This window comes from Netta rufina (assembly GCF_964035555.1).
Source record: "Netta rufina genome assembly, chromosome: 5".
NCBI classification, from domain to species: Eukaryota; Metazoa; Chordata; class Aves; order Anseriformes; family Anatidae; genus Netta; species Netta rufina.
This window is the reverse complement of record NC_140128.1, coordinates 17883029-17954337: the sequence shown is the minus strand read 5'-3', so window position 1 is coordinate 17954337 and position 71309 is coordinate 17883029. Positions and strand designations below refer to the sequence as shown.

The 71309-nt window shown below is 44.0% G+C and overlaps 3 protein-coding genes across 16 annotated transcripts; 1 reads left to right on the top strand and 2 right to left on the bottom strand.

Moving 5' to 3' along the window:
* Window positions 1-19509: 19509 nt before the first annotated feature.
* CCND1 (cyclin D1) lies at window positions 19510-35138 on the top strand (the record flags this gene model as incomplete). Of its 2 annotated transcripts, none has more annotated exons than XM_084288081.1 (5): window positions 19510-19707; window positions 21264-21479; window positions 22006-22165; window positions 27577-27725; window positions 33240-35138. In XM_084288081.1, the coding sequence occupies 5 exons, from the start codon at window positions 19510-19512 to the stop codon at window positions 33393-33395; spliced, it is 879 nt and encodes a 292-aa protein (XP_084144207.1). In that variant the 3' UTR covers window positions 33396-35138. The 2 variants fall into 2 exon arrangements, with proteins under 2 accessions (XP_084144207.1, XP_084144208.1); XM_084288082.1 differs by lacking the exon at window positions 19510-19707 and adding an exon at window positions 20871-21088.
* LTO1 (LTO1 maturation factor of ABCE1) lies at window positions 26397-52531 on the bottom strand. Of its 13 annotated transcripts, XR_014618498.1 has the most exons (9): window positions 52425-52531; window positions 52220-52325; window positions 50051-50121; window positions 48604-48721; window positions 48107-48212; window positions 39903-39975; window positions 39257-39421; window positions 29480-29529; window positions 26682-26710 (listed from the first exon to the last, which is right to left on the bottom strand). XR_014618498.1 is itself a non-coding variant. In XM_084288089.1 (6 exons), exons 1-5 carry the CDS (start codon window positions 52490-52492, stop codon window positions 48138-48140), a joined length of 438 nt encoding a protein of 145 aa, XP_084144215.1. In that variant the 5' UTR covers window positions 52493-52531; the 3' UTR covers window positions 29672-33418; window positions 48107-48137. The 13 variants fall into 13 exon arrangements, 7 of the variants coding, with proteins under 7 accessions (XP_084144211.1, XP_084144215.1, XP_084144214.1 ...); XR_014618497.1 differs by lacking the exon at window positions 29480-29529 and having other exon boundaries at window positions 26397-26710; XR_014618499.1 differs by lacking the exons at window positions 26682-26710; window positions 29480-29529 and adding an exon at window positions 29672-33418.
* A 4826-nt stretch (window positions 52532-57357) lies between these two features.
* On the bottom strand, window positions 57358-61347 carry FGF19 (fibroblast growth factor 19; the record flags this gene model as incomplete). The annotated part of the gene is made up of 3 exons (XM_084288324.1): window positions 57358-57690; window positions 60901-61004; window positions 61104-61347. 3 exons carry the CDS (start codon window positions 61345-61347, stop codon window positions 57358-57360), a joined length of 681 nt encoding a protein of 226 aa, XP_084144450.1.
* Window positions 61348-71309: the final 9962 nt, after the last annotated feature.

Sequence of the window (71309 nt, the reverse complement as noted above, 5' to 3'; positions counted from 1 at the left end):
AGCGATGTGAACTCAAAACCATCAAGTAATTTAGAAGGTGTATGAGTTTAATACATCCTGAATACGTCTAATACCTTGGCTAAACACAGGCATTGAGCTAGAAAGAGTTCTCATAGATTACTTTAAGACACAGCGGGGCTGGAAGATGATATTTCCTTGTCTGCAAGTATATCGCTCTCAAGTCGTCGTTTCAACACAGGAAGTTATCTGCTACCTGGGGCAACAATGTGCACTCGGACACAATCAGCCTGCTGTCTGATGATATTTAAGAATTAGCCACATAAGGGTTTCTTACAAAGTTGTCAAAAAGGCTCAACTGATTATTTTAACTAAGTCTATTTAAAATACCTGTATAAACTGATGTAAAATAAAAGTAACTTTTGCACATTTGCACTGCATGCTTCATTTACATCAGTTATTTCCCCTGTTCTAGGAATAAAGACCAGCTCAGATGAATAATGTTTCTTTTTGTGTATCTCTCTGTAGATCTCTGTCAGGTAGGCAGATGAATTAGCACTGATGCCACTCAAAGTTCACAACGTAAGGATGAGCTTTATACATGTTGGTGCAGAAAATCACATTTGGAGGTATAAATTCAGATCTCTGTTCAGTCCACTTTACTGAAAGAAGAAGCTGGTCCAATAGCATGAATCTTCTTTCAGAGGCTATTTTTGAAACTGATATCACTCGGGCAGGAAGTATGAATGTATGTATGTGTGTGTGCATTTCTGTGCTGCTGAACACCACATGAGGGCCGGATCTATTTTCTTAAGTCAGTTCTTACTCCTGGTCTTGTACTTGCAAAACACTTCCTGAAAAACTCTACCTAGTAAACCTACAGGGTACAGCAACAAGTATTGAGGTTTTATTTCCACCTGGACCGTCTAGTTGATGTGCATATGGATTATTTTCTTCCTCTCTTGTTTTCTGACCCTTTTTATCTTTCAGACCAGTGCATCACTGAAGCATTTAGCATCTGCTCTTATTTGACACTGTCTCAGTTAACACAGCGTTTTACTGTCATGTTATAAATTCTTTAAAAATAGTCCCCAGTGAAAGATCCCTTTGTACTGTAATAGAGTATTTCTGCATGAAAGAGTATAAAAAAAAAATGCTGTGAATTTTGTATGGCTTTCCAAAGTGTATCAATGCTGAGCAGAATGTGAGGCGGGTGAAGAGTCCTTTGCATCATTTGCAAATACACCAGTTGGTGTTCTCAGGCCTGGCAATTGCACTCCAAGTGAAGAAATACTGATTATGAACCTTTCGCTGTGAGTACTCTGATTAGTGTTTCTGTTTTGGCAAGAAAATTATTGCCTGCAAATCCTTTGCCAGTCTCTGAGTATAACGAACTATTACTAGGGAAAATAAAAGTCAGTGGGAAATTGATTGTCTGAGAGGCAATTCGGAAGTGTCTGGTGAGCTGTGCATTACCCTGACTGAGGCTATGTCTTACTGTATGAAAGACTGTGAAAATTAAGCGCAAAAATAGGCATGATGTTACAGTCTGGGTAGGGAAAAAAAAAGTGTAAAGTTGTCTGACAGTTAGTGCACTGCTGGTGATACTAATGTGAAAGATACTTGACAAGACAGGCAGCTGCGTGCATCTCTGCAAAAGGACTGGAAAGCCAGTTTAGGCGGGTGGCTTTGAGGGGACTGCTTACAGAGGAACCCAGCCTGGAGACAGAGTTGTTCCTGTCTCACGTGAGCGACCAAGGAGCAGAAGGAAGCAAACCCTCATTCACACGTTAGAGACGCCTCAGTTCTGGCTCAGACCCTTATCCCTCTTTCTATCCTGCAAGCTGAGGCTTGCAAGCAGCTGGGGAGAAGCATGCTGTAGTCTAGCAGCACAAATGCTGAAGTAACTTACTTCCCCGGCTGGAACAAGGAGGAACCGTGGAAGGAATTGCAGCTCTCTGAGTCACACTTCCTCCTTGGAGTTTCTCTTGGAGTAGTGCAACTCTGCACCATGCCTGAGGCTGACACTGGAGCTACGCTCGTCCATCCTATTACCCGCAAAGTGACAGGGAGAGAGAGAATGAGAGGAAGGAGAAAGACAGTGAGGCAGCAGATTATCATACCCTCAGATCTCCCGATTGCAGCTCTAAATATAGCCAAACAAGTAAAAATCTGTTTTTGGAAGCGGTACAACTATTTGGCTCCCAACCCTTCAAACAACATACATGCAGAAAGCAGCCAGTCCCCTCCCGACCGAGATGCTGGATGGGGAACCATGCTAAGCACATTCTGATCTCCAGCCAGAAAGCAAAAAATTCCCAACCGCCACACCTACCCAGGGTGTGACCAGAGACTATCAACTAGTTTATATTTGCACTTTGATACACGGCGCAGGCTTAACATCATATGGTGTATCCTTGGAAAAAATAGCAACAAGTTTCAACACAGAAATTCTGTTAGATTGGGAGGCCAGAATAAATAAGAGGCAACGAGTTGTAGAATGACTCGAGGTAGAGCAAAAGATCTCATCTTAAAAATAACACGAAGGCAGAACGCTGCAGATGAAACGCGTAATGAAAAAACATTCCAAAGTTCTCATTTGAGAAAAGATTACAAATAAAATAGGCTTGGGCATGCCAAGCGTGAAATCTTTGATATGGAAATGCAGTAATGGTTAAACGAAATGGGCTGAAAATCTATTTATCAACAGTCTGTAATGCCTCGTTGGATCGTCCCATGAGAAAAGCAAATAAGGAGTAGTAGGAGAACATACAGACACTGTTAAAAAGTTTACATACCTCCCGCCTTCATACCTGGACAGACAGTCCTTCACCTAACTGGAGACATCTAGAAGGCTACAGGTCGGTAGGAAAACGTGCCTCGAATGATTCAGGGAGCAGACGCCGAGACCCAGCTCTGCAGGAGGGCCCAAGCACGCTCAGCCTGAGGTGATCGGAAGGGCCTGGCCTCTGCAGAGCGACACAGAGTGTGCTGGCGCCAGGCCACCGGGTGGCACGCGGGGTGACACCCCCGGGCAGGGGACACCCCTGGGCAGGGGACACCCCCGGGCAGGGGCACCACGGCTCCCTTCTGAAGGCCTCAGCCCGGGCCACCAGCGCTCACGGAGGCTGTCACGAAGGTGACACCGCACCGCTGGCTGAGGGCGGCATCGGGCCCGCTGGGTTGCCTCCAATTCATTTCTCCCTCTGTTCGTTGCCCTCTGTCACGTTATTGCCAATGGGCATGTAAGTCATTACTGCGCCCCGCATGTGAATCACAAGCGCGAGTGCCATGGAAATTAAACTCCTTGACCTGCTCACAGTCTTCTCTTTGATGTCGGTCTGAATAGGCATTTTTGACTGGAACATAGCTTTAATTTTGAGAGCTGGCAAGACGACTGCAACCTTTTCTGTAAGGAAGTTCTCCGAAGAGGTCTTTGTTGTTCTTCCCGAATTCCTCTCCTGCAGACAGAGCGTCGGCACGCAGCGCTACATGGGGCCCAGCTCAGGCTCTCACGTGCGCAGGTGCAGGAAACAAAAAGCATTACTGCCCTCCAGTCCATACCCCAGACACGTGGTGCTAAATACATCGGAGTGAGCTGTAAAACTCCCATTAATCTGACATGCAGCCGAAAGTGGAAAATGATTTCCATTCACCCTTCAAGCCCTGCTCTGTTGGGCTGGGACAGCGGCCGGGGGCTGACCGTGTCCTCTCAGGGGCCTCCAGCACCCAGAGGCATCGTGGCCACAAGTGGCCAACAAGGCCCCAGAGTCTCAAGGGGGACACGTGAGGACAGATCGCAGCATTGGGGGCCTGCAGCCATGCCCCAGGGGAAGCAGTAAAGTGGAGAACCCTGGCCACACACAGAAGCTGTTTGCTGGAGAGGTGTCCCAGGAAGCCCCCGTGAGCCAGTGTGGGACAAAATGTCACGGCTGCTGATTGGGGGTGCTGCTCTCTCAGAGGCTAGGGGGGTAGTTTGCAAAGCGTCCCAGGCCAATATTAAATTCCCGTCTGAAATCGTATGATGTTTTGCTGAAGCACTCTAGAGACGTCTGTTTTGAAATCTACAGTTTCCCACCTCACTGTTGCTGACCTGTTTAAAATAATAAAAACAGAAAGCTTTCCAAGATGGATGACACCGGGGCCAGGGATCAAAACCTCACTTGTGTTTCTAAAGGCTCTTTCCATGCTTGGAAACCTGGTTCTTGCATTCATCAAACACAGAGGACTCCTTTTTTTTTTTCTTTTTTTTTTTTTCACACTGTCAGCCAGGCGACTTCAAAAAGGAAGATGCCCAGGCCACCTATGCTGCTAGTCTCTCTCTTTTTTTTTTTTTTTTCCTTTAAAATGTGGTTCTGAAAAGCTGCAGGGCTTCAGGTAAACAAATACTCCAGAACTACAAAATAAGCATGTATTCAAATTATACACCCATGCTGTTCTAAGGAATATTTTGTTTCAGACATGGTTATCTGGGAACTCTCATTGTTTTATACACTGTTCTGCAATTTGTCCACTCGACCTTCCATAGAATGCTCAGCCTGGCAAAGAGGAAGAAAAACAATTTTATGGCCAGGAAGATGGCACAGAGGTTGACTTGTCACCACTCCAGGTGGCCTCAAGGACCCACAGAAAGTCATATTTTATACTTAAACTGCTGAAATAGGAAATTTTCGTTGTGGAATCATTATACTAACTCCACCATTAAGATTTAAAGAACAGATTACTTATTTGGAGCCAAATTTTCAAGCCTTCTCAAATCCACAAGGATAATTGATTGACTACAGAATGAATCTGTCAATGTCTGGAAGAAAACTTTGTGGTTGTTTTGTAAAGATGTAGGAGCAGTACTTTTAAAACTTCATGATTTTCAGCTTTCTTATGAGATTTGCTTTCTTCAGAGATGGGGAAAAGAAAATTTGAGAACCAGCCACTAGTTACCTCACTGCACTGCTTCTCTGGAGCTCTAGGATGAAATTCCAGGTGACCGTAAAGCCAGCAGCATTTTATCATTGATTTTGAAAGAACTGAGGTTGGCAGAAGATGGAGAGGGAAAGGCCAAAGCAAGTGCCCTGGCTTTAGATCTGCAGCGCTGGAAGATGTCACTGCAGGAGGTCTCTAAAAACAGAGTCGAGTCACCACACACTGGCCAAGCTGTATTTCTGTGCAAGCCTTTTTTTTAGCAGACAGGAGTCAGCAAGCAACACCACATCTGCTTTGATTATTTTATATTCTATACATGCAAGAACCTAATGTGGTAGAAACTAATCAGGAAAGGCTTATCACGTGACAAAGGTAGCTTAGCTTTTGCAGACAAAGTATTGGCTAGCAAAGTAAGTTTTTGAGGCTTATTTCCAAGAGATGAGGCTATAAAAGTCAGTTGCTTTGACCTAAAAAAATGGGCCACCTCTGGATGTACAAGACGTGTTTGCTCCCCTTGCCATTACATTTTAAAAGTTTTCTCGATGTAGCTGATTTTCATAAGCATAAAAAGGAGGCAAAATGTGTCTCAAGATTTGAGGAAGGACGTACATGAACTCAGACAATTGTAAGTAGCCAATGGAACCTGGATGCTCATAGGTTTGTGTGCTTGAGGTCTTGAATTTTTGCTAGTGAAGCATCGTTCATCACTACAGAGTATCTGCGAGTTTCACACGGGTGAGATAGATGGGACACAGACCCAACAACAGCCAGGAGAAAGCAAAAGCTCTAGCTATGACATGCTGTGCTGTGTTCGAAAAAGAATGAATGCAATGTAGAGAAGCAAGAGTCCAGAGCTGCCCCATGCATGAGAAGTCTTCTGGTAAAAACAGTGTTTGGGCAGACGGTCTGGTTAGGTGGATATTGATGTTCTCTATTTGCTCCTGAGTCCTGCCAAATAATTCTTACACAGTGTTGGGCAAGATCATGAAATTTCTCTGGGTCTGTTTCTATGACGCAGGGAAAACAAAGAATGATTTCTGTCTCTGGTCCTCTGTTTCTTTCCTCTATATGAAAAGCAAGCTGTGCAAGACCGGGCTGTTCCTTCGCTGGATGTATGTACAGTGCCTAGTGTGGCTGGCTCTCAGTCTCAGTGTGGCCTCTAGGCACAAGGGTATTACAGAAATAATTAACTGGGAATGTGTATTTATTTAGTTAATTGTAATAACTTCAGTCAGGATATTGTACCTAATTTTAGTGTAGTGTAAGTCAGTTCATGTTCATCGATTGGTCTGCTCTTTCCCAGCCTGTTGCTTGTGACAATATTGGTTCACAAGCAGGATGTCAACATGTACGTGCTGTTTTCTATTGTTTTTCTTTTTCTTTCTATTTTTTTCCCCTGTGAAATGAGCAGGTGAGGATTCCTTACTGCCTGAAAGCTAACTGACTTAGAGCATATTTTAAATATACCTGATGCCTCTCAGCCTGTGAGGATGTAGAAGGACACAGTACAACTCAACCACTTCAGGAAGAACACCTTAATTACTGAGAGGCATGCTGAGTGCACCTCAGTTATCAGTTCTGGGACCTACGGGGGTATTTTCTCTTTAGTTGAGAACAATCACCAAAATGCTTAATTGCTAGTTACTGTTATATATTAGCACAGTTTTCCAGAAAGCTGTCTGGTGTGCTGGAAGATTACAGAAGCTCATCTTTGAGGGTACCATATTGCAATGTTTAACTGAAGATTAATCACGTGTTTCATCGTAGCATCCCAGTTTGGTGTAGCATCAAAGTTACTTTTTCTTTTTCAAAAGGAATTCAATGAATTCTCCTCTCCAACAGTGTTCAGCAACCTAAACATTACATAGAGACATCAGAAGTCTTTAATGCAGGTTTTCAGAGTAAATGAAACCTTTTTTCAGTGTGGTTGCCTTTGTAATAACAGTCTTCTTATTTGTTGGATACTTATGTAACATAAGATGAAAAGACGTTTTATAGCCTTCTGGCAAGAGGACTTAAAATTAACAGCATACCTGTGGCTGCCCTAAGCCAGGGAGGGAGTCATTTTCAGGCCATGGGAAAACTGCAGTTTTGCATCCTTCGCTTCTTCTGACCTCCTGGTATTCAGTATTTCCATAGGCTTGCTTTTCACGAAGGCATCGTCATGCACACAAAGAAAGACCAGGGAATTGGTTCTGATGAAAGAACGGAGGCCGAGGTGGTGCATGATAGCTGCCACCCATTAACATCTCCCCCAGTGAATGCGCTGAAAGCTTTTTCTCTCGTTTTACTGCCTGATTCCCTCTGGCAGCCAAGCCAAGGAGGCACAGCGCCCACCTCCAGGCAGGAATCCCCGCCTGACGTGGCTCCATGGGCCACATCCTGCCGCCGGTCCTCAGGCAGGCAGCCTCCTGCTGGACCCAAGGGTGTTTTGCAAATCAGTGGCCCTTTCGCTGCCTCCCTGCTATGTGCAAAAAGGAAAACCACAACGAGATAGCGATCTGGGGCTTGATCTCACCCATACGGGCTGGCGGTGCCACCCCACTGACTTTGGCTGAGCTACCCCGCCAGCCAGATGGCTTTCACAGGCTTTGGGCTGGGCCTGCAAACAGATGTAAACTTGATCAGCATCAAGCCCAATCCCATTCATGCCCATTCTTGTTGCGAATATTTGTCTTCCCTTGCACGTTTCCACCTGGAACCTGACTGACCTCCGTGCAAAGTTTTATTACTTAAAGTTAGCGTGACAGCTGCTTTCACACAGATAGTTACTCTCCACCAGAAGCACAGAGTGCTGCTAATCCCAAAAAAAGCTGGCCCAGTGTTCCCTCCTCCCCATTTAAGCACATAGCCTTTGGTGGTGCCCCATGGCTTCTGTGCCCGCACAGCAGCCTGCTGGGGTCAGCCAGGCCATGGATCTTCTCGCCCTCATTTGTGGAGGAGAGGGACGCGGTGGCCAGCAGCTTACGTGGGAGACATGTCGGGCCCTCAGCCGCAATTCTGCCTGGAAAAACCCCTCTGCCCTCCCCAGAGCCCTCTGCAATCTGCAATGGCCCCAGGCGGCGGAGCCCCCAGCTTGATGGCTCAAGGAAGTATGCAGCTAATTGGTATATTGCATCTGCTGGGATCAGACAGAGTAATGCCAGTGCTCCCACACGAGGCATGCTAATGCTCCTTTGCTTCTTCAGCCTTCAGACTGTTTGAACTTTTTCTCTCAGCAGTGACAATTACCCAAAACTCTAGAGCTGGTGGCGATATTAGATCTGAAAATGACTCATTATTGAGCTAGCCCTGTCAAGCAAGTTAAATACAATTTAGTTGTTAGCTAATCTATTTTTGTTTGTGTTCTCAATTCACCCAGGACAATGATCACATTGCAGCCTAGCATTAGGTATATTCTGCTACAATGTCCTTTGCTTTGTAAAGCGAACGTTCACGAATACAATAGCTGTATTTGTCTGTCAATATTACATCACTGCTGACGTACCGCGCGTCAGGTCTCTGTGCCATAACTTGTCGGATAATATTTTGGGTTTGGGGGAGTTAAATTATGGAAAGGCAACATTTAATCTAACAGCATTTAAGTAACTAGAAATCTCACCTCAGATGCACTTCTGATATCTGTCATTTTCATCTGCCAGCTCTTCCTTCCTTCGTCTCTGCGACTGCAGTTTTGTGGCTTGGTGCTGCGTCGAATCAGCTTTGGACTTTGTCACAATTTGGCCCGAGAAGGAAAGCTGACAGAGGCTGTTTTCAGTGTGCTTGTAGGATGCTTTCGCACCTTCATGCTGAGCTTTATCAGTGCTAGCAGATCTCAGAGGTGCTCAGTGCCTCCTAAATTCTCCTCCTGAAACACAATCCAGGCTTTGGTATGACTTTGCCTTTGAGTTATTCATTTTCTTTGTGTTTCCTCTCCCTTTGTTTTTATTTATGTTAAGCACTTACTTAGCCTTTGGGAAGGCTATTTATGGAAATTAAAAATTTTCATGATAAAGAAAGTGTTTTGCAATTACGAGAGGAAGCCATTGATCTTGATAACAGGGAGAGAAACTTTCTAGCTTGCATGGCTGGCAAATCCATTACCAGCTGCAGAACTCTGCAAAGCATTAAAAAGCAAAGGTGCATGGTGAAAAGGAGGTGAAAGGCACAATAAAACAGGCGATCTTTCTCTGAATGTAATGCCAAGTTGGCATGCCAGATAAGACATTTGTCAACTGTCATATTTTATGAAAGACTCAAGTAAAAGATCTTGCTAGATCAGTTCATGATCAAGTCTTTTTTTTTTTTTTTTTTTCTGAGAATCAGACAGAGATAACTGATTATTTTGTGCATGCTGAGGAAAAAAAATGTGGCTTTGCAGAGTTTCATTAGACATACAACAGGACTGCAATAATCAAGATTGCTGCTGCTTCTCTGCTTCTCCTAAAACTGATTACAATACTCTGCTGAAAGGACTCGGACAAAAACATTAGCAATGAATTTGCAATACTTAGGAATCCAGGCAGTTGTGGACGTTTTTCAGGAGAGGCAATGAATACACGCTTACTGTCCATCACTATGTTTCTCTTCTATTGTGGTGCTTTAGGTTGCTTGTTTTATTTCCACTGATTGTAAGAAATTCTTGCAGCCCCTATGGGTTAATCACGGTGCGTTAAACAAGCTGCTAAGTGATGTGGGAAACCATTGCAAAGATGCTCAGCTGAGCCTGATGTACTAGGCTGTATAACCTCCTACCAGCTGATAGTGCTATTGTGTTGTATGGGCTGCATGGGAGGGGGCCTGAGCTCCTATCGGCCTGTGCTGATGGCCTCTGCCGCATTTCTCATGCAGATGGGTTCCCTGTCTCCTTGATTTAACCTGCGGCCGAGACAAGGCTCACCACGGAAAATGACTGAAGTAATTTCCATCCTCCCTCTTCTAAGAACACAACGCTGTGTTGTAATACTTGTCAGGTATGTTTTAAGACAATAGTTTTATTTTTTTCTCATCTATAGCATCAGATATTCTTATCACTATCATTACTGTTATTACATGATATTATTTCAACTAGTCTGAAGTTGCATCCCTTCCTGTAATACCATCTCTCTCCGAAACACCCAGCTGAGCCAGGTGAGTGAGACAACCACCATGAGGCCAGTGCCCTGAGCTGGGTGGGCTCAGCCTGCCCAAAGAGAGGGGCAGAGAGGGCTTCTAAAAAAAAGAGGCAAGTTGGTTATTAAGAGCTTATTAATTGTGCCAGCTTCCCTCGTCGGAAGAGCAGGAAAGAAGATCCAGTCTGAATTCAGGATCTGGCTTTCCTGGCAAGGAGATACACGGGAGCACCAGCACCCTGTCTGAGCGGTGTTTCCAGCCAGCACCCATGGGCTGGGCAACTCAACTCTGGGGGCAGCTGCTGCCAGAGGCCAAGCCCTGAACTCCACCCCAAAGCGGTGCAACAGACCTGCAGCCTCCTCCCTAGCCACCTCCACCGCCCACCTGCACTATAGCTAAAATCTTTACAAAGTGACTTCCTGAGGGCATTTTGAGATGCCTTATGGGCTGGCTACCAGGCATGCAATGAAAGCCAACAGCTGGTCTGGAAGCTTCCTCCTTATCTCCAGACTGATAGCATCAAAGACCTCAGTCTCTTCTGTTTTGGGCTGGTTCTTGCCAAACTGCAAATGACTTGCAAAAGTGGCTAAGAGTCAGATTTTAGCTGAGCTTAGGCACTGATGCACTCACTGCTGTAGCATCCGAGTTACAAAGGGCTGGATCCAGTGTAGGACTCAGGTACATGAAGAACAGGTGCCTTAACATCCAGTCCTACAGCGCATGGTCCCTGGAGGGGGATGATCTGGAGCAACCTGGCTAAACCACATGAGGAGAGCAGGGCACTGGTGATGGCACCAACCAGTGTAACACAGGTGGGACAGCTGGAGAGAGATCAGCTTTAAGTCTTGCACGTGGCAGTACCTTACCGACAGCCAGAGGATGCTTCTGGCCACTGGGCTGAGGAGTGCTGAGCTCCCTCCTTGCAAATTCCAGGCATTGCACTTGAATGTTCACTTCTCGGTGCAGGAGCTGTGTGCACAGGGGCAGCGGGGCTCTTGGTCAGGACTGTTTCCCTTCATGCTGACTGCACCATGGGAATGAGAGAGATCTTTGGGAGCTCTCCCACAGGCATCAAAAGGGCTGCTTAGAACCGAAGCCACAGGTGTGATCCAGTGAAAAGCATCAGAAATGCTAGGAAAAAAAAAAGTGTTTTCAAATGCTTTACATGGTTAAAATAGCTAAACATCAGAGCAGATCCAAGGCCTGTGGGGGCCCATCAGCGAAAGCCCTTCAGCCTGCCAGGCATCATCAGCAGCCTCTGTTTCTCCAGGAAGCCATGCTGAGATGTGTGATGTTTTCTTCTTTCAGATGCTATGCTCAGAAATAAAATTTTCCTTTTTCCTTCTGGCCCTCTGCCAGCCCAGGCTGCTTCCCACCAGAGATGGAACTGGCTCCTGTGGCTTGGGATGAAACCACAGGTGGCAGCTGTCTGTGCTGTAGGTCAGTGGTTAGCATCAGCAGTTTTCTGTGGAAGAAGATCCCATGGATGTCTGTCTGGGTCCCTGAGAGCTCCAGAGAAAGCTGAGGAATGAATCCAAAGTAAAGGAAGGTAACTTTGTGATACAAATGAAACCAACACATTTTCACCTACATTTTTGCTTATCATTAAAATGGTTCCAACTGTGGAGGCACCAGCTAAGAAGAATATGACCTTAGGTCCCCGTTGCAAACAACTGTAGCAAGGAGAGATCAATGCAAGACTTCTTACATTCAGTACAGGCTACAAGTTATGGACCTAAGCAGATAAAGTATCTATAAACATCACACCGGCAGAGACATGGTCATGAGATAACAAGGGAAAACCACACCAAAGTCCCCGTTCTTTGGCACTTACAGGCTTAATTGAAGGGTAATATAATCAAACTGGTAATTAATCATAAACTTTTTATCGATGGAAAGTGATAGACGTTCCCACCAAAGACTCCAGGGCCCATTTTGCTATCAATCTAACTTCACTGAGTACACGCACTGAATATTTCCCTGCTCTGAAGTACCTTTATGGGCATCTGCAGAATCACACTCAGATAAGATCATCCTGAGGAGATAATCACAAGATAAGAGGATCCTTCCTTAAACCTAGATACCTACACAGACTCAAATAAATGGTTTTGAATCCATATTCCTACAGGCCGATAGGAAATTTTACTGATACAAGTAGAGCACAGCTTTGGATGGATAAACTACAGGTTCCTTAAGGACATTACGCTTGCAGTTGTTGAGGTGAGGTATGAATCACCCCATTCCCAGCAGTACACAGAGTGGCACGAAGGACACCAATGAGGGAAAGCCATAATTCATCTTGCTGCACAGCGCTGCTACCGTAAGGCCGGGAAACAAAGGGGCAATTAAAGATGGGGCTGCTCATTTGCCAGGATGAAGTGGCCAAGCATTTGCATGTTCAGATTCCTGTGGAAGGATAGGAATAGCCTCGTCAATCCCCTCCTACAGGACCCTGGTTTTACTGCAACAACCCTGACGCAAAGCTAAGCCAGTCTGCATGTGAATGTAAACAAAGTCAGAGCAAAAACTTACATCATACTTTGGAGCAAATAAAGCCTGGGGGTAAAATACCTCTACCTTAAAGTATATGCTGATGTAAGAGCATGCAGCATTTCAGGGTCCTTTTGTAATAAACTCCCACGCCGTAGCCTTAAACCTTAATGGTCTGTGAAAGTTATTATTCAATGTTTTTAGCATTAAATTTCATTCTGACAGGACTTTATGATGTATATTACAGAAGAATACTGCTAACCTAATCATATTAATACCAAATCTTTGTAATATAATAGCTTCAAACATTTTGAGCAAGGCACAACTTGACTTTTCATAAATACAGAAAGACAAAACTTCTAATGATGTTATTTTCCTACTGCTTCCCCAAGTCCATCTGTTAGAATTGCTAAAGATCAAGGGCCATCATTTTTTTTTTTTTTTTTTTTTTTACAGACTGAATGGTGGAAAACATGCTTGGCTTCCCAGGGCCTAATCCTGCACTTTTTTATTCCCAGAGACAGTTTCTTCAGGCATTATCAATTTGTCTTTGTCTTTTTCTTTTTAAGACATGCCTGATATAAGTTATGTCTGAAATATAATTCCTGATTTCAGCTGCTGCTGACAGCTTAAATTATTAAGAGGAATTTTCGAGTTCTTTTTAGGTTTCTCACTTTTACAATACATTTTTCCTTTCTGCATTTCATTTGGGTTTGGTAGCCTTATTGGAGTTGCTTTTTCCCTCTGCTTATTAAAACTGTCTCTACCCTGCCTGCCTTTGATGAGCTGTTAAAGCCAAAGAAAAGTAAAAAGAAGCAAAACCAAACAAACAAACAAAAAAACACAGTCAAACAGCTGGTAATGCTCTGATACATTCACCTACGCAGAACTGCCTATGCTTAAGACAAAGTGAATTTGCATCCTCGCATTGCCAAGAAGGGCCCTTTAAGCTTGAAACAGGAGCAGATTCTTTTAAACTTTCCCAGAGAATAGCAGTGACCTTGCATATCAGATAACCCGTGGTCTACAAGAGTTCAAATATGTCATCAGGACTTTATTTTACTGCTTGATGTTCCTTGGCCTAGTTGTTCAAATCGATCTAATTCCAACCCTCCACCCCCCCACCGAAACCCCTACGGGCTGCGCAACCAGAACCAATGCCAGCGAAACAGAGCCGGGTGCGTGGCAGGAACAAGGATACATGAGGCTGTGTGTCGAAGGCTGGATTGCCACTGAGCATCTGTAATCTGGTGGGTACAATCTATTAAAGCCAATGGAAACACTTGATTAGAAGTATGATGGAGTTTTGTGCAGAGCTCTATCACAAAGCCGGCACCGGCAGGCAGCCGAGTGCTTGCTTGCAGCACAAACAACAGGAATCTGCAGGGCCCAGTCTTCTTCTTTCCACAAAAGTTTGCCAGAAGGATGTTCTCTACTGCTTTTAAGTTTTTGTATGAAGACACTCAGGTCTGGCCACCCTAAAAAATGCAGAGAACTCTGTAAGCACAATCTCACCAAGCCCACGACTTCTAGAGAACTGGTCCAGGAAGCCCCGACCTTCCCAAGGGCCCACCTGCCTTTGTGTCAGGCCCTCTGAACAGCCATGAGTCTCATTCAGTCCAGAAAAATTTCTGTTGGTTTGCCAGGAGATAATGTGGTCCTCCTGCTCGCAGCAAAACCTTCATGGAGGGCCAAAGAGAAGTGGCAAAATCCTAATCTTTCTGTGCTTGTTTCAGTGAGGCCAAGAGCCCACCAGTGATGCTGCTGGGACTACAATGTCCTCTGCCTCCTACCTTGAAGGAGAAGCACCTCAAAACACACTGTCTCTTCTTGCTGGTGTTGCAGCCATCTGGATTCTGGTGACATTCTTGGTTTTCTGCTTCCTCACCCCTTGCTATTGACAGGAGGATGTGGGAGCCCATAAGTGAAAGAAATAAATACATCTTAGCAAGCCTAGGAATGGTTCCCCTTAGCTCTTTCTCGAGCAGGCTGCAGCTTGTGAAATCAAATATGGACTACATGTTAGTACAGATGTTGACTCCAGCACATCTCCACTGATTTTTTAGTATTAACTAAGACTCGTATTTTTCTGAGAAGATGAATACTTTTCAGAGTCACTGAGGAAGCAACTAGTGCTGTGAGGTACCAACACCACTTGACTCCAGCATGAGCCGCTTCAGAAAAGCAAACTAGAAGACTAATCAATGCTGGCAACAGATGTTATCTAGACAAGTTTAACTTCAAACTGTACTCTCAGACTCTAGTTCAGCAGTGCATTTAAATAAGTATTTAAATTTTAAGCATATGAGTAGTTCTGGTGTTCTCATATTTTGACTTAAGCATATGTTTAACTCTTTTACTGAACGAGCTTCTAAATCATTTGCAATCCAGCCTCATTTCCATCTCTGAAAATCATAGTATTACATCACTGGATTGCTCCAGAAGTAGGAAAAAGTATTCTCAGTATTTCTCGAGACAGTTTTCCTGGTGTTATCCTACCATTTTGCTAGGATTCAGCTTCTCTAACCAACTCCAGCCCCAGCCTGAATTCAAAGCTCGGATTTGATGAAATGCCTTGGTTGTGGACAAAATATGCTCAAACTCTATACAGATTTTAAAGGGAAGATAAGGTTAGGACTTTATTGTGTGTTTCAAGAAAAGATGTAGCCATTCCCCTTTTCCAGATCCTCCTGTTCTCACCACAATATTCTAGAAAATTGCCTGAAGGAAAATTGTAGGAAATTTCAAGACAGGCATCAATTAGTGCTTGTGCCATGGTACCCATGCACAGAACACAACTTGTGCCTAACAGAGATTCTGGGTGCATTTTGGGTTGGAAATAAACAGTAAGGTTTATCTCCCCACCCCTCCCCTCCCTTCAGGCATTTGCAGTCTTGCTTTTGCCTGCTGTACCATTTTCCAGCGGAGAATGTGTCAGACGATCTCAACCTCACTGCGTCCATCCATATGTCCTCTTAGCCCAATGCAAGTGTAACTGGGGGATTCCTTAAGAACCAAGGTTTCAGCAGCATGCCATTTCCCTGCCATCAAGTGTGTGGACGTGTTACACGTGCTGACTGAGCCTTACTATTTGCTGAGTGACTGGTGGCCCTACCAACAGTAGAGTAACTGCAGAGTTGGCACTTAGATAAAACCACTTGGCTCTCCAACCAGGAATCAAGAAAATGCAAAGGACAGAGGCAATTTAGAGTGGAGTGCCATCACACTGTGATTTTGATTGTTCTTTACCTTAAAAGTGAGTAGTGGTGCTGCTACATTTGTACAACCGCTAGGCCAAGATAATACCATAGGAAGTTAATACCATAGGAAATTTTATACGCAGGAAACAAAGCATCTCTGATGCAGCAGCTCATGTTTTATTTTGGCTTTTCACTTGAATCCCTCTGAAATGTAACCCATGGTCAGAATGACAATTCCTCCCCACAAAGGACCACGAAGAAGCATCCACAGTTTAAGGTTGTAAATGAGCAATTTACTAAGTGATGTAAACACAAATGAAAATTAGCCAACAAAAGAAATTCAGTTGAGTTCGATGGGAGGCTGTTATCATACCTTACATTCTCTGCCTGTCGCTAGTGAGACAGGTAAGAAGTAACCACAGGGGACAACTACCCACTCGTGTAGCACCCTATTCCAAACAAGGGATGGTAAATATAAAATAAATAGCACACAGAGATGTAACTGTAGGATTGTGTGTTTCACGGAGTATTCCATGCTCTTTTATTTTAATCAAATTGAGCTGCACCACAAGCACGTACAAAATACCAGCTACCACAAGGAGATCAAGTTAGGCATAAATATTCCTTAAGTGTTTGATAGGACCATAACCCCATCTGTCAGGGCTTTCAGTTCTTCCCTTCCTTTGCTGATCTATGGAAACAAGCAGACGGGGTTCCCCACGGCCTGTCGCCCCGTGTCGGTATCTGCATTTCTGTATTTTCCACCGGGTTGGTGCAAAATGGCAGCACCCTGCATCCACCACAGAAAGGTGCGCGCACACGAGGCAGAAGGTAGCAGGAACCCAGGCACTGCGGGCTTATTTGATCGTAGTCATTACTGCGATGCGTTACAGGCCCGATCCTGCTCCCTTTGATGGTGGTGGTAATGCTCCCATCGAATTCGGGAAAAAAAAAAAAAAAAAGCCTGAGTTTTGCGAATTTATCATTTTGTCATCTGTGCTTCAGGTCAGAACTATAACCCAGAATTACAACCCTTGGGGCAGGGCCAAGCGATCCCTACGGGCTCCAGGAGCGCCCGCCCGCCCCTCGGAGCAGCGCCGACCCCGGCGGTGCCGCCCGCCGGCAGGTGCGCGGGCCGGGAGGCGAAGCGCGCTCCCGGGGGCGAGGGGCGGGAGGCGCGAGGCAGGAGGCGCGCGCCCGCGGCCCGGCGGCACGCCAGGAATGCGCGCGCCCGCGGCTTTGTCAGCGGCAGCGGCGGCGGCGGCGCGCGGGGCGGGGTGACGTCATGAGAAAGTGCCGGCGGGGGCGGGGCTGGGGAGGAGCGGGGCGGGGGCACCGGGAGCGGCACCGGCACCGGCACCGGGAGGGGGGCGGCACGGCACGGAGGGCAGCGACAGACGGACGGACAGACTGACGGACTGACTGACTGACTGACTGACTGACGGGCAGCCCCGGGCTTGGTCCCACGGACCGGCCCCGTGCCGCTAAGAGGCCGTTAAGGGCCGTTAAGGGCCGTTAAGAGCCGTTAGAAAGCCGTTAGAAAGCCGTTAAGAGGCCGTTAAGGCGCCGCCTCCCCCCCCCTCCCCGCCCGGCGGGCAGGTAGCGGCGGGGCGGGCCCCGGCCGGGCAGGTGCGGGGCGGCCCCGTGCCGGGACGGGCCCCGGGGGCCGCCGAGCGCTGCGGGGGTCTCCCCCCCGGGCCGGTGCCCTTTGTGCCGGCGGGCGCGGGCGGCCAGATCTGCCCGGTAACAGCCCGGCGCCGCCATTGGCCCGCGCTAATGGGCGCTTCCTGCGGCCGCGCCGCCCCGCAACGCGCCGGGGGCTCCCCCGGGCCCCGCGCCAGCGCCGCGCCCCGGCCCCGGCCCCGCTCCCGCTCCCGCCCCGCGCGCGAGCGCAGCGCCGGCACCTGAGGGGCGGCGGGGGGCTGGCAGCGGGAGCGCGCCCCGGGGCCGCCCCTCCCGGCTCCCCCAAGCGGCCGCTCCCCGCCTTGTGCCTCGGGCCCGCGGCTGCAGGGTCCCCACGTGCTGCCCTATGAGGCCTCCCCGGCCTCGCTGCGCTGTGAGAGCAGCCGTAGCCATGGGCATGGGCATGGGCATGGGCATGGGCATGGGCACGGGGAGCGGCCCCCTCGCCGAGAAGCCCCCGGGGCAGCCCCGCGGGCTGCTGAGCGCAAGGGGAGCCGAGCTCCACGGGCGTCGCGTGCCCCGCGTGGGTAAAGACAAAATGGAGGCGAGCGGCCAGGCACGGTGCGGAGCGGGGCGTGCTGCGTGCGGGGAGGTTACGCAAGCACGCAGCCCTGCGCCAACATGCCCTGTGAGCCCTGGCACCGCGCCCCCCGAGGTCACGCACCAGGGATGCTGCGCGGCCCTGCAGTGAGCGTGCTGCGGCCACGAGACCCCGGCACCGGCGGTGCTTCGGCGATGCCATCCCCAGCTGGGAGCGGGCTGCAGCTGGTGGCTGTGCTCAGGGTGGGCCCACACGAGGCAGCGCCAGCCCTGCTGCTCGCGGCCTTCCCGCTCCGCTTCGGGCCCAGGCGTTTCTCCCGCGGAGCAGCCGCGTTGGCTTCGCCTCTGGTATTTTCCAGTGGGCCCCAAGCTCCCCTATCAGCCCGCGGAAAAGCGAGGAGTAGTTTAAAGGAGGCTTTCTACCAGAAACAAAGCCAAGCCGGGCGTTCTCAGGTACAGGCAGCCCGGCGGGGCTGGGGGCCGGGAGTTATTTACGGCAGGGCCGTGTGGCCACATGTCAGCGTGGACGGGCCGTCCTCACCGCATGGCACGGTGCAGCACGGCCGGGCACAGTGGCTGCTGGCACCTCCCCCGGCTCATCTCCCCGTAGGTGCGGGAGGAAGCCCTGGCCACCATTTTGCTGCTCTGCGGGGATGTTTTCTGCTGGGTGGCTGTGCGGTGGGGGTGGGGTGCTGAGGGCGGCCTGCTCTCCCCGTCGGCTGTGGCCATGTCCCCCGCCACCCCAGTGCCCCTTCGGGAGGGTAAAGCCTTGAAAGTGAAAGGGGAGGCGTGAAGGAAGGAAGGAAGGAAGGGAGGGAGGGAGATGCACCGTCTTTGCAGGAAGGGGGGGAGACCCCAACTCCTTTACGTTTCTGTCCTGCAGCAAAATCATTGAGGGGCTGTGGAGGAGAAAAAAAAAAAAAAAAAAAAGAAAAAGAATGAGGAAACGGGAGAAAGCTGCTCCCTTGGGATCGACTACAAAGGCTGCACGTCCAGGTCGGGAGCACGTGTGTTTAAAGGACAGATCTTCCAGGTACGCATCGCTGAGGGCAGGCACGATAATTGATAAGGGAGAGCGAGGCGCTGGTGCTGCCCGGCTCCCCCTCCTTGGCGCCCCCAGTAAAATAATACCAACCGCGTCTCCCTGTATTTATATCCATGTGTGCCTGTGTGTGGCCTAGCCCCATTCATCATTTGGCTCCCACTGCAGAACTCTCTCCATTTTTAAAATTATGCATGATACACTGAAGAGACAATTTGGGTTTCCCCCACCTCTCCCTTGCCCTTGAAGAAAGCAAGCCCTTGTCTCATTTGCATTTGCATTAAACCCCTGCTCTCTATAAGCTAAGCAAAGGGGAAGGACTTGAAGCCTATGGGATGGCTTTAGGGCTCTGCCCCTTGCTTTTGGCTCTCTCTCTCTCTCTTTCTCATTCTCTCTCGTGCTTTGATCTCTGCTTAACAACAGTAACGTCACAGTTTTGTTGGAAGTTAGAAAGTTTTGCAGCCTCCAGAGGGCTGTAGCGGCAGTAGCAGAAGCAGCATCCAAGGGACTCCTGGAAGGGGAAGAGAGAGAGCGAGAGACTGACTCAGTCCTTGAGAAAACTGACTCGAGACGAAGGAGGCAGACATGGAACATCAGCTGCTGTGCTGCGAGGTGGAGACCATCCGACGAGCCTACCTGGATGCCAACCTCCTCAACGACAGGGTGCTGCAGACAATGCTCAAGGCGGAGGAGACCTGCTCGCCCTCGGTGTCCTACTTCAAGTGCGTGCAGAAGGAAATCTTGCCATATATGAGGAAAATAGTTGCCACTTGGATGCTGGAGGTCTGTATGCTCCGGGGGGTTCCGCGCCGCTCCCCGCCGCCCTCGCCCCCCGCGCTCAGCCCCGGCGCTGCCCGCCCGGCCCCGGCTCCGACCCCGGCTGCGGCTGCGGGGCCGGGGCTGCCCGGAGCGGCCCCGGGGCCCCCCCGGCGGGGCGGCCGCGCACCCCCTGCCCGCGGGGGCCCCGCTCCGGCGGCGGCCGTGCGAGGGGAGCCGGGGGCTGAGCGCGGCCGGAGGCGGCCCCCGCCCGGCTCCCTCCCGGCCCCGCCGGGCAGCCCCGGGCCGGCCCCGCCGCGCAGCCCCCGGGCGGCTGAGCGCTGCCGGGGGGTTTCTTTAAAATTAATATCCCTGTACACGTATGCAAGCGCTGCCCGTGCCAGTATTACGCGCCATCTTTGTTCTTTTATTGCAGAGCAAAAAAAAAAAAAAAAAAAAAGTGTTTATTAATCGGCAGAAAATTAGAAAGTCCCGGGGAGCGCGCCAAGGGCGGCCGGGCGGGCGGGGGGGAGCGGGGCCGGGGCCGGGGGAGCGGGGCCGGGGGCCGGGGGGAGCCCGGAGGGGCTGCGGGCAGGGGCACGGCCGGAGGGGCTGCGGCGGCCCCCGGGGAGCGGCGGGGTGAAAGTTTCTTTGTTCGGCGCCGAGGGCGGCCGGAGCCGCGGTGCCCCCTCCGCGCCGTGCCTGTGCCGCGGCGGCGAGCCCGGCGGCGAGCCCGGCCGGGCAAAGCCAGGGGGAAAGGGCCGCGGGCCGGGGCGCGACGCGGCCGGGGGGGCTCCCGGCTGGAGCCCCAGAAGCCGGGCTACATTTTCGTGCCTTTTGGGCGGCCCTGGGCGCCCGCGATGTATTTTTAATTAATTTTTGAAAGCGCAGCGCCCTGCCTCGCTCTGCGAAGCGTCGCGCCCGGCCGCGCTGCGGGGCGGGAGAGGGAGGCGGCGGATTTCACTTCGGGGAGCCCCCCCGGAGCCCCCCCGGCGGACCCCCTGCACCGGGATCGGTAAAGGACCCCCGCCGCTTCGTTTCGGCTTTTTTTCGGAGCCCGGGGGATTTTTTAAATATTTTTAAATATTTTTTGAAAAGATGACGTCTGGGGAAATGAGGCTGGACGCCACCTTTGTGTCTCGACCGGAGAGGGGGAATCGGCGGCACAAGGGCGAAGGGGATGGCGAACCCCACGCCGAATAAACGGGGCCGGGGGCCAGCCCTACCCCGCAGCCCGCTGCCAGCCGGGGGGGCTCCCCTCACCCTGCCCGAGCCCGTTTCTCCCTTTTTTCGTTGTTCCTTGCAGGGGCCGCCGAGACGGGGCCAAACCTCCCCGGCGCTTCCCCCCCTTTTTACCACGCATCGCCCGCGGCTTTCTGTCGCCGCGTTTCCCCCCGCTTTGTCCCCGGTGACTTTCTCTTTCATTTTCCCTGATGCTCCCCCCGTGCCCCCGGTGCTCGCCGTGCCCGCCTCTCCTCCTCCAGCCTTGCCCTGCAGAGCCGGGGCCGGGGCAGGGAGGCAGAGGGCGCCTGGCTTTCGCCCCCGTTGCATTCAGCACTCAACGACCTCTCTCCCTCTTGCAGGTTTGCGAGGAGCAGAAGTGCGAAGAGGAAGTTTTCCCCTTGGCGATGAATTACTTGGACAGATTTTTGTCGTTCGAACCCCTCAAGAAAAGCCGCTTGCAATTGCTCGGAGCTACCTGCATGTTTGTGGCTTCCAAAATGAAGGAAACTATTCCTCTGACCGCAGAAAAACTGTGCATTTACACAGATAACTCCATCAGACCCGACGAATTACTGGTAATTGCACGCTCAGGCACCTCAGGCGCAAACGAAGCCCCCCCCCCGGGCCGCCGGCCGGGACCCCCCTGCAGCGGGGCGGGCGGGAGGGGGCTGCCGGACCCCAGCGCCCCGGGGGGCCCGAGCGGCCGCCGCCTCCCCCGACAGCCGCAGCCGGGGGACGCCGAGGCCCCGGCGGCCAAACGGGGCCGGGCCGGGCCGGGCCGGGCCCAGCCGCCCCCCGCTCCCCCGGGCCGCGGCCCCCGGGGCTGCCCCGGCCGGAGCCGGAGCCGGGGCCGGGGCCGGGGCCGGGCTGGGCGCGGCGCGGGCGCCCCCTGGCGGCCCCGCGGGGCTCGGCGCTGCCCGGGGAGCGGCGGGGGGCGGCCGGGCCCCCCCCTGGCCGCCAGCCCCGAGGGGGGCTCGGCCCCGGCCGGGCCGCGGCGTGGCGGGGGGCGGCCCCGGTGCGGTGCTGAGCGGAGCTAACCACGCTTTCCCCCTCTTCTTCTTCCTCCTCTCCTTCCCCCTCTCCCCCCTTTTGTTTTCGCAGCAAATGGAGCTGCTGCTGGTGAATAAGCTGAAATGGAATCTGGCTGCAATGACCCCCCACGATTTCATTGAACATTTCCTTACTAAAATGCCTCTGGCAGAGGACACCAAGCAGATCATCCGTAAACATGCTCAGACTTTTGTGGCTCTGTGCGCTACAGGTATGAGCCCTGCACGTTAAGCAAAGCGTGTCGCTCCCCTACACGTGCCCAGCCCCCGGCTCCTAACGCCTCCCGTAGCTATGGCCTACCGTGAGCCCCCAGGGCTGCGGGGAGGTAGTTTAAGCCCCGATTATTGCCCTTGTTGTTTGCAGAAGGTGGATTACTTTGCAGAGGTAAGTTTCTCAGAAGATACTTTTCTTCTGAGCTGAATGCGTTTGGCTGGCCGGGGTGAGAAGCGCCCCCGCTCCGTGCCCCAGCCACCGTGTGCGGCCCCGCACCCCAGGATTCGTGCAGGGGCTGCAAAAGGCTTGCTGCCTATGCGGGGAATCCCTCCGTGCAGATCCGTTCTCAGACGGCCTTTAAAAGAGGAGGGAGACTTTGCTTGTGAATAGCTCTGCGTGGGGGTTTTAAAACTTCCCTCTCCGAGTTGCCTCTTCCCCCTGCTCCGTGGCGGCGGGTTGGAGGAGGGCCACGCGGCGCGGAGGCTTTCCTGGCACCAGACCCAGCCCCTGCCATCTGCACCCCTCTGACCACGTGCTGAGCTGGAGCCATGTGCAGGGGTGGCCTCCAGAGGAGCCAAAGACGCCGACCGCTCGCTAGGCCAGGTTTGCAGAGGCCTGATCTTTGGTTTCAAGGGCACCGTGCCTGCGTGCGCTGGTCCTTTGAAGTTCCGTGTTTGCATGCGGAGTGTGTGTGTGTGTTTGTACGTGTACCAGCTTTACCCGCTGAACCCTAGCAAAGTGGGAAGGAAAAGCGTTTTGGGAGAGCCGCTCTGATCGCCAGATCTCGCGCGTCCCACAGGCCGGAGCGGAGGAACAGGGACAAAAGAAGTCCTAGAGGGAAGATATTCTGTTTAAACAAAACGTGTTCGGTGCATTTGCTTTTCGTATGACAAGACAAATCCAGGAATGGCAAAGGAATAAGGAAGAAGAAGCAGCCAAAGCAAATGTTCTTTTGCAGTAGCACGTAAAGAGGAATGCCAGACACTCTGTTAACACTGATAAAAACGTAGTGTAAAGGAGATACAGCGCTGTATTAAATGTTAATGCTCAGTAGCAGCTGTGCTAAAAAAGAGACCGAGCCTGCATTCGGACATGCGGTGTCCGCACTGGAAAACCTTGTTGGAATATGTGTGGTTAGTGAACCCAATTAACGCTGCGTAGTTTATTTTCCAGAGATGGATTTGGTTTAAAAAAAAAAAAAAAAAAAAAAAAAGATTGAAGAAAGATTGCAGGCACTCGGAAGAAAAAAGTCGATTTCACAGAATCAGCCCTCCTGCAAAGCCTAAAGATAGAACAACCAAACCCTAACGGAGACATCTGTAAACACTGGCATTGCTCTCCATCTTGGGGCTAACATCCGAGCAGCGGGCAGCTCCCAAGTTAGCTTGCCTGCAGTAATGCTCCGTGTTCGGAGCGCTGCAACCTTCAAACAGCCTTCAAACTACCTGCAGCAACGCTTTGGGAAAATCGGACCTACTCTCCGTGACAGATTCTACCAGATAAGGCCGCTGGGACTCTGAAGGTGCAACTTGCTAAGTTTGACACCACCTCGGCCGTTTGCTAAAAAGAACAGCTACCTGGCCTCCCCTTTGGATATGGGGATGTTTAACCTAGGTTGTTGTGCTGGCAATGACAGGGATGAAAACAAGAGTAGTTCAAAGGTTGGAGACTTGCTAAGAGTCCAGTACTTTGATCTACTGTCGGTGTTGTTATGTTTCTTTTAGGAAGCACATCCAGAGCCTTTATTTAACACTGCTACACACCACAGCTGGAGAATGGATCAGTAAATGAGAACCATGTTCTGGGAGTTTTACTGAGCTTTTAAAAAAACAGCGCTGAGCTCACCAGAATTGGGGCCCTCTTCAGCTCCCTACTGAAGTTGGGAATATTGCCTGGGGAAAGAGCGCTCAGGAAGGCTGCCACTAGGCTCTGTGTTTTTATTGTTATTTTTGGATGTCAGGATTCTCTCTACCTCTTGCTTTCCTCATGACTTCTTTGTTGGCTAGTGAAGATAACATGTGGCTTAAGTAGCATCTGGACTTTGCTTTGCTGTTGCTGGGTTGTGTTGTATCTCCCTTTGCCAAAACGAACCTAGATGGACTGCAAATGCGTTGTGCTGCCTGGATGCTGTGGGGCCCAATCCAAAGTCCACTGAAAACACCGTGAAACTCGCTGAAGTGGCCTCAGGGGCAAGCGCAGTGTATCCTCAGTGTGAAGTGTACAGCCTGCGTCCTCTACCAAAGGAGGGGCTCGTAAGAAGAGGCGGTGAAATAATGCTTGCTTAGAAAATAAAACCTCCGCCAGTTGGCTTAACAAGGCGAAGGCTGTGGAAGTGTTCGTGGATGAGTGTGCATGTGTGTTCGCTCCAGAAAGAGAAGGTTACGTTGCAAGGTGAAGTTGAGGGGAATTCCTTCTAAGCTCCCTCTTCAGTTGTCTGGCTAGTAGAAGTGGATTTGTTTGATTTGGTTTAGTTTTGAAAAATCCATTTTCACCAAAGGATGTCTTTGTGCTGTGGTAGGTTTGGGAGAAAAAAGAGAAAAAAAAATTACCAGGGGTTGTTTGAAGTTAACACATAATTGAGCTTAATGAATGGGGCTTTGGCATGGCCGAGCAAGGCAGGGAGAGCTCAAAAGGAAGCAGGCCTCTTTTGGCCCAAGTTAAGACCAGTGTTGAGGGAGAACTGCAGCTCTATACAAGCATAACAATGAATAGCAACAAATATTGGAGCTTCAGCATTTCATTATGTTCCTCTGGTTATCAAAACATACCGGGCTCCTTTTATATTATTATTATTGCTATTATTACTGTTGTTGCTTTCCTCCTTTCGGATGGAGAAAGAGAGATCTCCCTTTGAAACAACTGTGTTACAATTCTCCTATTCTCTGGCCTTTATAAAATTGGGAGTCTCAAGGTATGTGACCAGTTGGAACCTGTTGCATCTTGCAGCAAGTGATTTATGTTCGCAGTTTTGATTTGCCTCAATGAAAAGATTTTCATTCATAGCCCCCAGCTCTCCAGACGGATGGAATTGCTGCTCCATTTAAAAAGGAAAAGGGGTGACTCGCCTTGTTAGGAATTTTTTTTAAAGCGCTGCAGCGCCTATATGCCTGCTTTGTCCTCCCTTCAGGGTGGCTGGCATTCTTCTCTCTCCTCCCCCTCCCCTCTCTCTCTCTCTCTCTTTTTAACAACGCTGAAGTTGTTTATTCTTTTTGGATGAAGTCTCAGATAGGCTACTGGGGATGTGTGCTTCAATTGATGGGGCCCCCTACCCCATTGTGGCTGTGTCAGGTCTAATTCATCTCACCGAAGCCCCCTTGTTCCTGGGCGCTCAATAGCGCAAGATGAGGCGATGGAGGCTGACAATGATGCCACACTCTTCACTTGGGGGCATCCAATTACAGGCGAGAGGGGCCCCCTGATTAATATGCTGAAATTAGTGGCCTCTGCCACAAATAATTCCTTGTTGAGTTGCAACAAAAAGGCAGTCCATGCTGCTTGTCTGGAGTGGTTATAGGGACAGACACAAACTGGTCATTTAAACTTCATTATCACTTTTCCACCTTGGAAAGAATGAGGGTGTGACTATGAATTCATGTTCTTGTTTACTGCTCCATTTGAAAGAAGAACGCAAATATTAATGCCAAACGTGATCCTGCCAGGACAGACCCCTTAAACTGACACATCTTGGTCACCTTCTGTTTGTGGAAATCAGCAAATACCGGCATGAAGTTGCTGCCACTGCGTCCCCTGGATCCTGAATCTTGGTGGCATTCACAGTTGCCCACTGAAAGCCCTTAATGCTGAAGTCTACCTGCCGCTGTGTGTCAGTATTTCAGCTGGGGACCATCTCTGGAATGCTTGTGTTGTCAGTAACTGACCTGAACTACTTTGTTTTGGGCAACGATAGAAGCTTGCCGGGAGGTGTGTGTATTTGTGTCTGTCCGGAAATAGGCGGATTAGGAAAAAGGGGTAAATTACATTTGTTTTAAACATGGTAGCGTACATGAGATGGTTTTAGACCAAGCTTGCCTTGCAGCTTGCAGTGCATCACAAGAGTTTGGCCACCATTAATTGTATTGGTTTTAATTTGGAAGGTTCATAGGACGCGGGGTGAAATGCCCTTTTGAAGGTGGGTATTGGTCTGAGCTGCAATGGAGCATCAGAGATGTCTGAACAGATTCAGAGAGAGGACTTCCACAGAGTCCCAAAGTCTTTAGTTTCACTGGTAAAACATTTGCACAAAAGTTATTTTATCATAATAAAGGAGATGCATGATTTAATACTTAAACTGTTCCACTGAGCACTCTAAGCTGTCCATGCCTTTGATTTCATTCAAGGGTTTGACAGATGGTTTATATTTTTTCGACCCAGAGGAAGTTGTATTCTGATAAAAGCTGAAGGAATGTATCTCAGGTTCTTGTGTATAATGTGGCATTTCCCTTTCTTCCTCACAAAATTAGATGTTTACTCGTGCCACTTATTTCCTTTTGTTTCCGATTCTCCTCCAAGGTGTACGCTGCCACGGATCAAACGCATTCCTGTTCTGCAGAAAGAGTCTTAGCATTAAAATGTGGATTATTCTTATTAAAAACACACACACACACACACACCAAAAACATGCTAAATGGCAGAGATAGCCCCTTAAGGAATCATGGGAGTGGCTTTGTGGAGAGACCTACAGCAATGCAGTCTGGAAGGGGGCCCAGCCTCTTGTCAGCATGGTGTCACATCAGAATGTAACTGATTGTCCGCCAATTCTTGGGACCCCCGTCACTTAGTTATGCCACATTTACATTAAATCCCTGTTGCCAGGATGGATGGCAGCCACTGACAAGAGGCTAGGTTGAGACAAAGCATTTTTAAGATGAAACCTTAATTTAAATATGGATTATCTGCCTCCTGACGGGGTTAAGCACTCTTTCTCTTTCTTTCTTTTTGTCGATGTTCATTAAGGCTATATTCCTTTGAATGTCAGTGCAAAGGTTTCTGCTTTAAAAGGCCCGAGGACTCCCGATTAGAGTGCACCTAGGGGCTGACCGCGCGAGCGCAGGTTCTCTGGGATGTATAGCGCTGTTGACCCCAGTGGCATTATCTGTATGAGTGAAGTATTTTAACATTCGAAGAATGGGGGCCCTGCTTATGATAAAAATCCCTGAAGGCGAAGCCTCCCAGGCTTCGTGCTAAGCAGGGCTACTCACTCAGCACAGTTGCTCGCGTGGCTGAGTGTCTGCAGGTTGGGGCCTGTAGCGGTGCGGAGCAGGAGGCAGCTTCTGCTGCCATTTCCCTTCCTCTGGATGCAACAGTTGGCAGCTGAAGCCACGCTGGTAGAGGAGAGTGTATGTGTATGGGCAGGCTTCTCCTAAAGCAATCATTTCAGTCTTTTTTTTTTTTCCTTCTTTCTTCATACAGATGTTAAATTTATTTCAAACCCACCTTCCATGATCGCAGCTGGCAGCGTGGTAGCAGCTGTACAAGGCCTGCATCTGGGGAACACTAACACTTTCCTCTCCTATCAATGCCTCACACATTTCCTATCACAAGTTATCAAATGTGATCCGGTAAGTGACTCTTCTCAGTTGATCTCCTGCCTTAGAGTTTAAGAATGAATGTCTGCTTGCTGCGTAGTAGCTAATCGGGCAGTAAATCTTGATAAAGGTCAAACCTCAGAGCGGGTTTTTTTGAAGATGTTCGCTTGTGTTTGTCCTAGTTACTTAGCCGTCCTTATAGCCATTAATAATCAGTGATTACGCTGCTGCAGGTCACTGATAGGAGTGCCACATCCAGCTCTGATGTTCGTGAGAGGTGTATCTGACAATGCCAAGGAAACCCTGATCTGATATTGAACAATTGCAGAAGCTGTATTTGCTTGTAGACAATGAAACCAGTGGTCTGTGTAAAACAAAACTTTTAAAATAAGGCAAGGAAATAGTTACTGAGATTGCAATAAATGGACCTCGTGGTATCTCTGACCTTATCTTTGACCATTCTTGAGGCCTTTTATTGTGCCAAGTGGTGTGAAAAAGCCCTTCTTAAAAGAGTTCTAATGATCTAATTTGGTTTATTACGTGCTAGACCTGCACAGTAGCTGGTATTGAATTCCTTTTTGGAACAAATGTTTGTCCCACGACTTTCTGACAAGGTAGATGGTCCTCACAGGACTCTCATTTTGCCCTGCAGCTTCCAGGAGATGCACATCAGTAACTAGTGAGCAATAAACCTTTCATGAGTGAATGGGCCAGGAAGGGAGCCTACAAGGAAGACCTAAAGTCAATGATCCATGTCATAATGGTGTGTGAAGTTGGGGCAGAGTTGAGCTTTGTTTTGTAACAATGTGGAAGACCAATAAATAGATGCTTTAAAAAGGTTCTTGTGAGGTCTCCAAGCGCTGGACAATGAGTCAAATAAAGACAACTCTGTGGTTAGCGGCAGAACCTTTGAGATGCTGTTAAATTATTTTACACGTTAATAATTTAAATACATGGAGAGGTGTATTAGCCCAGACCCTTCAAAACTAGTTTTGTGTAATTGGACTTTGTTGACAGGATTGAGTGATTTGTGGAAAGACAAATGCATCATAATGAATTACTCACAAAAGAGTATTTTACGTTAGACTGTGTGAAACAACTGCTGACAAATACCATATCACAGACTATTACTTTGATCACCTTTACCATGCTTCAGAAATTGGCATGTTATTTTTTGCTATTTAGATTACTGCAGCTAAAGTAGTATGGATCCAGTGCTGGTATGTTGAATACTGTAGGAACTTCAAATGCTGAAATCATACGCTGTAAATATCCCGCTGCTCAGTTTGGTGGGCACATGTCATACTTTTAGTGAGTTTGTGAACAGAGTAGATACGTGAGTGTATGGTTGGCCTCTATCCAGTGCGAGATATTCGAAGCAGGTACTGGGGACAAATACTAGGCTTGCTATCGGTACTGATAGTACCTGATTCAAACAAAAATATTACTTAATCATTCCTGATAGAGAGCATTGAAATAAATTTTCTCACATCTTGGAGAACAACAGCATGTCCTTACGTGACTTGACTTAGTTGATGACAGAGCTCTTTTAAAAGAAAAAGAAGTTTTACCAAGAATGCTTACTGCTTTTTATTGTCCAGAGTCATTGTAAGGTCGCAATCTGTATGACCTGAACTTAAAACTTAACAGCTTTGAAAGGAAGTAACTCCCTTCCAGCTTTTATTGCTAAATATATTTATGTGTTAGAGCAGGTAGAGTTAGAAGCGTAAGGGTTTTTGTATACGTTACTACAGAAAATAAGCAGCATAAATTTTTACCTTACGTACATGTATGTTGTCGTGTTTGTAACATAATAAGGGTAGAGCATCTTTCACTGCTGCTGATTGAAATAGAGAAAATTGTTCGGTTTCATACATAGTGCAATTCCGCTGCAAAGAAAATTCCCCGTGAGACCAGCCCCTGTAACCCTGCTATTGCTCGTACCTGTTCCGCTAGCACCTCTATGAAGTTTGTTATGTGATGGTTCCCCTTGTCAGACTGCACGATTGAATACGCTTTGTATTGCATTGTCTTGAAATATTAGGAGCATGCATTTATTAACAACATGGCTAACATTCTCCCAGATTATCTATTAACTAGAGCAGCTGTTTGATTTCAGGTAACATAATGACGCTTTTTTACCTTTAGTCTCAAAGAAAGCTGAATCTAAAGTAAAATGAATATCACCTGATTGGAATTCCTTTATGGTTCATGTTTACATTGGTAGGAGTCCAATTTCCCATTTTGCCTTTGATCAGGGGTAATTAGAAGTCAGATAATCACAATTAGAAGTCTTGGGCTGTCTTCCATCATTCTATTCTTGACCCCATCATCCAAACAGATTGAATTTTACCTGACATTCATTTCCAGGCCAGAAATTTGCTAAACTAGATTAGATTGGGTTTCCATGCTGTCTGTTAGTACATTGGAATTTGTCTCCTGCCTGCCCCTACTCAGAGGCACCTTCAGACATGTGCTTGTTATCCAGAACGGGTCAGGCAGTAACAAAGGATTTCCAGGCAGCTTCTTTTTTTGTTGTTGTTTGTTTCCTTTAGTGTATCTGACCCTGGAGTCTGATCATGTCTTGTGTGTTAAAGGTATTTGACCACTACTAAGTCTAGTCTTTTTTTTTCCTTTATTTTTTTTTTTTCCACTGAGGAGCTTAATTAATCCAGGAAGGGTTTATGACCTTGAACAAACTGGGCATTGAAAATTTGGGTAGTGAAGCAGAAAAGTTGTTGGGAGAAGTTATCAGAATAATGCACAAGTTCAGTATTTGCTTTTCTGTGTTAGGAAGTATTCTTGCTAAGAATGAAAAAAGCTTTCATTAAGTTGGTCACAGTGAATTTTATATTTTGCAGTTATTTTTGCTAGTTTTAAGATTCCTGTAGACAAACTACTCATCTAATAGTTATCTGAATAAAAAATGATTTGAACCAAAATGCCTAAATCACTTTAAAAAAAAAAAAAAAGGGTTCAGTCATTTGTAACGTAAGAGTACAGTTCATAATAAATTGTAAGGATTATGTTTTACAAAAATACAGCTATAATAGGCTGTACTCTGAGAATCTCACAGGAAAAAAAAAGCTGTGGTCAAAAATTACCTTTAAATGATGTAGTCCTATGTAATTATTCATGATTGGAGTCCAGAGAGAGAAGAATAGGTAATTTAAAGAAATCCTTTTGAATGGCTTGAGTTTTCAGAGCTCAAACATGCTATATGTAAATAGCATTAAAAAACAAACCAAAAATGGGATTTACTTTGGTCTGAAAATAAATTGGCTTTCAATTTGGAAACACTACCTTGTTATAACACTACCTGGCACACTACCTTGTTGTCACAGAATTATCTGCAAAAGTGCCTGGATTAGTAAAACTGGAAATCTCCCCAAACCTCTGTTCACCTACTATTTAACACACCCAAGTGCGGCTGAGGTACATGCTGCAGGACACACGAGTAGGAGCCTTGCAGTCAGGCCTGGGCTGTCGCATCTTGCGACGGGGTGAAGGGACTTCATCGAGATCTTACTGTGGAGGCCAGAGGAATGTAGGAGCCAAAGGCATCATGACTCTAGGATATGAGGCGTTTCTTTTTGTCATTTAAAACGCTGTGTGTCTCTGTCAAGAGGAAATATTACACTAGGGTTTAAACCAGAAAAGGTCATAGGTTATGTGTTTTCAGTGAGCTGTAACTGATGGTCTGATCTGCTTAGAGGTAGGATTAACCTCCCTCTCTCTCAGAAAGGACTTGCAGAGAATTGTTTGCTTGGGTTTCTAATCTTATTTTACCCCAAATGCCATGTGCCCTTATTGGTGGCAGAGGAGATTCTTGTGGTAGTGGAATCAGTGAAAAGCTGGTAGATCACACAAGAAGCCTCTGAATGAAGGCAGAATTGAAACTGGGAAATAAAGAAAACAGCAGGCAGGTCACCCTCTCAGGAAAACAACATTCATTCTCAGTCATGCACATCCTAACACTTTTGACGGCAATTTATCATGGAAGACTGGGTTCACCGCAAGGGCTAACACATGTCATAGGTTAAATCAGAAAAGGCGATACTTAAAGGAAACTTCAAAGTCCTTAATACACAGAGTTAAATATGTTGGGAAAAAGCGTATGATGTTTGTTGTAAAGATAGGAGTAAACAGCACGCTGGAGGAATTTTGGCAAAATGTAGCGTGATTGTTTTGCCTGTTTGAGGCACCAGTAGTGTGTCCTTGCAATGGGTGTATGTGGCGCTGAGGAACACAGCTGTAATGTGCAGGAAGTTGGACAGGTTGAGCTCGCAGGCTTTCTCCAGGTTTCCTTGCTGTGGACCAGTGGGTAGAATTGGCCATACCTACTCTGGGTATGCTTTAATGGCTGGGGAAGTTTTCCCTTTTACCGCAGGAGATGAGCACTTGGTGCTTTTAATTCAGGCTGAAGTGGGTGCAAGAGCGAGGCCCTTGCACCCTCCCGGTCACTTGGCAGGGTTGTGTGGACATTGAGGGCTGAGAAACTGGTTGTGAAATGAGGGGAAAAAAGTCCTCACCTGAACTGAGCTGTTAAGGTGACTGCAGGAGCAAACTGAAAGCTTGGCAGCACTTTATAATGCGTGGTTACAAAGATGGTCAGTGGTGCTTCTAGATCTCTCCAGTTTGGGGTCATGCGGTCGGTGATGTTCTGTTCAGATGCTTTCTGAGTCAGAAATCAGTTCACTAACCTGAGCTGCCCACTGCTGTAGATAGTAGCGGTTGGCTGGCAACTTCAGGTGTGTATATCTAAATATAAAAATATGGCACTTCTAAGAACTTTGTATCATCAGACCTCAGCCTGGGGAAACCACCATTTATGGCCATCCCTTGTAATAGAGTGCACTGCTGAAGGCTTTTTTTTTTTTTTGCGGTAAAAGTAGAAATCATGATGGCATCAGCAGTACTTGGACCAGCCCTGACTCCAGCCCAGTTTTATGTCTTTTCCGTTACATTTAATTATGGTTTGATTCAGAGTGCTGTCCAGTCAGAGAGCTTGTATTTTCAAAAGGTCTAAAAGACTGAGGTAAAAGATGGTATGGATGGACTTGCACGTAACTGCTGAAGTGTTAGCAGCCCAGGCAAGAAGCACTGCAATAAAGCTCCAACAGGCAAGCTCCATCTTGCTGTGCCAAGGCCCTGCCAGAGAAGCAAGTGCCTGTGTGATGGCAGCAGAGCGCTCATCGTGTTCCTCCTGTAGCCTTATGTGCTGAGACTAAGAGCAAACTGACAGCTGTCCTTTGTCCAGAGGTCCGTGTATGGAGAACGCTCACATTGGCCATGAAATAGATGGCAGGAGTCAGTTACTGAGTGCGGGATCCAGGCTAGCACCCTGCAGCAATTTGGGTAGCTCATCCAGTGCTCTCACTAGTTAGTGTTCCTCTTGCTCTTCCTGCTCTCCTTTGAGTGTGCTGCCCTCCCAGATAACGTCATTGTATTTCTCTTGGCTTTTCAAGAGATGGTACGTGGTCTGTGGTCTTGTATTTTTCTAAAGGACCCTGGGTCTTTTTTCTCCTTCCATTTAATCTTCTCTAGGATTGTTTACGAGCCTGCCAAGAACAGATCGAATCCCTCCTTGAATCCAGTCTACGCCAGGCACAGCAGCACAACGTATCTTCAGAAACAAAGACTGTAGAGGATGAAGCAGACCTTTCCTGCACACCTACTGATGTGCGAGATGTGAACATTTAAGAGGACTTCTTCTAATGGGTTTGCTTGGCAAGAGAAGCAGACAAAGAAAGGGCATCTGAGAAGGAATCAGCATCAGGATCTCCCCCCCAGAAACCCTTTTCTCCAGGACATTTTTATACCAGAAGGGAAAACCCGTCTTGTTATATTTTTTCTTGCTCTGTCTCCCTTCCATCTGTGACTTCAAACAAACAAATAAACAAAAAATACCCCAAAAACTGTCTTAAAAAAGAAAAAAATAGTATTTGCATTACCCCCAGGGGTTTGTGCTACAAAAATAGAGGATTTTATACAATAATAATCAACTAGTTTTTATATTAAAGTGTTCTTGTCTGTATGTTGTAAAAATAGGCATTAACACACAAAATGTCTCCAGGGGAGGTATTAGATTTGATTTCTTACATATAAAACAAACCAACCAACCATTTTTAAAGTAGAAGAGGGTTTTTTTAGATAGTAAATGAAATATTCTTTTTTTTTTTTCTTTAAAAAGCATAGCTTTAACGCAGTTCTAGGCTTTTCTGTATCTTGCTTGCTTATGCATTTAGTCACTTTATAATTCATCTGTAAATGTTTATTTTATTTCCTTAGTTTTTTTTTTATCCTCTTCACCTTATAAATGGTTAACGTAACCCATAAGTTAGTGTATGTTAGTATACAGCATTATTATATGTTAATCTTTTTGTGTGTGTGTGTGTGCGTGCGTGCCTGTGGATTGCCTGTGCATTTGTAGGGTTCCAGCTTAGCATTGTTGGGAAAGGCCAATGTACTACTCATACGATACTCTATTATAAAGAGAAACCGAAATAGTGACATAATATATTATATTTTTGTAATCTTCATATTTTTGTAGTTACCTGTGTAAAAATGCTGGTCTGACCCCGCAGATATTCAGCCTAATTATGGTCAGGTTCAATCCACAGTTTAGTCTTTTTTTTTGTTGTTTGTAATATTCTAAAACCATTCCATTCAAAGCACTTTCAGTCCATTAGATATAGGAAATACATTCTTTTATTGTGTGGGAATTTTTTTTTTTTTTAATGGAATGGTTTGGAAATATATTAAGTGCTTGTTCGCAAACTTGGAATTGCAAGGCAAGTGCATTTAACTATGGTGTTAGAGGAAAGGTGATTTTTTTTTCCGAAGGTTGCGTTCCAGTGAGAGAAATTGCATTCACAAATTGCCAGGATATCTTCCTATCCTTTTCTATAGAAAAGTTGAAGTTTAGAAATCCTTTGGTGCCAACACATCTTTATAAATTAGGGGCCTTAAAGGTTCACATATAGGACACATAGTTTAAGGATTTTCTTTAGATGTTTTACAGCTGAAGGTTTTTAAACACTAAAATATATAATTTATAGTTAAGGCTAAAAAGAATATTTATTGCAGAGGATGTTCGTAAGGCCAGTATGATTTGTAAAATAATGCAATCGCCCCTTTTTTAAAAAAAAAACTTTCTACCCTTGATGTTGCAGTTTTAACACAGCTCAGTAAAGAAAAAAGGACACTTCAGAGACCAAACCCAAAACAAAGCAGTCTATTTGGCCCCTTATACATTTTCAGTAGCAGTCTAACCATGAAAAAAACGCCATAGTTAATAGATACGAAAATTGGAGTACTTGAAAGAAGTTCCTGTTCCAGTATATGCCCCCCCCCTTTTTTTTTAATTTAGCTACAAATAGAAAATTTGCACATCTTGGCTATGTATCTTTTTTTATTATTATTTTAGGAAGTAGCTGAAGGGACGTGGACATAGCTGTTGAAGTTGATGCTCGAGGAGAATGTGATGGTGAAATGTATGTGAGAAAACTGCCGCTAAGGTGTTGATTGTAAAAAAAAAAAAAAAAAAGAAAAAAAAGAAAAAACAGAAAAAAGAAAAGGAAAAAAAGAAAAAAAAAGAAAGAAAAGAAAAAGAGAAAAGAATAGGAGCGGATGCTCCATTTTTATTGAGCTGCTATGGATAAATTCCCAGCATGGTTTGAAAAAAAAAAATTAACATTGCTTTTCTGTATCTTTGTCATTGTGTTTTGCTGCTATTTTGTGGATCAGTTTTTTTTTTTTGTTATACAATGTCATATACTGCCATGTTATAGGTTTTAATTTTCTCATAGAAAATTATATTATTGACATCATTTTTTTTTGTAGATTTTTTATGTGATCAATTTTTACTTAATGTGATTACTGCTCTATTCCAAAAAGGTTCCTGTTTCACAATACCTCATACTTCAGTTAACCGTGTCTAGACCAGGTTTTAATGTTCGTACACAGTGCCTCATAGTTCTACTGCAAATGGAAATGCATCGAACGTTATTCTGAATGGGTCTCGCGATTTGCAACTAGGTTGCATTAATTTAAAATGGCAGACATTTCAGAAGATCAAGTAATGTCAGTTTTTATGGTGTTGCGCATTTTATAAAGCTGGATTCTTTGTCTGATCTGGGGTTTATTATCATAGTAGTTTTAAGCTGTGTTATTAGCCACAAGTGATATATGAAAGGTGCATTATAATATAACTCTTGTATGCCACCTGATGCGCTTACCCATCAATTGGGACACATCGGTTGGTATGATAGGTTATCTTCTGGAACTCTAAGTATTTTGTGTGTTTAATCTGTTATGATATACTAGTTTTTTTTTGTTTTTTTTTTTTAATTATAGCATAATGCTAATTTAAAAAGCCTGTAAATCTCATAAATAAGCCAGCTAACAGAGTTGTATGCTGAAGAATAATCTAGCTGTTGCCTGTATGCTGCTAAACCAAAACAGAATTAGAACTCTTTGAGGCAAATGCAGTTAAGATCCTACATAGTGCATAAACAAAGCATTGCAATGCTACTAGCAGTCGCAGGACCCAGGAGGACTGGATACATTCTGTCCAAATTTCAGGAACATTTACTGCTTACCTCATAAAACACTTCTGTTCGTGGCATCTCTGTGTCTCTGAACCAAACGTGATTACTGAGTTAGTGGTTGTCAGTTATATTATGTGTTACACTGAGTGGCAGTGTGTACTGCAAAATTCTTTAACTATTGTATGTACTAAAAGGCCAAATCCAGATAAGTGGGTTCATGTGCCAACAGAGATGCTTTATTTGTCACATTATTATAACAATCTGTAGTAAGCAAGCAATTCAGATTTGTACATTTTTATATTGTACTTATTGGCATCACTGGTCTGAAATGCACATTTTCACCAACAGACCTGTAACAGACAAGTTTCCAGCAAAAAAAAAAAAAAAAAAATCTTAAAAAAAAAAAAACAACAACCTAAAGTCTAGAAATAAAATTGGTAAAACCCAGTGTCTGCTTGTTGTGTCTTTTTATTACTTTCATGAATGCTGAATGGTAGTAACTACCAAATGTAATGAGTAAGCCACGAGACATTTTCTCATTTTGACTCTCCGTGCTTTAATAGTTGCAATGCTGAAAATTTTCTATCATTATTTTAGGAAAGTGTAGGCGTTTTTTAGAAATGGATAGGTGACTGGCTGTCACGGTAATGTGTATTTTAAAAAAGCAAAACAAGTATTTGCTTAAGATTATTTTAAACATCTAAGGTAATTACTCAGAGTAAAATACCATTTGGTGGTTCTTTTTAATAAAAGGTGAAATAAAGTAGGTGTTTGGTACAGAACGCTTGTCTGTATTTATTTATCAGTGTAAGGTTTTGTGTCCTAGAAGACATTAATAGAAAATAGTTTTAAAAGAAGTAAAGTTAAACAGCTTTATTTTCCTTCCCATTACCTCTTACAAAGCTTATGCATACTGTTGCATCACTAAGATAATAACAAATTAGGAGCTACTAAACATAAGTAAAGAACTGGACTTGAGAAGGACAAAAATGTAACAGTAATTACATGTGATTATTTATAAAACAAAATGAGAAAAACTTACAACTTGTGTCCCAGATTTGTAAATGGGATGCATGTTACCAATTGCAACAACTAGACACACCAGAAACAGCATATTCCTAGTGATGAATGGTCAAGTTTTTAACATATGTATTGACTATCTACTCTAGGAAAACGTGATGTCATTACTGGCTTTAAAACAAATACACGTAAAATATCAAGTGCTTGTCTCCCAGATCAGATACCTGTCTATCTGCCTTCTGAATTTCCCACTGACTGAACTTCACAGAACAACTGATTCTATGCAATAGCTACAGTAAAGGAAGTGAAAAATGAAAACTCTTAAGTTAACACAAGCGTGTTGGACACCGTCTAGTGCTAAATCAGCTCGTCCTACTGCAGTTACCAATAGATGGGAAGCCCCCTGTATCAGAAGAATCACAGCTGAGCCTGTATTAGCTTGTCGATTTCCCAGCCATTTCAGACAGAAACCTGAACCACGTGGCCTACCGTAAACTCACAGATGGGGAGGTTCCTATTAGTACATAGTGGGCCTGTAATTTTGTCCTTTAGAAATCGGGACCTCCTCTATATGGTCAAATTACAAAGGCAGGCCACTGAAGCAGACTCGTGTAGCAGTGAGATGGTTCAAAACTAGATGTATAGTGACTTTAAATACAGATCAAGCTGAAGCTTAAATTGGACAAAAAAAAAACTCATTTTTGTCCCCACACAGATCTTGTATTGGTTTTCTGCAAAATTTCAGCATATTTGAAGGAAAGAACGGGGAAAAAGGCTTTTGTATCACTGATGACCAACCCCTCTAATTTCAAATATTTTGAATGAAGACATACATACAATCTTGATTTGGGACAAAAAGCTTTTTGCTGAAAAAAACTCTTAGAAATTTCAACCTGCATTTTGTTTTACAGGTTAAGCGTTTTTTGCCTTTTCTATGAGTATTTTTCATCTATTAAACTGACTGAGATTCCGTGCTTTGAACAGGTTTAAGCCCACAGTCAGCTCCGTTATTTACATTTTCCTTCTATTAAACACCATCTCTGAATGGAGCCTACTAAATTTGAATGTTGGGTGAGCTGTGCCAATATTATTCACATTGGAAAGGATGGGACAAGAATGTAGCAAGAAAAACAACTTACTATAGGCTGTAAAAAAATATGCACATTCAGCTAGACTATGCTCTAGCTCATTTAAAGGAAAAATGCTATAGCAACATCAGATTGAGAAACCTATGTAGAAAAATCTCCAAAAAGCATCCTCAATTCCACTGCTGCATTTAGACTGACAAAGCTTGTACCTTTACTAAACATTAAGTTCATGTATTCTTTACCAAACAAAAAAAAAAGCTGTTAAATGTAAAAACTTTTAAATCTACTTACAGGCAAGTGTATTTGGCACTGTAAGTGATGGAAGACTTCAGAACGTAGGAGAGAAAATGAGGTTTCAAGCTACTAACTCAAAGGAGCATAGACATGACCCAGGTGTGTGGGCTAGATACTCTGATACAGGCTCCTAGAGGTGGCATTGAAAAGCTACTATGGGACAAAGGCCATAAAGCTATAAATGATGGCACTATAATGAATTCACACCAACATAATTTTATGGGAAATTAATCTTTTCAGACAAACACGGTGTTTTTATGATCCCTCAAACATACCTGCTAATGGTACGTACAGCAGCATGACAAATATAAGATTCCTATCTGGCTTTTGACTGAGTTCCCCCACAATATTCTTAAATAATAATGAGAAAGGGATTGCAAAGTTTTTTACTGGATTGCACTGAAAACGTAAGGCTTGCCAGACTCCTCATTTTACTCTTTAGGTTCAAGGAGTACAAATGTAGGAGCAAGGTAGACGTTACCCTTCTGCTTCTTAAATGCAACAGACATTTAATAACAAAAAACAAATAATTTCTTGATGATCCCATTAGCATTTGCATAGCCATACCAAGAAATCACTAAGTAGCCATAATTTTCATGAGCGCTCTTACCTGAAGAGGGAACTACTGGCAGAAAGACTGGGTGCTCGCAGTGTATCAGGAATAAGGCACAGACGCAGCATCTTAACTCTGCACGTGCCCTGCTGACGCAGAGGCACCACCCGCAGTGCATGGTCTGCTCCTGGGGCACACGCTGTGCACACTTCCACTGAACTCCTGTATTATATAAGAAAGGCTTTAATGTCATCTTCAGAGCACCAATTCCTACACAGAAGAGTCCCAAATTTATTTTTTGGAGCAGTCACTACTGTACACAGATTAACACTAACAGCTTTACCTCTCAAAAAGTTGCATCTCTGGATGCAGGAAGTTGTATTTAGTAGCTGCTAAAGGTATTCCCTCTTACACGGTGTGAAAAAAAAATAAATCCATTTGTGTGGATTTAATCTCTCTTCTCACTTTACTTACGGCTTACACTACTTTCTCATTTATAATATCTTTGAAGAAATACAACTTATATTTATTTCAGGTAAATGAAACACACATGTAGCAACCCATCTCAAAAACCGAACATCAGTCTGCACACTCACTTGAAGACAGAAACAAAAGATCATACTCTCTCACGTTCACAATGCATACTAAGGGACAGTCAGTACAATCTTCCCTGCTAACACGTCTGTCACGTTCTGAAGCCTACCTGAAAGCCAGAGACTGCCCAGTCAAATAAGACTTGGACTACATCTGCTCAGCTCTGACTAAACTGGCATGAACTGGAAAAGAAAGAAGCAAAATATGAATTTAATTAGGCAAATGTTTCTAAATTCACACTTGGTAACAGATTTGGGGTGGGAGACTGTATGGTGATGGGAATCTCCTCCCCAGTAGTAAGATGCCTTCAACACAGGTAAAGCCAAACAGAGCAGCCTGGGACTGCTCGTGGTGACAAACACAGGAAGAAACAACTGATTACGAGCCTTGGGGCTGCACAGGGCTCCACACACTGATATCTAACACAACTGAGAAAGCAGAACCAAAGGTGGAGCCACCCCACGCGTGGGCCAAGATGCAAGCCAGGACCTGCCATGCTGACTGGTCTGGGCAGGAGTCCTCTTCCCTGGGCCCATGTGGTAAAGGCCGAGGGTTTGGATTTGTACCTGGAGTGTGTGCATATCACAGAACAGAACTGCCATCTACTCACCACTCCCAACCCAAGCAACTAAATCTGAGGTTATATATTGCTGAGTGGTATGGCTTTGTTATTTCTCCCATCCCAGCTGACCGCCCTGTGACACTTGCCTGAATCCACCCAAAGGCTGTACACCGCTGCTCGGCCTCTGTGACAGCTGAAAAGTCACCGTGGCCTGTGAGATGTTGCCTGCAGTATTAGCATCAGTCTTCAAGGAGCTGGGCTGAGATGGACAAATCATTTAACACAGGCCACTAAGTCACCACCAGAGCATTACGACAACTCGCCCGAGCCAGTGCAACACAAGTGACCTGGTGTCCTAAGTCACGGCTCTGATGGTAAACTGTCTGAAACAGACAATTGAGCATTTTGATGTTTTATTTCTCCTTTTATTAGATTTTATCACTGCAGATTGTTTGAAGACGTGGTATTATTGTGGTATTATTTTTGAACAGCTTTTTTGCTCCTTGAATACACACAGGCCACAGTTCTTTGCATTTGGTTGCTGGCCGCGTTAACTACTGGAGACTGGGCTCTTCAGCAAATTTACGCTACTCGTTATAGGTATGTTCTCTCTACAAGCACAGGCGTAACATCTTTTAAGTTTTCCAGAAGGAATCAACAGCTTTTTACTCAAAAGTAAACATTATTTCTAATAAACCTACTACATTTATTTCATGTTTTCTACTTAATGTACCTGCAGCTGTTTCAGTCATTAAGTAGGATCACTTTGTTTCTTTTAGGCAACGCATTAACCAGCTACGTATTGATTCTGGTTTCTCTCTTCATGGCAGCCCTTGGACTGTGAAGGATCAAAAAGATTCCTCCCTTACAATATCTTTCTAATATAAGAGAAACTATTCACCTGCCTTCATTCCTGCATGATAATGCCCAACAGAGTTGTAGAGTCAAACAAGTATATGCCAACTCTTGCATGCCTGTGGGAACACAAGTGTTCTCTCATCTTCAAACAGTTCTCCAAACATCTAAATATAGTCCTTCATGTTTTTAAACCCCTCTGTAAACATGCTTCAGGTGTATTCAGGGGCTCTTTCCACATCTCCCATAATTCTGCCGAGGGAGCATCATTAGGCAAATTACAAGAAAATCTCATTGAAAACATCTCTCCAGATTTTTCTCTAATGTTGTTTCTCTCTCATTATTTCTCAAACTAATTGATGCTACTGGATTTTTTTGCAGTTTGTCCTCATCTTATTGCATAAGAGAACTTAAGTATGATATACAAATGTAATGGGCCAGACGCTCAACACACAGTTCCAGCAGTGTACCTACAGTGAAACTGGTTTATGAATTCCCAAGTTGTGCTCAAATCATTCTTCATCTTACTAAGCTGTCCTGGATATGACACAAAAACGATGCTCAAAGTCCATGTGGTTTTAGGATGACAATGTGCTTGGCTAACTGCACCACAACCAAGGTGTCCTCAAGAAGAAAATACACTGCAGATACAACCTCTAGCTCTCCTATAAAAATAAAGTAGTATTATTTCACTTGTATTTCAGAAACTGACAAATGCTTATCAACTTTTTTTTTTTTTTTTTTTTTTTTAGGTAAATGAGGGTCTCAAAAATTCAGTGTCTGCACATATGCTACAGGAAAAAAAAAGCCAGTTTAGAGAACAATGTAGGCATGTGTTTTTAAACTACTGTTCGTGCAGTCTGGTCAGGACTGTGTGACACAGTATACAGTGTTTTGTCATCCAAGGAATGTCTTTGATCAAGAGTTTATGCAAGAAGGAAAAAAAAGCCATGAAACCCTAATCCGTTCCCACAGTCCAGTAAACGTGAGCTGGACAAACAGTGGACAATAGCAGTAAAGCTTGCTGCTGGAACAATAGCTGCAACTAAAAAAATTGAAGGGTTGCTGACTCACAGTTCCTATAATCAAGAAAGATTCCATGCCTTGTTGATTATTCCACAGAATCCTGAAGATGCTGAAGGTTACAAATTGTAACTACGTATTACATGGAGATAAAGCGGCAAAATATGCTGCTAAACAATCAAAAAGAAAAAAGACAAATACTGACGTTGATTCTGCCTAGTGCAGAGCTGATATGCAAAAACTGAATAAGCAATCTTCTTCCTGCCTAAACAGGACTTTTGCTAAAAGTAAACTCCGTAATTTTATTATAAACTAAAGCAGTTTACTTCTTTCTGACAGTGCACTACTATTCTAGGTGCTATCCATACAAATTCTACACTACAATCAAACTTGCTGATGTTTCAGTACAAAAGCTATATGCGATTTCTTGTACTTATTCAGGAATCTTCTGCACGTAACTTTGTCATGCCAAAAAAACAGCCACACAGAACTGTGGAGCTGGTTCATTACTCATGTATATGAAATACGATAGAACAATTAAAAATATTGTACAGCAAGCCACTTCATAATCAACTGACGCTTACTATGGCTTTAACGTATTTCATATAAGAGTGAACGGCCACTACTCTGTATTAATGAGGATTTCCAAAGCCTTGTATGTTGGCTATGTTCAGGGGCACTTAATGACCATTTTTCCATTTGCAGAGTACTACCTCATTTGGCAGAGCTGTGTGTTATTCAAGAGTTGCAAAGTACAGAATCTTAGGATGAAGAACGCTGCCAGAATATAATGATTACACTTCAGAAGTGAACACTCCTGTGATTAAGGAGGAATATTCAGCGTGAAGCTAAAGAGATACTCAAGTTAATTCCAGATGAACTAACTAAGGACAGCGAAGTGCCTCAGTACCAGATTGCTCCAGTTAGCCTTGTATGTCGATTCTGGATACCAAAACTGGAAACCAACTGGAAACATGCCACAGGACTCCCAGATCTCCGTTCTCTCTGGTGATATATACATTTCTGTGGTAAAGCGTACTGTCATAACTTTGTCCACTTAAAAACAAACAAAAAACCTCTGGCAGACTGTAAAATGAGAATCTTTGTGGTTACTTGTCAAACTATGAAAGCTGAAGTTTTAGGCTGTAATTAGACCAGAAGCCATAGCCATGAGAAGTTGCAAAGGGCAGTAATCAAAGGCACTAAAATTTATGCTGGGAAGCACCAGAATATGAAGAATTGTAACATTAGAAGAAATATTAAACTTTTTATTATACATCAAAACCTTTCTCTTGGAGAAGGTCCTGATGAGATGTATCACACACGTTGTTCTACCTGCCTGGTTCAGCTTTTTACAACCTCCTCTGGAGTACCCTCAGAAATAAAGATTATAATCCAGATGAACTTCAGGTAATTCTAATATTTCAGCAGGTTTCAAACTATAGGCCTAAAATCATTAAGAACACCAACACTGTCAAAAACATTTAGTGCTTCACATTGCTATCACTGCAGAAATTGTTTAAGAAAGCCCATGGTGTGTGGGGGGGTGGAACTGCATGGTCTTTAAGGTCCCTTTCAACACGAGCCATTCTATGATTTTGTGACTCTGAAAAGTTTTTAAACCAGCCTCTATTTTCTCTCCTCTAGATGTCGTATACCCAGAAAGCTGGCAACATGAGTTTGCACAGGTTCTATGCACAGACTAGAACGCACTATTGCTTACATACTTCATACCTCAATAGCAATCGGATCATAACCATAACCAAACAAGATATGCCAAACTGGGAAGTCAGACTTTGCTTACAAATCCAAATGTAATATGTCGTAACCAGGAAAACATAATAGGATCCTACAAGGCTGATTTCTAAGTGAGAAATTGCATATACAGATATATATATATATATGTTTCTGATTTCATGCATTTCTGTTCATTAGAGACATATCTTCAAAGCTGAAATTGATTCCATTCATATTACAGCTCATGACAAATTAAAAGAAAGCATGCCTACTTAATGAACGAGCGTTGCAACAATGAATTTAACTTGGAGACTTTAATCACCATCCCATTTTTTTGCCCTCCTTCTCTGTATCCATTCTAAAAATCTGTCCGTAGAAATGCTGCCTCAGTAAAGAGGCCTTTACTGTACACACGTAGTACAATGACGCAGATAACATACAAAGTCAGATTTACACGTGCTGGTAATGGTTGATTGGGTATTACCAGCTGACGACCCCATTGCTGTAAGACAGCACTGAAATCAGCATGGAATTCCACAGGGAATTGATTCTCTGTAGTCAGAGCTCACCTTCCCACTGATGCCTCAGAACTCACTATCTCTTGTACTCGTCACGTAACATGGAAATGAAAACTGCAAGTCTTCTGGACTGAAACAACTTCAGTACATTAGCAATAGTTAGCTTTGCATCCATTTTTAAATGGAAACCTACATTCAACAGCCTGAGCAGAGAGAACATCATGAAGAAACAAAACAAGCTAGAACGCAGTCCAGACAAGTCAGAAATTTGAGAGTTATATGTTTCAAGCATTCCTCCCTAACTGTAACTACTGAGCATACCTAGAGGTGGTAAATACAGCAATATATTTTAATATATTTTAAAGACATAGTACCTTCAATAATTTTGGCAGAATTTTTCCATCCTAACTGATTTTATCAGATCAAGTACCTCCAGAAAAAATTAGACCTGTTTGACCATACAGCACAGAGCCACAATTTCCACATCCTACTTTATTAATAACCAATATAATAATCTACAAGATTCAATTTTTTTCCACACCTTCCCCTCCCAGAAATAAAAGCAATATTTAAGTTGCACAATCAAGCGTTCAGACCAGGAAACGTCTGAATGACCATGACCCGCAGCAGTTTTATTCAGCCTCTCCACACACAGATCATCTGATAGAGTTTTTAATTACAATTTAATAGTTGCTTCCACCAGAGTCCTGACAGGATGAGTAACCAGGATGTGGCATTAATGAAGCCATTTATATGTATTTTTTTTTTATTTGTTCCAGATTTCAGGAAAGTGTTAATAAAACAGCAAGGGCATGAAAAGAAGAGAAAACATATGCTTATGACTCACAAAACTGAATAATCCTTTGAAGAGTGGTTTTGCCAAATTTTGATGGATTTTTTTTTCAGTAGCGCTGTAGTTTGGTTAAGCACATGCCTTTCTTTCACACGTGTTTGCTAACTCTTATACTCCTCATTTTCCAGGTAACTCCCCTGAGGAACAGCCAAGAATACAAACATGTAAATAGCCACTCAGCGTTAACAAGTAGCACGTTCTGAAGTATTCAAGCACTTAGAATGCAAAATTATTTGCAAGAAGTCCCACTGGTTAAGGCGAACCAATATTCCTGATGTAATCTGGGCTTTAGCTCCTTAGCTGTAAGTACAGTGTAAAAAACCCTCTGTGGTATGCTGTTACAGCTCTAGACATCACAGAAAACCCCACAAATCTGTTGCAAAAACATTTTTAAAACTTTGCACTGAAGAAAGCACATGATTACATATCCAACAGAATTTTTAACTGTGGCTCATTTAATACACACCATCATGCCCATACAAGACTTGAGACAAAAGATACTCAGAAAAATACAGATGTTTGGAATAAAAGATTGCATTAGCATGAACACATAAGTAGCTCAAGGAAAGGCCTACAAGGCAACCCTAAAGATGTCATATCCCAGATTTTTTTTGAAATCCTAGATGCTTCTACCATCTTTATGGTTAAATATATATTTTTATGTTTACGTTACAACTTCTCAAACAAAATTAATGTTTAAATATATGAAATAGTAAACCAATAGTAGAAATTTAGCCACCAAAACAGTTTTCAAAGTAAGTAATTATCTGCTTGGTCTGCAAAGATCCTTTTCATCCTTAAGCCAACAAGAATAATTTTGTACATGATACAATCTCTAGAGTGGCGTTTTGCATATGACTTACATATCATACATTTCTAGTAATCAAATGCTTCACTAACTTTGAACTCTCACATCCCTACCCTTGTCTTTCCATAATTTGTGCAAACCATGTACAAAGATTCCAAAAGCGGCCACATTATAAAATTGGAATACTTAGACCTCCAGCGTTTACTTCTCTTTGTACACTGAGAGGAACATCAAAAGTGCCTTTTTGAGACCAAGAACCAGCTTGCGGGGGGATCGCTATCGAAATCTCTGTATTATGTTTTAAGCAAAAAACATTTTGAGTCAATCACAGATGAATAAGTAGTATCATTTCATTGCCTTAAAGTAAACAGGTAAAATACTTTGATTTGCAAAAATAAATTATGTTGCGGATCCTGAGACAACTTTTTCAAATCCGGATTTCTATCTTAATAATTAATAATTATTAAGTCAAATTACGTATCCCTAGTATGTGGTCTTTTTGTGTTGTGTCTATTTATTTTACAGAGATTATAGGGTATGCTATTCTTTTGTGCTTTCACTTAAGTTTCAAGTACATGCACTTTTGAGCTTGCTCTGGTTGCCCAATAGTTACATACGAATTAAAAGTTGTACTTAAACTACCATAAATGAAGAGACCATCAATGCTGTCATGTCACTTCCAAAGTCCCAAATGAAGAAACAGGCTACAAGTAAATCCTACCTCAATACTACTTTATTTCAAAGATATTCACCACGTCATCAGAAGAGCTGTATTATGCATGGATATATTCTGTACTCTTTACTTGAGCAACTTCATCTATATAAATATTTGTGAACTATTACAAGAAGCATTACTTACAGGCCATTTTTACGCACTATAAAAACCTCCTCCACTAGATGGCTCTGGCACTACGTGCATCAGAGCTAAAACAAGCACACCAGCAGCTAGTTATTAAGAAAGGCATCTGATATTGGCAAAGTAATATACTCAGGAACAACAGCAACAAGATGATTTTGAAATAAAGTCCATATATATACGCACATGTATTTAACAAAACATTTTTACCTTTGAGTTAAAAAAAAAAAAGGCAGAATATATGGTCTTCACATCCCAGATGCAAATGCACAATAAACATTTTGAAAATTCAAATTACTTATTTTCTTGTATAATAAAAAAAACACTATACAAGTAAAACAGACATGAGGTCTAGATGGCACCATGAATCATTCAAGAATATGGCAATACTAACACATTTCCTTCATCTGAGAGTGTTTGCTGTGCATATAGCTTCCAATATGCATGCTAGTCAAATTTCTCATCATGAAGCTAAACTATGCCATGTAAACTTAGCCAAATAGGCATACGCTACAGCTGATGAAAGCCTTCTAGAATTCATTATACGACTGTGTTGCAAATGGTATGCACTGACATCTAACAGCCCAACCTAAAACAACTCTCAGGTAAAATACTTGATTGTATTTCTCAAACTAATATAGTTGAATAAACAGAGACTAAACAGCATATTTAAGCGTAGAAAATAGTGCAAATTTCAAGTTCAGAGTTGCAGCTACTTTATGAACTGGTATCTTAAAGTCTTCTTCCTTTGCATTCTGACTTCACTTGTCATTCTACTCTTTAACCACAGAACTGGTTGCTACTGCAAAGTCTGCAGGCAACTGATTATATTTTACTTCACCTAAAATACCTACACATTGTGTAAACGGAATGATCTATATCCATAGATTTTTTTTTTTTTTTTAAATAACATACATCCTTTAAGTAAGGAAACTTCGCAAATGCATGTTTTCCTTTTCAGGAAAGGGCTAGTGACGAATTAAAGTAGACACTTTCATTTAACAGGTTTTTAGTGTTTCCATGATCTGTAAAGCCTGGAGAGAATAAATGATAAAGGACATATGAGGAAGAACTATTAAAAGATCACTGTTTTTCCCTTACCACTTTGATATTTAGCAGATCTTCGCTTTGTTTAAAATGAGTAAACACTTTTCAAGTTATCTGTTCTTTTAATATTTCTTCTTTGTTCATCCATGTTTATCTTCATCTGTTATATTCAAAATGTTAGTGAAGATCTTTCAGTACTGACTCTAAAATCAGACTGAATATTTAGCATTGAACAAACCTAAAAAAGAATACATGAAAGTGTTTCAATGTGTCTGTTTTCCAAAAGAATGCTCAATAAAACTACCAATTCCTCCATTTCTCTTTTTCTGGTCCTACTTATAATTCATTGTCAAATAATGTCTATGTTTTTCCTTTAATTTCTTTCCTTTAAAAAAAAAAAAAAAGAAAAGAAAATGTTGCATTTGCTATCATTTGGGGAATTTCCTATTCTAAGTATTTTTATATTGTGACTGCTTTTTGAACAGATTTAGAGATTTCTTGCAAAAATTAATACTATTTTGTGCTAAAAATACCAACTTGATCCTACAAACCTGTTTAAATTTTCCTCTGATTTTTTCCAGATCTTCTTGAAGCTTTTCGTAAGTGGCGTCTTCATATGGGAACTTCTGAATCATTCCTATTAATGAATCCAGAGCCTTTCTCTTTTTACTACAAAACAAAACACAATAATGAAAATTAGCCTGCTATAAAAGTTCTCTGTCGGTATGAAAATGATACCAATATTTTATAATTCAGGGCATAGAATCCAGTCTTCCATCCTTCTTTCAACCACCCTCATTTAACTCAGAAATTAAGCTGTAGCACAACTGACAAATTTAATGTTTTGTTTTTAACTTACCTGGCAAAAATGAAGATATATTCAAGAAACATCAAAATTACCAATTAGATGACTGAGTGAAATAAAGAAATGCAATAAAAAAGTTCACCAGAATACATGTCAAGATAGCTGAAAGCATGGTGGCAATTCTTTCAAATAAATTAATCAAATCTGGACATAAAATAAAAGATTAGGTTATTCCAAAGGAAAGTAACCAATGCATGGAAGTATATGCACCTGTACAGCAAAACACAGAAGTAATGAAAAAAAATGAGGGGAGAAGATGGGAGCAAAAGAAATGTAGCAAGATCTATTTGTGATACACCTCTAAAACAAACACTACCTTCAGGTATATAACCCACACAGCAAAAGCGCGGTGCAAGATAACTTGATTTTGTATGATCTCTACACTTCCACCCCGAAGAAGAATTCTAATTTTTAATCAATAATATTGTTTAGCTATTAACATGTCACCCTTTTAACAATATCATACCTTTTAAGTAGTTAGAAAAGGTCTATCAGTGGTCAGTACACTTGATTCTTTCTGATGCTGAAGTGGTGTTACTAGCATTTCATAAGCTTGTATTACTTTCCATACAGATAACAGAATGGAAGTCATAGAAAAATATAGGTTGTAAAGGAAGTCGGGAGGTCATCTAGCCTGCCTTCCACCCAAGGAAGGACTAACTTTAAGGCCAGAGAAAGTTGCTTGGTACCATCTCCAAACATATTTTGAAAAATCTACAACGATGGAACTTCTGTTGTCAATGTGGTCAACCTGTCCCACTGCTTAGCTGCTCACACTGGTAAGGACTTTCTCTTTACACCCTATCAGAAATTCAATAGTTTCAGCTTGTGAAAGGTGGTTATTATCCTTTGCACACTGCTGCAAGGAATGCGTCTCTAGGACTTCCCTTTAAGTAGTACAATTAGCTATCTCCTTTGTCTTTTCTTCTTCAGGGTGAAGAAACCAAGTTCCCTTATCCTCTTTTCAGTATCACGCGGTCCAGAATATGATATAATCCCAATGAATCTCTGCTCATTCTTCTGGTTTTCAATATATATATTTTTTTAACTTGGGAGGAGGCAAAACTGAACAATATAATTTGAGTAATCTGAAAAACTACTGAAGGAACTTTTTTTTTTTTTTTAAACCTTACCTATTCTTTTCATCTGTGCATTTGCGGAGCAGACACTGCCAGGTCAGCGCGAAGCCAAGGTAGCTGCCAATCTAGGAATTTATAAGAATACCATGAAAAAAAATCATTAAACATATGCATACAGATCATTAAACAAACGTATACAAACAGTACTACATTATATCCCACTCTTCAGGAAACAAATCATTGCCTATACAAACACATTTCATGTTGAAAAGATCAATAAATTAGGGTAAGATGAATGAGGGATATCTGTGTTACCCAGTACAACAGTCAGAACACTTCTTGGAAGAAATCTGTTTAGCATCAGATGACAACAGTATTTAAAATGCAGCATAAACAGCAATCCTGCAAAACACTATCCATACTTTACGCCCTCTGAACCTCAAAATTTATGAAACTGATGTATGGCAGTAGGGAAACAATTCAGAAACAACCTATTTAAGATGTTTTGGTAAGTATTTGTTTTTGCAGCAGTGTCAGCTTAAGCAGCTCCTGTACAGCCCCAGAAAAAGCTGTACCAGCTTGGCTGAGGGAGCGGCCAAGTCAACCAGACAGGAAAACACATTTTTTCTGAGTTAATATGCAAAGAATTTTACTAGCCTAACTCATGAGGGTAGCACAGAATCAGAAAGAAGCACAAGAAGCTGACTAAGCCAGTCTTGCTGCCAGAGAGCTTTTCATTACAACTGTAATCAAATAGGAATATACAGAAATATAATAGGAATACATGTTCTTCAATGCACCAGCTTGTTAAGTCAGCTGGAGTTTCTTTCCAAAGTGATTTAGCATTCACAGAAAAACAACACAGACACTTAAAACATAAGTGAGCTGACTTTGAGGTAGTTAAGTCCAAAATTAAAGCCTAATCCCACTTCAGTCCACATGTGCATACACCTGCCATTCAAACGTACAAAACATAGTTTAACTTGGAAATTCCCATAACCTTCAAACCACTTCAGAGTACAGCAGCAATGTCTGGGAATACCAGTCTCCTGGCAGTTATGTTTGATATGGTACACAGATCAGCTTTTGTTACTTCGTGTATTTTATTTATTTATTTATTTTAAGGCTCATACATGGGTTTGGGACTTAACATCTCATTTAGTGCTTAAGCATATTTGAAGTGAGGCGATTTCACCTGCGTGCACCAAAACTGCTTGGAGACTCCAGGAAGGTGGAGACAGCCCACAGACTTGGTACCTAGCTGCACCAAGATGCCGAGGGCTGGGGACATGTGCCCTTGGATGCTTCGCAGCGGTATGCTCAGCAGAATTAGCAGCGCCCTACTAGGGGCACAATCTTCTGCTTGAGCCCTAATGGATACTGCGTCCAATACCGCCTAAGGGATGTGATGGGTAACAGACATTTTATTCGTAACATCTTAATTTAATTCTCTATCAAGCAAGGCCCCTGTCAGATCAGTACTGTAATTCTACTCAAGGCTGACAGTTCAAAGACTGCCCAATTCATCCCTTCACATGACTCCCTATCTACAATTTTAGTCTCTTCGGGAACTTCCCAACATAAGTAGATCATTGCACTTCTCCTATATCATGGCCTACACAGGACAATTTTGCATACAGCCATCTGTGTTTAGAAGCTGCTGTTCAACACTGTTTTCTTAGAACTTCAGAGCTGTAGCATCACTAGGAAAATATTTAATCACTATACATTTCCATATCACACCAAGTGTAAACCAAAACTTTATAATAACCATCCTTTCAGAATTTGGGTTTACCGATTTCATTTCATAATGGATTAACATAGTTGCTGCTGTTCTTCCAGTAGCAATATTCACCTGACAAACTCTCCCAATGTTAGAAGTATCAGAGAATACAACACAGACAACCAGAATTGTCCTGTTGGAAAGTGACTTGGGTGAAGAACCAACATCGCATGGGTTTCCCTAATGCTGAACCACAGAGGATGGTCCGGGGGTTCCTTGGCCACAATTTCGGGTTAAAGAAGTCAACATACACAATTTGTCTTGGGCAAGTTTGTTTGATTTCTCTCTTATCCTTCCTTTCAGGGAAACAAAATAATATCAAAATGGGATCAAATAGACTCAGAAAACGCAAAACAAAACAAACAAACAAAAAAAAATATTTAATCGTTTCCTCGCGACACAGCCCCCAGCCCCGCGATTTGAGGCGCCTTCCCCCTTACCTCGGCGCCCACCCTGGCCCCGTGGCGCGCTCCGTGCCTCCTCCCCTCAGCAGCCCCGGCGTGACGGCCTTCGGCGTAGCCCTCCTGGTAGCCCTCGCCGTGGAACCTGCGGACACACACACACACACACACACACGGACGGTTTCTGACGCTGGTTCCCACTTCACTTTCTGCCGTTTAGACGCCAGGTAGGGGGGTGCCCTACCTGTGCTCGGCCATCACGATCTCCTCGAACATGTCCGGGCCGGGCCCCGGGGGCGCGGCGGCCGCCATGACGCCGCCAGAGCCCTCCCTCAGCACGGCCCCGCGGCGCGCGGCAGGCCGGGAGCGGACGGCGAGCCGTTGGGGCCGCGCGCGGGAAACGCACGTTGAACGGCCGCCGCCAGCCCCAACGGCCCGGGCCGGCCCTGAGGGCGGCAGGGGGCGGCAGCGCGCCGCCGAGAGAGCGGGGTGGGACGGGGAAAGGGAATAGGGAGCTGTGGGCAAGCTGCGCCTCCCTCCCGTGACAATACCGGGATGGATCCTTACTGTGCGTTAAGTTATGCCAGCAGCCTGATTTCTGGATGGCGCAGCTTGCGTTTGTTTTCCTGTCAGCCTAGCTGGCGGTTGGCAAACACCAAACCATGCACCCAGCGACCAGTACGGCTAACTCCTGACAGAAGGAGTTCTGGAAACTACCACAAGCCCCTTTTGTTTGGATCCGAGACGGTTTTGACTTTCAATTAGTGTATTTTTTTTTATGTATTTAGATGGCCAACCATTAGTATGCCGGTCTATTACAACGTTCACTTATTATTACAAATGAACACTGGTAAAACAAAACATTTGTCCTTATTTATAAATACATATGCTAACTTATTGGTTCTTCAGGTAATTAGACTTGAGACATTTCATGAAATGTGTGGCTCTGCAGACACCAATCCGAGCAGTGGTACAGCCGGTCTGTTAGCCTCTGAGCCAAACACAGGCAGGGGATTGAAGAGACTGCTCCGAGGTCCTAAGACGTGTCTACAGAATAAATAAAACTGCACTAGAGCAAAATCAAATTCATACTAGTAAAGGTTTAGCTAACTAGAGGCACCAATCACTGTTCATTAAAAATGTTCCATCACAACAGGCTATATTGATTTGTAAGGAGTGACTGCAGTCAGTCAGCCAGCTCGTTTTCTGCATTAATTTAATGTTTAGGTGTCAATGGACATTACGTGAAATTAAATCACTGAAGGTTTGCAAGGCGTGTATCTATTGTACTGTCTCACAATCACAAACACGTATTGTTCACTAACCAGATGATGCCAGTGGAAATATAAAGTAACCCCAAAGCTAATGACTACAATTTAAATCTTTGGAAGTTAATGCAAAGCAAGGGCTTTGATCTCAGTAGGTAGGTGGCTTGATTCATTATGTTGCAAATATAACAGTATTCTAGCAAGAAGTCTACCAAACACTGCTCTCATTTCGGGGCATTCTTACGTGTTCTCAGCAATCCATTTCATATGTCAGGGTTCCTGAGAAACTTGTTGTATGCCTAGACTGTCACAAAGTCACCCGTAATTCAGAGTCTAAATGATGTGTTTTTCCTACTTCCAGTTGCTTCCAAGGCAAACATATCTCTGCTTTCATCACGTCTGATGCTGCCTGAAAGGAGGGTTGGCTATCATACGTTTTTGGAGAAAAGAAAGTACATTTATTTTATTATTATTAAATGAACAAGTCCTTCTCCTTGTCCCAGGGTTTCCATGAACATAGTTTCAGTACTTGGAGCAGGGGTAACACTGATACTGCGGTTCCTGAATAAAGGTTTTACAGCTCTTCACACTTCCCCAGAGTGGAAATGGAGATGCCCAGTATCTCCTTTTCTATAGCTTTCTCACTACTCTTACAACTCGTATTTACACATCATAGCTTCTAATTGAGACTTCACAAGGAGACATTTGACACCTGACCTTTTAAAACCCTTTACAACTGTAAAACCTACTCCTGCAAAGGAAAACCTGGCAATTGCCTTACTGTCTTTGAGAGACAGTGATCAGCCAAGGCTCACACAGTGCAGAGCGAAAACGTGTGTGGTGGTGGTGCTGTTTACGTTCCCACAGAACCAAACACAATGGTGTTCAAAGGTTTTGCACACCAAGTTCCTGACCGAGTCAGGTGTCTAATGGCAGGGAAAGCATTTTCCAGTAATCATTCCACCTCACGCGGGGATCTTGTCACTTTTCATAAGCAAAGCAGCCAGGCCTGGTCAGAGCTTGGATGAGAAACCTCCAAGGGAAACTAAAGTGCTTCAGGAAGTGGTGTGGGTGATTTAGCTCCTGGCATTCTTCCCCCTGTCTGAATAAATATTGAACCAACCTCTAACCATGCTGTTACAGTAAGGAACACCGTGCTGGTGGTGGAAGATGCAGACCCAAAGGTGTCAGCAAATAGGGTCACAAGGTGCTATTCACATACGTAAGGATGCTCGACTGTGCTCTTGACAATATTCACAATAATGTTAAATCTACTTTAAAATCACTCACTGGTTAATGTAAACAGTGTGGCCCCTGAATTCTGTCATTTGTTGTGTTTCCCATCAAAACTGTCTTAGTTTGCTTGTTTTATTTTTTTTTATTTTTATTTATTTATTTTTTTTAAGCATAAAATAGAGGTTTTGACCAAATTTTAAATATTCATGTTTATTTCACTTTGCTTTCTGTTTTTTGATTTTTATGAAAGGGTCTTGACACATACCTGATGTTCAAAAATAATATAGTGTCTGATCAAAAACAGAAATGAAAAAGAAAAAAAAAAACAAATAAACAAACCAAGCAAACAAACAAACAAAAAACAGAATACCCCAAGCACAAAAACTTTTGAAATAAAACAACTAGAAAATCAGGACTGCGTCTCCCAACACATGAAGAGTAGGAGCCCTCCGGATGTGTGGCAGTGGCTCAGCACAAAGGAGAATATAAAACACCATGGGAGACGTTTTGCAGCGAAGAAATCTGCAACTCCTGTGAGTCACCCTTGCAGCATTTCCAAACTGAAATGTTCAGTCCCTCTTTTCCTGCCAGAAATAAAGATCTTTTTCAGGGAACACGGCCATTTCCTGCCCCCCCAGGTGCACTGATGAGTATGGTGCCATTCTGTAAGAGATCAGCCTTCTACCTACATCGTTTTTGTGTTTTGCAGGTGGATGGTTGATGTATTAATATAAAAACACACATGTGGAGCATGTAGTGTGGTTCAAGTCTGGTTGGAAATTGCTGCCTTCAGTGCCCGCAGTGCGCGGATGCTGGCATACCGGCATGCAGCTTTGCCTGTGCTGGAAATTTGCTCTGGCTGCAGCCATCAGCAAATCCTCGCTGAAGAAGGAGCTGTTTCCAAAACCCTTCCATAACAAAGATACTTTTCTTAGACTTGCAGTTTCATGTGGAGCTCAGCAGCAACTGGCGGCAGATGGACTCGAAGTCCAGCATTGGCCCTAACTGGCTTTGGGAAACTCGCTCTGTGTTGTACCTCAGCTGCACCTCTCCACACAGGTGCTGTGGACCTAGACTCCATGGTTTGATAAAGCTCCTTGAAGCGTCTACTTCACAGTTACAAAAGAATCAGATACATTTCCATGTTGAAGATGATTTTTTATTGCAAATGTACACATTACACTACTGATAATGCACAGAAAAAGCTATTGTTTCCTAAAATTTCATGATTACAAAACTTCACAAAATTTGTTACAACTAAAAAACCCACCTTCAAGAGTATATAAATAGAATTTCGCGCATAAATAACAGTAACAAAATAAACAGATGTATGTATTCAATAAATTAATTATAAATATTGCATTGGCAATGAAGTGCTAGGTCAGAAAAAACACCAGTATTTCCAGTAGAGCTTTTGTACAGAAATCTCTATTATAAGTGAACCTTTAGAAATGAGTGGAATCCTGAACAGTTTTTGTTTTTTTATTTTTTTTTTCCCTTTGGTTTCAGTTTGTTTATTCCTTTGTCAAATTGCTATAAGGGGAGAACAGAACTGAGGACATCAGTCATATGTTTTTTAGCCACAAGGCAGCCATGATCCCTTCCTGCAAGAAGAATGGCATGGCTGTCCCAGTTCTCGTTTATGTCACTATATTGTCTCTCCACTGATTTCAACTGATGCAGAATCATCCTGAAAGGACTTAAAAGAATTGCTGGTGGTTACAGATAAAACGTGAAAAATCCGCCTTGCAATTGATGTGACCTATGCATTATCCATTTTCAGTCTTTATCGCCATTTGCTCATGACATACATTTGTATATACAACAGAATCTGTATTTGAACACAGATTTGAACTGCTTATTCCCTACGTGAAAACCAGAAATGCTAGTTCTGTACACACTTCAACCCCCATGCTGAATTCCCACTAATGTTAATGAGAAATCTATGCTGGATGATGCAGATCCCACAGTGAACATAAATTAGCCTATACAAGAAATCAAAGATCCAGTTTTCTGAAGTACCCCTTAGCAATAAGGGAAGGAAGAAATATTTCCCTTTCGTCCCTTCTTTCCTAAGGGAAGAAAAAGCACAATATACAGGCAGAATTGTTTTTCAGTGGTATGCTTTCAATAGAAAGTTCTCCCAGAACCTTGTCAGCAGCTTTTCAAGAGACAGCATTAACTCTAGTTCACATAACCACATTTGCTAGGTCTTCCTTAATCATGTTTTGTTCCAAATGTTTGTCTTTAGTCTCTGAAGCTACCAGATTTTGAAGCCTCTGAAGCTACCAGATTGTGAACCTTCCCGTGAACTGCAAAAAGGTTTTCTGCATTTGCTCCCATGAGCAGAAATAACAGGTGAACATAGGTGGCAATGAATTGGATGTACAAAAACTGTAATTATTTTATCATCACCACGTTAATGGAGGAACTCCAATGAATGCATTAAGCTTTTCTTATTTAATCCTTCTTTCTCAAATAAAACCCTATGGATAGGCAATTCTTTAGAAGATAGCCTCTGGGCACTCATCTCTTACCGGTACAACACACTGTATGGAAAAGGCTGGCTCCATACTGAAATATATAAAAAAAAGTTTGAAACATCACTACACGAGAAGCTAACCACCTGCAATATTCTGCAACATTTCTTTAAAACCGTGTGTGTAATCAGCATCATTTCTGAAAGCTGGGGCTCTTCACTGGAGACAGTTTGGAGGTGATCCCAAAGGGATCCATGCTGTCCGTTTCAAGAGGCGATGAGTATACCTCTGGTTCAAAAGCCTGGCTATAATCACCATATTCACCAAAGTCTGTTGACTCCACTGGCACCGTGTTGATCATGGGTAAGAAGTGAGATAGTGGAAGAAAATCTTTTCCTTTGAACTGTTGTCTTTGCTTGGCGCTACTCAAAGACACCGATATCCCGTATTTCTTTGATTTATATACGTTGTAGCCGTCTGGACGAATCTCCTCTTCAAAGGAACAATCTTCAGTGGAATACCTGAGCTGAACAGCAAGGAGTAAAGAGGATTACAAATGTGCCCACCAGATTCACTGTGTTTGCTGTACAAATTCACTATACTCCACCACACCGTACACTGTACTCAGCCACAGCCTAAACCTCTGGCACCAGTCCTCCTCCCTCTCTGCCTGCCTGCTGTAGGGACACATGCGGGACCTGTGGTGCTCACCATGGCTCTGATGGCTGTTCTTTGAGTTATGGACCAAGGCCCACAGGATAAGTCTAAAGCTCCCCGTGCTGCACACAGCACGCCTGCTAGGGGTCGAGGCCATTAGAAAACCTAATGCAGAACTCCTGAAGCTTGTGCATGTCTGTCACACCAGATACGCTTTGAACCAGGATGTGTGTGTACTTCTCCACATCTACCAATGACCCTGTCCTGAGCAAAGGGAAAAAGAACCTCAGTTGGCAGTGCTTATTTAGATAAACTGTCCTTATTTGCTGACAGTTCTTGTCTGAGACCTAATCCAACAGCCCTATGATACAGAACTCCAGTGCTGTTAGAGATTCGCCTGTGTAAGGGCTTTGGGATCAGGACAGTAGAAAGGCAGTACTGTCAAAGCCAGCATTCACACAAATGTGGCCAGAGATTAAAATAATACTAAAAAGGTAACTGCCTTTTTTTTTTTTACTCAGCATTTATTGAAATAACAAAGGAACAATTCATGCAATGTTATTTTCTCATTAGACTTAAGTTAGAACTGTCAATTTAATAGCAGTGCAAGTTAAGATCTTGTATAGGAGAATATATTTTCTTCGGGATGAGTTTGTAGAAATACACTTGTGACATACTGTGCAGACATCAGGATTTAGTATCACCAGGTTAGATCATTTCATAAGCACTGCATTTCTTACAGCTCTGGTGTTATTTCAGGCTCAGCCACCACAGGTGATTGAACTCACGGTCAATAAAAGACAATTGCTGACAATGGCTCAGTCTTCAGTGATAAGTGTTTGTCCACGAATGCTCTGCCTGTCTAAATATAGAACATGTCTGATACTTCTCAGTCATTCCTCAAACATCATCAAGAATATGGAGTACAATTAAATTCTTGCATTTGGCTGTCATTTAAAAGCCCCTTTTAAACTAATCAAATATTTTTTTTCTTAAAAAAAGGCATTTTCTCCAATATAAATTACACAGTATATGTCCTTCCACACACAATGTATCTCAGAAAAGCATACATATATGGCACGTAATCATGGCTGAATTGTTGCCTGTCCTTATACCTACGAGTGGTCAGCCTCACTAACGAGGATGATGAAATAGCAGAGCTTCTTGAGCAAGTGCACATAACAAACCATGACGGTTATTGATTGAGCCCCCTGTGTCTCAACTGGATCGTCCCCTCTTGACTACGTTGGGATTGTCTCTAGCATTATTTTTAATAAGTATCAAATGCACTTTAGGTATTTCCAGGTTATTTTTTTTTTCCATAGGGGGAATTCATAATATGTTAATGTATCAAGCAGTTTAACAGATTTCTGCTAAACTACAGAATTCCTGAGACAGGCTACAGCACACTGCACATTCAAAACCAGCCCCAGTGACTAATTTTCCATGGTGTTGGAAAGGGGCACGTCTCAGGAGGGCATGCGGTCACTGAGTTCAGTCCCCAGACACTGCATCTGCCCTTTCGTTCTTCCACTGCTGAAGACAGTGCTGATAAGGCAAAGGCTTCCCTGCAGAGCTTGTCTACCCCAGCTGATAGCAGAGAGGTGATAGCAGGTGTCATGAACGACCTGATTTCTCACCTTCAGCCTGAACTGGGCACGGTCTCAGCAGTGTTTCTTTGGCAATCGGAGGAATACAGCTGGCATATGCTAGAAACCATCTATTTCTCCCTTCCAAATAAATACACCCCTAGAGCAGAGTGGCTATAGGAGAGGGGGATGCATCTCTTAAGAGAAAACTTCTCTCTGTGTGTAAAATCCTATTCCTTTCACTTCTGTGATTATTGTTGCTGAAGCCAATAAAACTATTTCCCAGAATATGGCAATAAAATTGGTCCATGACACAAAGATGTGATGGTAATGGCAAAAAAAAGCCAACAACCTGCAATGGATAGTATACAGCAACAAACCCAGTCAAGGGATATTCATTAGCTTTCAAAATGGTATTATTGAAAGCTATTTTAAAATTCTGTGACTGCTAAAGTCCAGCCGGCAGCTCCAGTGGGAGCAGGACCCGGACTCTGTTTTGTTTTCATCGATCATTTTGCTTTGGATTTACATTAAAACTTTAAGCTAATAATTGACCCACCAGATGATCTGAGCCTATACACCTTATCACTGCATCGATTGTCTGATTCTAGCCCAGAAAAGCAAGGAAATTGAGACAGAAAGTCTAAATCCTGTGTTGCCTATTCAGTCTATAATTTTATCTGTCTTGCTCTCATAAAAGACACCGGGAGTTCTGACAATGGGCCAGGTCCTTGCCCTACTGAAATCAGCAGAAATTTTGCCAGAGTTATCAAAGCAGAACCGAGCTGTATCTTTACTACAGCACAGTAAAAAGCCATCGCTCCGTGCAGCTCAGGCTCCCGTAGAGCAGTTACACAAAGACTGACTCTGAGCTCACATCCTAGCAGCTCATGCATATGGCTTACCAACCCGAGTTTATATCGCTGATAATGTCCAGCAGACACGCTAGCATACCGAGATGAAGAGCACGAGCTAACACTGTGGGATCAGTAAGTCACTAAACTCCTCATCCATCAAGAGTCCTGCAGGTGTGCTGTTATCCCAAGACAGAAATGGGACAACAGGGATGAGCCCTTCCTGCCCCCAAAGTCCCATTTCTGTTTGGTACCACCTAGGGGGGCAGCAATCCCGTGTGGTGGTTATCTGGGTGCATCTCCCTTCCAAAGGAGGCATCTTACATATATATATTTTGGAATATCTGAGCTGAACAGCAAGAAATTGTTCAGATACGATGGCCTGACTTAATCTGTTTCTGGGGCAGAAACGCAGCCTCCAACCGATGAGACTTACAAATGCCCCCAATTCTGGTCTATACTATATTTTCTGTATACAACAGATACGCTGCATTGGGAACACTGTTCCCGTGTCGCCTCCTTCTAGTAACCCCTTCCAGGCGACGCGAATCGCCCCCCGGTCCTACAGCGAAAAGGGGGCGCCTGGGGAGGGGATGCGGGGTGCTGGCAGAGCCGGGGCCGGGGGTCGCAGCTCACCTGCCCGTGCAGCCGCCCCGCCTCGTCCATGCAGAGGTAGCGGGAGCTCCGCACGCCCTTGATGGCCACGGTGCGCACCGCCACGGCGCGGATCTCCAGCAGACCTGCGGGGCAGAGGCGAGAGAGCGGCGTGAGCCCAGCCCGCCCCGTCCCGTCCCGTCCCGTCCCGTCCCGCCCCGTCCCCGCAGCGCTCCGCTACTCACTGTGCGGGCTCTGGCTGCCGGCCGCGTCCACCCGGCCGTCGCCGCCGATCCTGAGGAAGCAGCTGAAGAGCCCGTGCTTGCTGGCGGTGTAGAGGTGCCGCAGCCGGATGGGCTCCCCCCAGCCGTAGTTAACGTGCGGGCCGGCGTCGGGCAGCGGCAGCGAGCGGGCGGCGGCGGCGGCGGCGGCGGCGGCGAGCCCCAGCAGCGCCAGGGCGGCGCGGCGGGCGGCGGGGCGCGGCCCCATCGCGGGCGGCACTGGAGGGGCGCGGAGAGGGGGGAGGCCGGGCGCTCGGCTCGGCTGGCGGTGCGGCGGGATGTAGCTGGGGCGAAGCCGGCCCCCCGGCCTTTTATAGGCCTCCGTTATCAGCCCGATCGATTCGGCTGCATCCAGCTTCAATATAGAGCCCGCTTCATAGCGGGAATTGGCCGGGGCGGGCACTCCCCCCGAAAATATTGATCGGGTGACATCATGGCGCAGGGGACACCCTGAAGGCGCTCCCTCCCCATCCGCACCTCCGAGCTTCGCCGTCGGGGCTCCGGCCGCGCCCCTTCCCGCCACCCCGGGCTGCCCCGACGGGCCGTGCCGGGCCGTGCCATGCCGTGCCGGGCTGTGCCGTGCCGGGCGGTCCCGCAGCCCAGCCCTGAACTGAGCCCCGGAGCACACGGGGTCGGGGGTGCGCGACCCGCAGGCGTGGAGGTGCCCCGGGGCACCCTCCGGAGCCGAGCCTCGGCGCTGCCGCTTGCCCGTCCCCCGTTTCTCCGGTCAGAAACCAGGCGGCTGCGCCCCCGGGGATGCTGGTGCGAGCAGGCTGGGAGAGGCAGCCGGGGCTCCGCGGCCGCCGCCTGGCACCGGAGGGCTCGGGCAGGGCGGGGGGCGCCGCCTCCGCTCGCCCCCCGGCTGCTCCGGGCCGTATTGCCGCCCGGCCATCCCCCGCCGGGTCGCTAGATGGAGCCTGGCACCCGGTGTGCGGGCTGGCCTCGCCGTCGGGGAGCTGCTGCTTGGGGGGCTCTCCAGCTCCTCTCCTTCCCTGACCGTACCTAGAAATAGGTGGAAAAAAAAAAAAAAAAAAGCGTGTGTAGTAAAACTGTATCGCCCCCGGCCAGGAGCCCGGCATAAGCATGAGGCAGATTTTGTCCCTGACCCTGTACCAGCAGTTTTTCCCAGGTGGGCTCTTTTCATGGAAAGAAGCAGACACATGCACCTCTTGTTTGCTCAGTGCTTTCTGCATCTCAGGGGCACGCCAGGGGATCATTGCTGACTCTTCTGTTGTCCATCCAACCTAAGCACTAGAGGAATTTTCTCAGATCTCAAGAGAGAAAATATGCATTGATGGGATTTCATAAAGAAAGAAAAAATCTTTCCCCCATGGGACACATAAACTAACAGTTAAGCAAAACATAACCTTGCCCCAGCAACTTCTCTGAAGCAAGCAAACAAAATCTTCCTGTCAGCTCCCAAATACTGTTTTACTACCTGCTTAGTTTCATCTTTTTGTCCAAACACTTGCATCTCTGTCCTGTAAACACTCATACAAATAACTTTACTTTATGACTAATCCTAGCTCAGAGAGGCTGTACATTTAGACAAGGCCATGCAAAATCATGGAGGTTTGAAGGACGATGATTTGCATGTGCATACATGCTTATATGGTGCATAATCACCATGTGTACCTTACGGCACTGAAGTTACCACATTGGTTATTTAGTGTTTGAATGATCAGGGCCTTGCATCACCAGCTCCCTGGAGCAAGGGATTATATGTCACCAGCCATTTCAAAAGCAACCACTGCTTTTGACTACTTTTTCCTTTTTGATGGTCAGTTTGAGGAACCCAGAAAGAAGCCCAGTTTTCTCTGCGTGGGTGACGGGTAATTAACAAAAATTGAGATAGCCTCACCTTCAGGTGTCTCCTGCTGCATCCTCCAAATCACAGGCTGATTTGAGAAATTATGTCCTTTCAAACATCACACAAGTTCACAATATTATGAAAACAGTAAATAATAGCAAGGAGTCTGGGACCGTATATATATATATATTTATTTTTTTCCCTCTGCACAATTCTGCAACGTTATTACATGGCTGCTACAGAGGCAGTTCATAACCCCGTGCCCCACAGCACTTGTGCACGTAACTCATCCTGGCTGCATGTGCATTCTTCAAGGTATTGAGCAGCCACCACACACACAGAGGTTATGGTCGGAAATGAATCTGAAAGTCTTTGGTCCATTTTGTTGTGCATCCCAGTGAATAGAAACTATTTTATGTGTACTGATGATCTCATACTGTAGTGTTAATAATATTCACCATCATAAATATACACTGGTTTCTTCATCAAAATGTCAAATTTCTTTCAAGCAGCAAAGAATTGATGCTTGACTTGCTTATTCATTTTAATGGTATTATTCCTTAATGAGGATCAAAAACTGAGGTGGGAAGGACAAATCACTTGCACTAAATGATGCTTCAAATCAGTGAAAAAGCTGGCTATAGGTGAGAATTGCTTACTGATTAAGAGCTTTTAAAAGTTATTTTCATTGTTACTATTCCTGATGTTACATGGACTGATTTTTAAAGTCTCAAATCAGATCAAATGAAAATGAAGTGCTTAACTCTCTCTCTCTCTCTGGAATTACCTCTCTTAACTCTATAGAATTACCTCTCTTAATATAGGAATCTTTCAATCTAATTCATTTGTCCAAGTTCCTCTGGAGCTAGTAACCGAGGTTAAGAGCCTCCATCTACTTATCTGGATTGGATAGTACCAATCCTACCTCAAAACAGCTTTTTAAGAAATAAGGGTTAAATAATCTCTTGAAGTAGTTATTCCTTTATTGGCTCTGGAAAACAAACAAACAAAACCTTAGTGATTAAGCCCTATTCAGTACCTTAGTTTAAACTAGAGCTAAATGAGCTAACAAATCTCACCATTTTCAACATATAATAGCTGTAGTGTGATTTTCATGTCAGTTCCTATATGTATCACTGAGCTTTATCATTTATTGGCATCCTTTTACTAAAGTTCAATAGAAATGCATGTCTTCGTGTGTTTCTAAAGATGTATTTGCAGAGACATTACAGGGGAAATCACACCATCACTTCCAGTGCTGTATCTGCTCCCTACATAAACAGAGCAAGGAAACCTGGTAGTGTAGGACTTTTAATTTTTCTGGGGACAGGAAAAAAAGGAAAAAAAGTCTTGTAGAATAAAAATACCTCTAGAATAGTACAAAATAGTACACAACTGAAAAAGCATTTTCACCTGTTGTAATGAATCATTTATTTCCACTGCTGTTTTCAGTGGCCCTATGTAATTTCATCAGAACAAAAACTTCATCTTTGTGTAACACTAAAGCTGAACTGCATGTGGTTTGTAAGGACATGACTGCCTATGTTTTAAAACTCAAACATCCAGAGATCCTTGAGCATGCCAAAATGATAACAGAGGGTTTATGCCTTAGTAGGCAATAGCATTACTGGAACTAAGTGAAACAAATCCAAAGAAGATTGCTACATACTGGTCAGACATAGGGCATGAAACCACCCCTGAGTAGAGGCTACCTTGTGATGGAGATCAAAGGAAAAATTACATAGGAGAGTCACTCAATGCTGAGTGAGGGTCAAAATGTGATGAATTAGATCTGTCCAGGATGAAAAGGCATCTGTTCAAAAGTAGAATAACTTTAGAATATCTACAGAAGATAATGGTGAAAACTTTCTATATACAAGTCATTGTAGAAAAAAAGAAAACAGTACAGGAATTTTAAGGACTTTTTACTTCTGCTGAGGTATCTTTGGGATCTTCCACAGATTTAGGAGCAGGCATTACATGAATGTGATTCAGTATTACTTCTGAGTAGAGATCTGTAAGTCTTTTCCCGTTTTTGCTGAACTCAGAAGCAGAAGAATTACAGAGGCTGTAAGTACTCTGAGGGGAGTAAGGTCCCAAGAAGAGCTGGAGGTGTCAGTGCTAATTCCTTTAGTTTTGAGTTCTGCTACCGTTCCTGCATGCTGTCCCATAAGTGACAGCAAAAAGACAGCCTTTAGTTGCCCCAGTGGCAGTGGGATGGCAGGACAGAGTCTGTCAGGCAATGAGGGATGGCAGAAGTGAAGACACAGTACACTGTGATATGCAGTCATTCGAGCATGGGCTTGTTCTATAAAGAGCCTTATCCACGCAGCACAAGTTAAAAAACCTGCCTAAGAAGGAGAGGTTACTCCACCATATGTCAAGGACTGCTCTGCTTCCCAGCTGCTTCTGCAATCCAAGAGGCATAAAGGTGACAATATTTCTCCCTGGGCTGCAAATGAGCACAGAATTAAGATTCCACAGTTCCTGCTGCATGCATCCACTGACAGGATGTCTTGCAGGCATTCACAAAGGCTCTCCCCAGATATCATGAGGATTGCAGTCCCCAGTGAATTAGCAGGATCCAAATGCATCAGATACTTAAAGATTTTCACATAATCAACTTCTGGAGGGGTCCCTGTTCTAAAACTGCTCTACCAAGTGGTCACTGCACTGGAGAGATTGTTGCTACTGTAATTGGTAGTTGCATGCATTATCGCTGGTTCTTTCTAATGAATACAGCCAGACAACTAATTCAAACATGTCTCACTGTTCTGTTATCTAATGCTTTCTTAACTATTGCTATCAGTCAATGCATTCCTGAGAGCAATATTTAGTCTGGAATTGATTTGAAACTTCCACGGTCAAATGATATCTTGCGATTAAGTCTACTGTAAAGCTCACCAAGGTTTCATCAGATTCAAGTGACCTGGAAGTATTTCTTTTTCCCTCACTCTAAGCAGTTATTGCATGGGAGAAAAATAAACATTTCCTACAAAAGTGAGGCTTCAAACTCACAAAAATATGTAGTCAGAGCTGTGGTCCTGTTCAAATACATCCAAAACCCTGCAGAGCCAGAATTAATCAGGTGATCTTAATCAGTCCTGTTCAATGATACTTGCCATGAAATTACTGCTAAAGAACACAGTAGGAAACTGGAGTGTGCAAGGACTTGAGCAATGAGCCCAATACTGGCACATTGAAACAAACCTGGCCATGAAGCAATTTTGCTGAGTTATATCTGGGATGATTTTTTTCCATGTAGGTGAAACTTCATTTCATAGGAGGTGAAAAATTGTTAACAAGGATGCTGACTTAGGGACTCTAAGGTGGTCATATTTTGGCAGTCAGAAGTAAGAAAGGGAGAGGATGTGAGAGGTTTGAATTGATGCAGAGTAAGACACATTCTTTATTTGCCAGACTAATGTTAAATCACTGTTGTATTCTGCAACAGGCTTTGTAAGGTTTCTAGTCCAGCTTGATGATGCTGGCGCTTTTTTTTTTTTTCTTTTTCCTCTATGAGAATCCCACTCTTGCTAATACATAGGTAAGATCTGCAGACACTTGCTACAATAAGTTTCTTGGTGGACAGACATGGAGTAGTGCATGGCTTCTGATTTTTCCTATAAAAGTTAGTTTCAGATTGCTAAGTTCTCTTCAGACTGAGCATGTGGATGTGGAAGGTAAGAATTATATGTGGCTGGGGAACTCTTGCTAATATTCCACTGTAGATAGCTGTGGGGTTCTGGGATCTGGGCTTCAAACATTTGTACAAGGTCAGGCGAAAAGGATTTTGAGGTATGTGCTGAGTACATTACAACAATTTACCACGTTGTGGAGTAAGAGAGAAGGGGAGTTAAGAAGTCAGCAAAAACTCAGTTTTCTTGCTACCTATTATTTCATGTTACACTCTGCTGCTTATCATTCCTAGGAATTGCAAGTCACCAACAGAACTGGATAAACACAGAAATGTAAATGATTAGTGAATGCTGGTGCACATAGTGTCAAAGTTTCAATTTAGTCTACAAGCTGGAGGTTTGTATAATGCTTATTCATCTACTGTCATCACTTTTAATTATTATGATACTGCAGGAAGGACTCTTCATGAAATGATGAAGCCCTTTGTGAAACAATTCTGAACAAATGCAAACTTAAAAAACATATAAGGTTTCCTGGTGGCGTCTTTTAAGACTGTTAAGAATATTTTACACAGAGACATATCCTCAGCTTCTGGTAAACAAGGTGATTAGAATGAATCAGTAGATGCCTTCCTTTCATTTCAGCTGTTAATCTATACCTAAAAGTAAGGAGGAACATCTTAAAAAGAAGTAATAAAATTCTTGCATGACTCCTTCAAAGCCTGTTTAGTAGATAGTTACTTCACTTGTTTTTTTGTTTTGTTTTTTAAAAGCGTGATATCTTCCCTCCTTCTTCACAAGACACCCAGACTCAATCTTTAATATAGTTGACACTACTCATGTAGAAAGTTGTGAGAATGGCTTTGCAAAAGAGGAAGGGGATGAAGATTATTAGTAACTGTTCTTCCACTTGGATACTATAGGAAATAATTTTCTGCTGAAAGACAGCCTATATACCACAGCTGTGGAGTAGCTGCATGATTTGCCAAGGATCTGGAAACTGAATTTATAGTAAGTAACTTTCCCTGACGTTCCTTATTGCAGCTTCTTAACTAGGCAGATTTGCTACCACGAAACATGGCTGGGGGACATTTGGGGTCAAGAACTGAAGGGCAAAGGTTACTGAAGCATCCTGCCAATGCAGCTAAAATTGACCTTTATTTGACAAAGCAGAAGTAACATGGGATCTAAAAGAATGGTATTCAAATAGGTAGTCCATCCAAAACATTGCATTTGGATTGATCCTAATCAGCCATAATTTCCTAGTTTAATGACCAATTAAAAGGCCATTTGAAAGTAAGAGAAGCAGAACAAATCAGCGTGGAAAAAGCATGTCTGGTCTTTAAAAAGTAATTCACGTTTGTTTAGGTTTTACACATCTGACTCCTGATAAAACTAGTAGGTAGCGCATTCAGATTCTAAAAGTAACTCAGGTTCATTAAATAACTTGTTCCAGTATGAGACAAAATCTGAAATGATGCTGAAAAGTGAAGTGAAATACTTGCATTGAGACAAGGGATTTATCTTTCTAAACGTCACATCAAATATTAAATGGAATGTGAAATCCCCCACTACCCAGCTGTTGTGCATGTTATGTACCTTGACCTGATGTAAGAAGCAGAATTACACTCAGTATTTCTTTTATATGTATTTACAACTTTGATCAGACATATAATGGTCAGAAGGAACTTACCATCTTTAAATCCCAAGTGGTTTATTTTATTTTATTATTATTATTTTTTATTTTTTCCTGGAAACAAAGTTTCTTAAACATTACTGTCCAAAGCAAGAGCCAAAATGCCCCTGGTTCTTTCACGGCTAAAGGTACAAGGAAGACCCTTGTATGACAGGGACACCACAGTTCTTGAAGTGAACAAAGCTGACCAAAGTGCTGAGGATGAAAAAGTGAAATCATGATGCCTCTTTCACATGGTTTGGTCCAAATTTACTGGCTTACAGAAAGGTGTGACTTACATTCCACTAGTCATAGGGAGGCAGGACTGGGCCTCTGGTCCACGTACATTTGAATATGGGTGTGTTGATTCGGGAACTTATTTTGCAAAGGGGATTATAAAGATAGGTCTCCCAACTAATTCAGAGTTTAGCCCATTTCAGAAGACTTCTGGAAGTCCCTCTCACAGCTCTGTGCGGGGCACCAAAGCTTCATTCAACAGTGCAGTCTTCCCTAGACCTGTGTATTACTCTTTATCAGAGGTCTCTAGTAGATAAAGCCTGTAAAAACACAGCTACCAATCTCTGTTACTGTAGCCTCGTTCTGCTGAAGAGCTGCTGTTGCTGGACAATAGCTTGCCCTTTTTCCATTCTCTTGACTAATAGGTCACATATTGCCATCAGCGTGACTTGGATTCAGTTAGGCAGACATGGCATTGATTGTATAATACTGTAGAAAAAAATAGCCAATGCTAATGGAATTGTCTCACATTTTACATGCATGCACAAATAAGCAATGATGTAATGTTTTACCCTAGGCTTCCTAGCATAACATTGCACAGACCGTGAATGGATTTGATCATCTCCCAGTCTGTACATTTATTCCTAGAGAGTTTTGCTTTTTATGTATGTGAACATGCATGGCTACAGCTTTTCCAACTTTAGATCAATGAGCCACACAGCAAATAGCACCGACTTGGCAGGTCCCCTGCATTCATCTGAATGAAATGAAAGGGAGCTCAGTTCTTGGCTCCAGTTTTCTGTCACACCATTGTCATTCAACAAAACGGACCAAAGAGACAAGCGATCAATCCATAAACTCGTGAAGCCTCGGTCTCCAGCTGTCATCAGCTTTGAGCTCTCTCCACTGATCTTATCTGTTGCAGAGTGATTGAAAGTAATTTGTTTTGGTTGAAAGTAATTTGTTTTGGAGAGTAATTAGATTATCTCTTGGGGGGCTTCCTACCTGGTGACCCAGTGTTTCTCCTTGGCTTGCTGCTCATTAACATCAATTACCATAGAGACACTCTTCAAAGGAAGGCTTGCACTGCCCAGGGTAGGGAACCTATTAAGAAATATGCTTCTCATTCCTGCTTGGAGATAATAAACCTTCTGATGTCAAACAATTATTTGTGGGTCAGACACATATGATCCCGCTGGGGCTCAAGCCTTTCATTTGCCATCCAGTGTGAAATGCTTAGTAATTAGGAAATGAGCTAGATCTTTCTATAACAGTGTGTATATTGACGTGAATATAATGGCCTCAAACAAACTCCTGCATGCTATTTGTGAGCATTTACTGGCACTGCCAAAGCAGTGTGCTAGGCAGGGTGGACTGGTAGGCAGCAGGCTACTCTGGAAAAACACAAGCAGACACCCTCCATCCACGCTCACAGAGATATGTGAAGAGCGAACAGAATAAACCCTTGTAGGGAAAAGTGCTGAAGGGCTCAAAAGTTCATGCTTTGACTCTTGGCCCCAGAATCAACTGCTTTTAATTGAGATAATTAATATAGTTATGTATATGACACAGCACTGATAAGCATCATAACAACACCAGTATCTATTTTTTCTGTAATCATGTGAGCTCTAAATGACTCCTTGCCTGACTGTGACATTTACTGGTAGTGATTACATCATTACTACTGTATGATAGCACAGAAAGTTACAAAACAAACAGGAAACATTATACCCTACCTTTTGAACTACGTCTCTTTTCAGACACAGCAAATCTGCATTAACTGCAGGCAGTTAGTTTACAAATTAATTTACAAACGTTCAGGCTAAGATTTCCCCTTGTTACATCTGATCTTTGTGCTGCTTGGACAGCAGAGTGAGATGGCAAACCAGAAACAGCCTTTAAAGGCAAGGCAGGGTTGTGGGGTTTCCTTGGCCCCCTAGAGCTCCTAGTGTCACCAACAGCCCCTGGGAGCACAGGATGAGCTAGGGCTGACCACAGGGAAGCTGGGGGCAAGGCGGTGAAAACGTCCTTGTTCTGCAGCTGTTCACGGCCCCCTGCAGCTGTTGTGGTCCGCAGGGAGCGGGATGTGCTCTGGGGCAGCCTGGGGGGGGGGGTCAGGCTGGGAAGGACGCATCCTCAGTGCTTTCTGTCATCAAAATCTGCCCTGTTAGGTGATGTTCACTCTTCCATTTCAAATATGCGGCACAAGCCCTTTAAATATGTTTTCTGAAGAGCTGCTAAATGCTAACATCTGAAGTAAATAGCTGCTGTTTTTTTCCCCATTTGACTTGTTTGAGTAATTATGTCATTATATATGAAAGTGATTGTTTTATGTGTGCCAAGAAAGAATAAAGAAGACCTTTGATGAATACAGTGAGCAGCATGTAAATGTGGTGAAAGAATGCAGAGGCAAATGAATGACCTTTCTGAAACAGAATTTTTCCCTGCACCACCATTTTCGTCCACATTAAATTCAGTTAATGCGTTTACTTTTTCCTGCTGTGTATATTATAGCTGATTCCTCAGTGCTTCCTTTTCCTAATAAAATGCACATTGTCCAAAGTGTTTGCAATGTTCTTCAAACAAGCTACTGTGGGCCTGTCTATGAGCCAGACAGCGGCTGCTTGTACAAAGCAAAACATTTCCTCTTTTCAGAGTTCTCACAGAGTGTTTCTAACTTTAGGATTTCATCAGACTGTGTTTCTGTGATTCTTTTTTTTTTTTTTTTTATTAATGCTGAGCTATGGATGGTCTTTAGTCACCTCTCCCAACCCCTACAAACTTAAGTTAAATGAAAGTAAAAAACAAAA

Excerpts from the sequence above, each read along its gene's own strand:
- LTO1 (XM_084288089.1), bottom strand. The coding sequence starts at position 52,492 with ATGGCGGCCGCCGCGCCCCCGGGGCCCGGCCCGGACATGTTCGAGGAG. Across the intron at positions 50,122-52,219 it reads GGGCCAGGGTGGGCGCCGAG|ATTGGCAGCTACCTTGGCTT; the intron begins GTAAGGGGGAAG and ends ATAAATTCCTAG. Across the intron at positions 48,722-50,050 it reads TGCACAGATGAAAAGAATAG|TAAAAAGAGAAAGGCTCTGG; the intron begins GTAAGGTTTAAA and ends TTTGTTTTGTAG.